Here is a 72089-nt window from a genome sequence, read left to right as displayed (position 1 = left end):
AAATGTTTGTCAGAAGTCTTGGCCTTATATGTGCAAATGTCGTGACGTAACTAGTTATAAAACATAACAAATTAAGCAGGAATTAAAACAGGTTGTAGAAATCCACTCGATTTTTGCCAAAATGAATATAAAGATAGCTTTGCAGCACCTGGAGGGTTCAAATTCAAACTCTTGGAACTATTAGGGTCCAAATACACAAATAAATGAACCAAAGACTAAGAAAAGTGGGTTTAGCAAAATATGACCCCTTTAAGTGAGAAATAGGTGTTGAGTGCATTTGAAAATAGACTTAACATAATGTTTTTGTTCTTTATATCTAATTACTACTAAAGATGTCCTTTTGATGGTCAAACTTCTCCTAATACAAAGGAGAACATGTGAAGTAGGAGGCCCCAGACAAAGGCATGAAGAGGGAAAAAAAAAAAGATTGACAGCGCTTCGAGAGGGGAAATGCAAAGAGCACCAGTAGCAAAAGGTCAAAGGTCACTCCCTAAAATGACCTCATTGAGCAGGAATGTGGGGCACCGGGGACATTCTCATCCATCAGCTCATCCAGTGGAGGCGCTCTCCAGCACCTTCTGTTTCATTCTCCACTCAGGACATACACAGTGTCCAGAAAATGGGACTGGACATCATTTCAAATGTAGATATTCTGCAGAAACATCAACAAATGACCGCTTTCAACAGCATATTTCTAATGACATTTAAAAAGTACAACCTGAAATGTAAGATTAAAAAAAAAAGTCCTGATATCAGTCATTCCATATCTCCATAACAATACATATGATAATACAGAACATTTTGACTGACGTAATAAATGAATAAATAAGTTCAATGAAATAAATCGGCCACATGGATTGAAATACATTATTTTCTTCCTTTTATTTAGAACCTTGGTACAAACTCTTAACCATGCAATAAAGTATATAATGTGAAAACAAGCCTAAGATTTCTGCACAATGCTGTATATATTTGTGCATGTATGTGAGACAAATTGAGATTTTAATTATAAACACTACCTGAAAAGATTAAAAACAAAGTTGATACAAAATTTTAAAATTCAAATGATCAGAGTTTCTTTGATGATCAGATATACAGTCGCGGAAAAAAATATTTGACCACCCCTTGTTTTCTTCAGTTTCTTGTTCATTTTAATGCCTGGTACAACTAAAGGTACGTTAGTTTGGACAGATATAATGATAACAACAAAAATAGCTCATAGTAGTTTAACTTCAGAGCTGATATCTATCCATTTTCCATGTTTTCATGATAATAACCAAAATCACTTCAGTTCTTACATCAATATCTGTGGCATTGTACTGACAAAAACAGTGCTTTTAGGCATTTCATATTTTCTTTTCTGTCTGTTTTAGTCACATGATACATGCAGGAGTTAGTACTGGATTGCATATCCATTGTTTCTGATGACTTTGGATGGTCTAATCATTTTTTCTGAGACTGTATATCTGATTGTCAAAGAAACTCTGATGATTTGAATTTTAAAATTGGCTCTTTTTTTATATCAACTTTTGTTTTTAATCTTTTTCAGGTAGTGTTTATAATTAAAATCTCCAATTTTGTCTCACATACATGCACAAATATGTACAGAATTGTGCAGAAATCTTACGCTTGTTTTTACAGACTGTATGTAAGAATAAAAAAATATGTTAAGTGTTAAAACCAGAAATGTGCAAAAAGAGCAGTTATTATAAATATAATCAATAAAATATGTGGTGCAAAGGAGCAGTTATTGCAATAGTCCAGATTATTTCACAGAGTAATTATTATGGTCCTTGCAGCAGTCTCTTCACAGCCATGGGGAAGGAGCTGTGTTTGAAATAGTAAATAGAAAGATAGAATAGAAAAATTTTGATGACTTTTGTTGGTCTAATCATTTTTTTCCTCGACTGTATAATAGGCACAGGTGTTAGGCAACTGTGAGCTTATAAATAGATAAATGGAACATCCAGAAAAATAAAGTTGAATGACCCCAGTGTGTACACATGTTGTACAACAGAGAACACAAACTAGAATAATGAACCCAAACCCAAATTGTGCTTTTGGGTTTCTCTTGTGGTCAGTGTGAATCTCCACACAGCTCCCTCCTGACCCTCTGCACCAGCTTTCAGGCTGTTGGCATGACAGTACTCATCACCACCCACACATCCACACACACACACACACACACACACACAGACACACAACCCACCAAGCTCCAAACCACAGACACACACCCAGTCACTGTGGCAGCCATTAGCTCAACCCTTTACATTTCAGTATTGATTAGTTTTCCACCTCCTAGCCTTGTCTTGTGCTCAGTGGACACCTTAAACACCACAGCCGTGCACACATACTCACATGGTTTTATCTATACAATACACAGACGGGCTCACACAGAAACCCTGCAGTCTTCCCCTAATCCTCAACCACTCTGCTCTTATCTCGTCCTCTTCTATCCCTCATCCTTCCCTCGGCTCCTCTTTTTTTCTTTTTTCTATAGGTTTCTCTTACCCTCTGGTCCAGTTTGTCCTCTGTGCTTTCTGAAGCTTTCAACCTGACTCTCTACCTCTGGCCTCTCCCAGCTCTGTTTCAGTCTTCTGTTAGATGTGACAAAGAAAGTGTTGGTCCATTTAAACATCTGGGATTCATTTGTGAGTTCAAGGTGAAGAAATAAGGTCATTCAGCTACAGACATAACCCCACCACCAGCCTGTACCCTTAATGGTAGAAAGTCATACTCTACATACTTTTATCAACTCCTGAATAATGTAACATCTACATGGTGACTAAAAGCTATATAAACCATTTCCTCATTAGAATATCCAGAAATAAATGATCAGCAAAATCACCAGTTCAACACCATTCAACACCCAAAGAGTTAAACTCAACACTTTCAAAGTGTCTATATTGGTCCACAGTACGTAGAGTTCAAACTACTGCTGTGGAAAGTGTTAAATACTTGACAGAGTTGCAGCAACTCTCTCTCGAGTTGACATTTAAGACTAGTAAGCACAGATGCATATGTATGTGTGTGTGTGTGTATATATATATATATATATATATATATATATATATATATATAAAAAGAAGTAATAGGACATTTTACATAGATTCCAAGAAAAACTTTGGAGAAAAGTCCTCTGACATTAAGGATATTTAAGCTAAAATTTATTTTAGCACTAACCTTGAGTAGCAGTAGCCTTAAGCGCTCTCTGAAAGCAGATACAGATTGTGGAATTTTATAGTATTATTAATCGTATCTCACACAGAAGGTCACAGAAGGAGAGCACACCAAAACTGTTTTTTTCCCCTAGTTATAAGATACTTTTTTTTTTTTTTTTTTATCACCCTGCATGTATGCACTGGAAAAAATCTAAATCTTACCAAGTGTATTTTTCTCATTTCTATTCATAATATCTCATCACACTTGAAATAAGACATAATCACCTAAAGAATAACTTTTCAGTGAGATGTAAGAACTTATTTTTAGACAATTGATTTTGAAAATCTTATTTCAAGAAATCTTACCATGATAATTTTCACTTGTTCCATAGGCAGATTTTTTTTTTTGCTTAATTCATGACAGAATCCTTTACGTTCTTGAAAATGGCTCATCTCCAGCTGCTGTCTACCGCAACCTTAATCCAGTGGGATACGGGGATGTTGTGCAGTTGGAGGACTGGAGGGTATCTTTGTACCATTTCTCTAACCTGTATATTTCCCTCCACAAGTTCAAAGCAGGAGATCTGTTTCGGAAGGCAATTACACTTCTTGCATTCTAATTGCATGGCTAGACCACCTGACTGTCATATTCATGATTATTGTTCAATTCCTGTCAATTGGCACATGTGAGTATGTGTTGGTTGGGAACTTTTTCTTTCCCAGGATCTTACAAAGACAATGGAGGTGGAATGGACTGAGATATCTTAAGTTCCAAAGATAGCACCTCCAAGTCTCACACTCATACAGTAAGAATGAAAACAATTGACCCATAAACAGCAATCCTTATTTGTGATGAAATCCCATGCACACACCATTGTCAGTAACCATCTGAAGGAGCTGCTGGCCTTTAATCTGATGTGCAATTTCCATCTGTAGACCGACAACTACCAAGGTAGCAGACCTTACCCATAACATTTAGTTTGGCTCCATCCATACTAACAGATGGTGCAGGCTGACCTGTCATTGGATCTGACTGGACTTCTGTCTTCTTGAAATTCATTTTAAGGCCAAAACCCTTGGCAGCTATGACCCTAAGTGTTCTGTTAACATTAACACATTTCATTAACCCTTTTAAGACTGCCATTATAACAGGCCACCAAGGTGTCTCTGTGTTTTCTTTGCAATAAGTGTCAGAAAATGTCCTTTTTGTAAATTCTTTTGCACCTTTGTTTTCAGGAAGAGCTTAACTTTCAATATCTGGCCATTAATTGTCATTATTATAACAATAAATGCTTAAATCAGTGTGTTTTAGTAAAAAAGAAAAAAACATACTTGAAGTTTTTAGCATATGTATTATCAGAAACAACTGTAAATGTCCATAACAAAACTTTCAACTAGTTCACATCTGCTCAAACATGCTTTTTGGTCTTCAACAGTCTGTGTCCATATTATGGCTTCGTATTTTTTGTTATTTCCAGACATTTTTTAGCCTGTGTGGAAGTCTCTGAAACAGTTCCTTTCTCCCTGTAGTACAGTCCCACATTGCTGCCGTAAAGTGTTATATAGTGTCAGAAAGTCTGAAGCTTTGTGGACTGTACAAATGGTTCAGGAGTTACAGTAGTTTGAATGCTGTTAAGTGCAAAATGCAGCGCCAGAGAGATTCCTGTTGTTAAGGGCTTAAACATAATGTGAGTAAAACTTAAATACATGTGAAAATTAGTTCTGCCCGAGTCACGTCATTTAACAGTATAAAAGTGGACTGTGACGTTAGTGGTTTGACTGCCACATTGAAGCCTCGACTTTGGCTTTTTGATCATTTCTGTCCTCCAATTTGACTGGAGTCTGAGATGACCAAAAGGATGTTAATGATCAGCAGTGGTTTATCAAAACTGCTGCTAATTTCCTAAAAACAAGGACCACACTGCTAAACAAGTGGTTCCAGGCACAACAAACCCCGCCCCTCACACGTATTGTAGCTTATTTTGGCATCGATCCAGCTGATGTCATCATGTCTTTGTGTGTGCTGATGTCAGCATATCAGTTGCCTCTATATGTGTGCCAAGTTTGAAGTAAACTGAAACAAAATAGATGTTTTTGTAGACATGTGAAATTTCACCCATTATAAGTAAATGGGAGAAAAAAAAAAGATTTTAAAAATTCATAAAAAATTTTAACTTTTACCTACTTTTCCCAAAATGTAATCACAGCTATTCTGGGTCACTGGCAATCTATAAACCAAATTTGGTATGAATTTAACAAATAGTTTTGCTGCTACAGATATGTGAAATTTCGGCCATAGTAAGCAAATGGGGAAAATAAAAAGGATTTTAAAAATTCATAAAAAATTGAAACTTTGACCTATTTTTCCCAAAATCTAGTGACATCTATTCTGGGTCACTGGCAATATATAACTCAAATTTGATATGAATTCAACCAAGAGTTTTGCTGCTAGAGACATTTGAAATTTCGCCCATTATAAGTAAATGGGGGGGTAAAAATTCATAAAAAATTTTAACTTTGACCTACTGTTCCTAAAATGTAATGAGATCTATTCTGGGTTACTGTCAATCTACAAACCAAATTTGGTATGAATTCAACCAATAATTTTGCTGCTAGAGTGTTACAAAACAAGCAAACAATCAAACCAAACCAAAAACAATACACTTGCCTCCCCTTCGGGTGGGGTGGGGGTAATGAAATACAGTGTGAAGCGCCATAAAGCCATTTCAGCTACTTGATGGTAACACATTGCAGTCCTAGAGAACACACAAATTACCACCTGCTGAGCTATTGAGCTGATTTGTTGCATAACTGACTACTAGTAAAACTTCTGAGACAAAACTATAGCAGAGCTGTCTGGAAAAAAAGAAACGGTTCATTCAATAAAGTCGATATAGCTCTGAGTCTGACTCAGCAGGCATGCTATCGTAGGATTTAGGACTTTTTCAGGTCACATTTGCCTGAGAGACTCCTAGTAGTGTAAATGAAATCTTGCACATTTACTGAGTCACACATGTTGATATTTGTAGGTCCTGATCGTCTGTCTGGGATCCTTGGTGTTAGTGTGGAGCAGGCCCGCCGCTTCCAGGACAGCTTCCTGCAGACCTACAAGGAAGTCCCGGTCTTCATTCAGAGGACCATCCATCAGTGTCAGGATCAAGGTCTGTATATGTCAAAACTTTTATTTATTTTTTCCCCAGAGTAATGCTTGATGGCAAAATGTAAATTAGTGGATAATAGATGGCAAGTTGTCAATGCTAACACATTCAAATATGTAAATGAATCAAAATGTTTCCACCCAGTATGCAGTTGTGTTTATATTTTGTTTAGGGCTTTCACTCTTGTCTCACACCACTTACTTGAGATTCCACATACACCCACACCCTGCATGGATTCCTGTGTGTATGTATTTGGCAGAGAGAGAAGAAGATGTGCTTGCATTGGCAGGAAAAAGACAAACTGCCGTGGGTCAATACTTGAGGGGCGGTGTGGTGGATGAGGGCTAGGATGGGCAGTAGCTGATCAGATGAGACACTCTATTTATATTCCAAGCAAACTGCCAACACAGCACATCTGAGACTTGAACACACTCACACAAAATACTGTAAAGTCTGCACTTTAACCCTCGTTGCGTGTAGTGCGTGAGCCCAGAGTCGAAAGGCATTGGGATGAGGTCAGTCTGCACCAGTAGAGGTCCTGTACTCTGCACAACTGAAGACCAGTTTTAATGTTTGGATCTCACCCTCTGGCTTACTGTCTAATCCCGGTCGTAACTGTATCTCAAGTGCGCTGCATCAGCTTCCCTCTTACCGATAAATCAGCGATGAGTTACTGAGTAATCCAATTAGTTCCAAGTCAAATTAGGCCAATTGTGCCAATACAGATAATAAGACATAATGTAATTGTGGTCTAATGATGCTGCTGCCAAGAATAGCAGCTCCTTAATGAATTTATCTTAAACTGATATTGACTAAAAATCATATCTTGGTATTTTAACCCTGTACCCATTTTAGGTACAGGGTTACATTTAAAGGTTCAAGGTTCACTGTTACTTTATTTTTACCAAAGGGTAGATTTGTTGTGCAGCCAGAGTGATTGCATTTGGCAGTACAACAAAATACACATTGAACCTGTTAGGCAGGTACTTGATCGAGTGTCAAGACAAAAAGTGCTCAGTGTTCCACCATTCATCAGTATAGCAGCATGGATAAGTAAAAGGATAAAATAAATAAATAAGATCAAATAAATAAAAACAAGATGCAATAAAACACAGTAAAACCTCAAGAAGATAAAAACAGTCTCTGGGATAAAAAACCAGGATAAGAACATAAAATTTAAAAATTAGAAGTCACAATAATAATAAATGGAGCAAAGAAATAGGATAAATAACTAAATAAGTAAATAAAGCGCAATGTCACTATTTCTTATTGAGCTCAGTGATTTTACGCAGCATTCCAGGCAACCTGTAACTTGTGTTTTTCCAACCTTCTACCAGTGAAAATGCACTGGAATGGGAGTCAAACCCGTGACTTCCCACCCGTGAACTTTTACTAGATTGATGTACTCCCAGTTCCGAGCTCTGACGTCACATAGCCCATGAAACAACAGTGGCGGCCCCCCATGGATGTGGTGTTTATGCAAATTGTTTATTAAAACAAGGTACTGCTCTAACATAATTTATCCACAAATGTCATGCATAATCAGCAACTACTCTAGCGTCAGGACAAGAATAAATTAGTACCAAACATACAAATAACGTAACGTAAAAGGTATAACAGCTTCAATTGCCTTATGCACTGTTTTTCCTCCTCTGTTTCCCTCAAATAAGCGAAGAGCAAACACCTCTGGGATAGAAATGACTGTAAATGAACATAAGCTCCGTACGGTCCACCATGCTGGTTTGTTTACATCTAACTACCACAATTCCTTGCACTCAGGCAGTTTGGTGTGACTTGCCTGGAACCATACAAAGTTGTGAGTCGTGGTTTGAAGTTGTGACTTACGGGCTCAAAAACCTGCCTGGAACGCAGCATTAGTCATGTTTCAGTCACATTAAAGGGCAAAATAGAAAATGTTCACTTTCAGATGTAGTCTAGTACATGTATATAGACCTTACTTTTCTGATAATACAACCCTAACTAGAACCATAGCTGAGGATTAGGGTTCCATGAAAAGTTAAGGCTGGAAAATGTTGGGTGAATGGCTGATACACAATATATATGTGCTTAATAAATTTATTTCAGGGTTTCTGTGGGTCATTAAAAAGCATAAAGTCATTAAATAGATTTTGTGGAAATTAAGGCCTTAAATGGCATTAAAAAGTATTACATTTGATGTCCAGAGGCATTAGAAAATTAAATACACTTGATGGGGGAAAAAAAAAACCCCATTGTTAATCATTGTTATTTTGATTTTATAGGCATTTAATAATTTTCAGTGGAAGTATAGTGTGATGATTGACAGGAAGAACCCTTTAATTGTCTCTTGTTCATGGCCGATGCACGAAGTCACAACACCGGAGGCTTGGAATGCAATGGGCTGTGAGCGTGCTCATGCTGTGGCAAAAGAGCAGGTAATATTAGCAAATGTTGTAAAAATGGGAAAATGCAAGTTTCAGCAGAAGTGATTGGAGGAGGAACTATTCAGAATCTGGTTAAAGCCTGTCGACGGTAAACTGACATAAAACTGTATCTGCAGTTGGACATGGGCATTGAATTTGTTTAAAGTGGTATTAAAAAGCATTAAATTAGATTTGCTGATACCTGCAGAAACTCTGTATTAGAACACTATCTATCCATCTGTCCGTCTGTCTGTCCGTCCATCCGTCCCATCATCCCAGCGGTGTGGTTGGCATTTTCAGTGAGCAGTGTTAATTTGGCGTCATTTACAGTATGGATCTGGTAAATTTCCACCCATTCTTTTTCCTTCTTCCTCACCTGCTGAATTAACCCTTCTCAGCCTCTGTTTATTGAATCAAAAATATTTTCTGACAGACAGCTCTTCTGCAGTTGTGGCAGCGAAGTTACTGTAAGGAGACTGTCAAAGGATGTTAAATAACTGTTCCATGATGCGTAACGTATTACTGTGTCAGTATGTCAGCAGTAGCATTCGCTTGTTGAGTTTCACCCTTCCTTCTTATCTTTACTTTCCCCTCTTGTGCAAATATGATCAGCCCAAATGTCAAAGTCAAGTGTTCACGTGTGCAAACTACCTGGTAACGTCATGGGGGCTACGTCCACTTATACAGACTGTGGTATTTAAACTGATGTCTTACTGAATCAAACACAGAATTACTGAACTTTTATGTTTTTATGAGAAGGTTATTTTGAGACAGCAGTGGGCCTCAGGAATAGGAGACATGCAAACCCTGACACTACACAGAAGAAATGTTTAGTGTAATATACAGTCGCAGAAAAAATTATTAGACCATCAAAAGTCATCAAAAACAAGGGTTATGCAATCAAGTACTAACTCTTGTGTGTATCATGTGACTAAACAGACAGAAAAAAAAAACATGGAATGGCTAAAAGCACTGTTTTGTCAGTACAATGCCATAGATATTGATGTAAGAACTGAAGTGATTTTGGTTATTGTCAAGAAAACCATGGAAAATGGATAGATATTGTCAGACTTTGACCTGAAGTGAGGGTAGGTTGCCAAAAGGCTGCCTGGAAAAAGTCCAGTCTGGTCTTAAAACTAAAGCAAAAACAATAAGACAAAGTCCATTTGATTCAAAAAAAAAAAAAAGGTGAAGAGCTTTATTGCTCTTAAATGCATCCAAGGAAATAAGCACAAAACGATAATAACAACAAAAAATAACACAGGTCAGCACAGCCCTTCTCTAACTGCCTAAGCAATGTCAGACCCCCTCCATTTAAAGGCTAGGCCCCTCCCATTGGACCATACCATTTGTAATTGGCACCAATTTAAACATTTCATCAAACTACATACGTTATTTTCCATAGTTAAATCAGAAAACAGTTTATGTGTTTTAAACTCACATCAAAAGAGTCATCTTATTAGTTATATCATTTACATACTCTCTTTAATACTCAGAAAAACCTGGTATGGTGCAGTGTGACAAGCTGAGCCTATTTTCCTCGTTACACTAAGGCACTATAAAAGGCAGCCTGATGCTCCCCTTGGGTCCTTTTCCACTGCCCAGAACCAGGAAGCACTATGGTAAGTAAAGAAGAACACATAATTAGGAACAAAATTTCACAATCTAGAACCTAACATAATTAAAGACCTAATTCAAAACTTATTTGTGTTTGTGTGTGTTTTTGTATGATTTCATGGAAAAAACAGCACAGGAGACTAACTTAGGTGTTTAAATGTAGCCCAGTGTGTGCACCCACCAAGCTATGAATAGTAATGCTACCTGGCTATTGTTTGCCATGTGGAGGAAGTGAATGTGTGGTGTGTGGTGTGTGATTAGTGGCAGGGGTGACTGCCACAGATATCAACTCTGAAATTAAACTACTATGAGATATTTTTGTTATCATTATATTTGTCCAAACAAATGTACCTGTAGTTGTACCAGGCATTTAAGGTGGGGTAGGAGATCTTGGAAAAACAGTTCAAGCAATCTACATTTTGAAAATACACAATTCAAAAGTCCAAACCCCTTTCTTCAGGCATCCCCCCCAAAGTCACGCCTCCAGAGTACTGGCATGCGCAATGCTTGTTCCTGAGTGTTCACGAGCGCTGCACAGCATCAATTCGCCCGGCTCCGACCCCAGCTCCGGCTTGCTGATCCATGCTTACATCATTCAGTCTCCTCCAACACCCCCACTCTTACAGAATAGCCCCAGTTCATACCTATCTGGCTAATGTTACATTCCCTAGTGATTTATGTTAGTGACAAGACAGTTTGTTGGTGAACTTTTCATCCTAATAATAATAATTATAGGAATAATAATACATCGGTTTTATATAGTGCTTTTCTAAGTACTCAGACGCTTTACAATAAGCAGCCAAGGGACGAACACACAGCATACGGCGTAAAACAGATACAGAGTTAATACAGAAGGGCAAACAAAGAACAAATACTCAAGCAAAAAGGTAGAGACACATACAGAAATATATAGCTAATATAGCCAAGTTCTGGCTCTGGCTTTGTTTCCTGTACAAGTGCTCTAAACCTCTGAGATTGATACACGAAGAGGGGTACATGCAGAGGGGGGAGGGACAAATGGCAGTTGAGTTTGATAGACATATCACTATTCAATAATTTCCACGGGCTGGTTAAAATGATTGGATGGTGTTTTTTCAGTCCTGTCCGTTCCACAGGTGACTAAATTTTTTTATTTTTGTGTTAGAGCATTTAATTAATTAGTTGTAATTGGGGTGTGTAGGGGATTTTAAGCTATGGCGTAGTAAAAAAAAAAAAAATGCTCCAGGGAAACTTCTCCTACCCCACCTTTAAAATAAACAAGAAATTGTAGAAAACAAATGTGGTCTAATAATTTTTTCCATGACTGTAGGACTATATGGACATAAACAGCTCTGTCTCAGTCTGTGTCCGCTGTGAAACTGTATCATAACTCTTTAGAAAATCTATATCCTGCCATTAACCAACAAGAAGCATTAAAAACTAACCTTGTGTTGAGGTAAATTTCAAGTATTGGATCAGGGAGGATGTTTACTGTGGCAGACACGGAGGCGGACACCTTTGTCACAAACACGGTCCGACCATCGCACTCAGACAGGTACTACATCACCCACGGCAACCTGTCACCGCCGACACTCCCCGTGCTCGCCAGCGTTAGCGGTGCGTCAGCTGTGTAATCGAAGTGACCCGATGGGCTAATGCTTCCACAGATCAGTGTGGAGGCCTCCGCGTTCTCAGGGGGCAGAGCGATGCTGCGCCAACCGTTATCTTGAATTCAGCTCATCTCCATGGTGATGCTCTCATCAGAGACGGCGGCGGGATGTCTGTGGCCAAGCTCGTCCTACACTCTGCCTGCCTCTCATTCTGTCGTACTCTGTGTTTGGTTTCGTGTCGGCTCATACTCCTCTCTGTTTATCTCTCTTCTATTAACTGGCCCTAACCATAAATTCTGGGTTTTCAGTTTGTTTCTTTTAGTCCCTGCCCGTCATTCTGCTGTAATACTCTAATCTCAGTTGGCAAAGATGAGACGAGGCTCCGTGTCAGTGTGACTTAGGTTCACAGATTCATACGTCCACACCGAGTTTAGAATTGATCAGTATGTGATATAGCAATATTTTCTCTGCAGACCTAATAAGAGGTTAGCCAGGTTCCTATATAGTATGTAATTTGATTTTAATGAGTTCCAGGTCTGGATCAGAACAGAAAAGGTATGGAAAAATATTTCTGTGGTCTATCTGTAGCTGTTATTCTGGTTTCTATAATATTAAGCTCTAATTCCGCAAAATGAGCTGATATTAACCCTTCATACAGGGTTCCTACGGGGTCTTAAAGAGTCTTAAAAGTCCTGAATGTACAAATCTGCATTTAATATCTTAAAAAAGTCTTTAAAAGGTATTAAGTTTGATATGTTAGATCTTAAGCTGCCAAATGTCAAAGCTGCAAACAAAGTAACATTATTCTACTCAGTTCCACTCGTTCCAACCCAAATATTTACATTGAATTTAGGAACCAATTATCGCAAATTTTACAGCCCCCAGTGAGAAATGACTCAGAATGGTAGGAATCAAGGCGTTGGAATAAATAAATGCATTTTCCTAAATTCTAGGAGTCAAGAATTTTTGCCAGTATGGCACTGAAATGGGCATTAAATTCAGCTGTAAGTAGGCAAGGCAAATTTAAAATGGAAAATGGAAGTAGTCTTAAAAAGGTCTTAAAAAGTTCTAAATTGAACTTGTAGAAACCCGTAGGAACTCTGTTTATAGGGCACTCATGGAAATACTCTGAAATTCAAAATTTCAACCTTAGTGTTTTATTGGACGTCGTCATCTACCTCCTCGTCTGTTGCCATGACAACAGTCTTCCTCCTCTTGCCATAAAACATCACAGCTGCACTTGCTATAAAGTAAACACATGCAATAAAACAACTGTTATAAGGTCATAAACTGACAAAAAAAATCACTCATATTCACTATTTACAACTTCAGAATATCTATATAAGCTCTCTGAATCAGTGTATGGTGTTAGAAAAACCAACATGCTTCTTGACCTCACTGTGGCACGGGATTGGCCCATATTTAATGTTTGCTGAAATTACCAAAAATAGTCACTTGCCCAATAAAGGGTTAAAAGGAGACTGTTTAACCCTATAATGCTGAACGTATCTTATTTGATACATTAGTTTTGAAGCCCTTTACATGATCGGTGTGATATTTTTTTTCTTAAAAAAACTGATGTATACAATTAGATACATGCAATACACAGATAATCCACCAGGGGGGAGGAATTCATTCACCAGAGGCCTTTCCAGTATCACTACAAGATTGTCATTAATGAGGAAGGAGGCAGAACTTTGCCAATTTTGAAAAGTAATTACCAATTTGTGAGACATGTTTTTGTTATATTATGTTTTTGTTTGTTCAAAAATAATAATATTTGAGCATTGAGACCTGATGTGTCAAATATGATACAAAATTGAAAATCTTACATGGAAATTGATATTTGAAAAAAAAAAAAAACTCTTTTTTTGTTTGCTCAGAAGGACCAATAAAGGCTCCGGTTTCAAAGAACTGGAATTTTCTGTCAATAATTTAATGGTTCAGGCTTTTCAGGGTTAAAAAGCATTTGGAGCAGGCAACACAAAGTATGGTGTTCTATGGATGGACTACCAACGAGCCTGGTTTAACTTAGCTGTTTTCTGTCATCCATGCATCTTATCATCTCAGTGCTCAGTACTGGTCCAATTGGACATTCAGGCAGATGCTTCATTATACTGAAGTCAAAGAGTATTGAATGAACCGCAGTGATGCCAGATACTGTGGTGAAGCAGCACCCAGAGCTAAAACAGCAGATAAACATCAGTCACTGCCACTGATATATCATCGTATTTACCAATAGGACTGGTAGTCAGACAGACCATAGTGATGTCTGGCCTGTTGATCGTGTACCCCCACATGAAACCCTGTATATGCAGATCCACCTCAGCCCATTTTGTTGAAAATGTTAAGGTGATTGACAGTGTGGCATGAAAGACAGAGAGCAAAAGGATGAAAAGCACAGTGGAGATGAGCAACCCAGATGAGAAAAGCTCAGATGTAGTAATAAGTTGTGAATTGTATTCCATAAACTACAATAAATGCCTTCATAGCTGGGTTTTCTGAAATGATCCACACTCTGCTTGACACCCACACTCTTTGATATTAAGATAAAATGGATCCACCATTCTGGTTCAGTCTGTCCTGTTGTTCTTTGTGTCTTCTGTGTTTCATTGATGTATTTGGGTCGAATGCCATCCCTTCACTTGTAAAGACCCAGAGAAAAGCCTTCGATGAACAGAAAGGGAAGCACAGATATTTAAAGAAAACACCATATTCCAAGAACGAAGGCAGACACAGGGAAAACTAGACCTGCATATATACTGTCGCAGAAAAAATTATTAGACCATCAAAAGTCATCAAAAACTATGGTTATGCAATCAAGTACTGACTCCTGTGTGTATCATGTGACTAAAACAGAAAAAAAAACATGGAATGGCTAAAAGCACTGTTTTTGTCAGTACAATGTCATAGATAGTGATGTAAGAACTGAAGTGATTTTGGTTATTATCAAGAAAACCATGGAAAATAGATAGATATCAGCTCTGAAATTAAACTCTTATGAGCCATTTTTGTTATCATTATATTTGACCAAACAAATTTACCTTTAGTTGTACCAGGCATTAAAATGAACAAGAAATTGAAGAAAACAAGGGGTGGTCTAATAATTTTTTCTGCAGACAGAGGTTCCACTGTTGACTATTTAGAATTAATGGACGGAGGAACCACAATATCAGCATTGGTTTTTTTGAAGCTAGTCGTTTGTGATTCCGTCATTATCATGTTGGCTTTTTGGAACTGGAAGTGACCATATTTGGAGAAATGAGGTGTGGGACTATGAGGGGTCTGCGATGTGGCTGAGGGATTGTGGGTAAGCTGATGCTAAACTCTAATTTACTGATTGTGGACGATGGTAAACTACATCAAACACTGCATAATGAAGTCATTGTGCAGTCCTGTTGGTATTGATGTGAGGTTAGCTATTAACCACAACTATATTTGAGTTGTCTGTCAAGAAAAATGCATTTTATCAAAACTCAAAAAGTCTCAAATTGTTCAAAGTTATTTTATTATGAGAGTTAGCAGAATAATAAACTAAACAACTTGGATTTCTTCACTTATTCCACTTCATACCGGAGGTGAAAATGTAGTTTTGTTCAACATTTGGGTTAGTTGGGACTCAATAGAGGAGTTAAGATGAAACGAGGTGCAACCAAATATCAATCCAACTTTAGTTTTAGCTATTTTCTTTATAAGTAGCCTTAGAAGCCTCAGATTAGCATCATCCGCTCCCAGTTCTTTGTGTTGTTGAAGATGATTTCATGGCATTTTCATGCACCACCTATAGACAAGAAACATCACCACTGTGACATCAGGACTGGTTTTTGGACAACTATTTTATTTTAGAGTCTCAAGTTCTGGCTGTTATTTTTGTAGTTTTGGCACCATATTTGGAAAAGTGGGTGGAACCAGAGATGGAGCAATTCTTAATGAATAGGCTAACCCGGTGGTTCTCAAACTTTTTACAGTGGAGAACCCACTGAAAAATACTTTTTTAGCCACGTACCCCCAGCTCTCGCTTCAGTATTTTTAATTGAAAAAAAATTGGGCAAAATTTGTTTCTGTGCCAAAGGTGTCTGTTTATATTTTCAAAACTTTGTAAACAAATATGTGTTTAACTGTAATATATAAAAGATAACACATTTTTTAAAGTAAATTTGTGTGCAAAATATAAACTGAAAAGTGCCCTCTTTCATTGATAAGAAAAATAAATTGGTCATTAATTAATAAATGAACCTTTCATCAACAAAAATAATTACTTGGCTACTAAAATAACAGACTGATCTCATGAAATTGTGTTGTACATCACGCCAGTTCTTATGGCATTTGGCTTGCTATGCGTACACATTTTCATCCTTTCACGTGTTGTTCAACACCATTTGATTGCGTGTCAATTTACACCAAGATCTCCAGTTTACATATCCGTAACTGCTAACCCTAAACCAAGCCCTAACCCTAACCGCTAATTGCATGGTATTTGATGTGGTGTGAACATACACATGGAAAGCTTATAATACGTACAGATAGCACACCAATTTAAAGGAGCGTGTACATTTACACAATCCATGATATCATGTTGCAAATAAACTCATTTTGAATAATATAAAATAGATTTGTTCTTAAAATGTTACCCAAGCTTAAACAAGATGATTGACAATAAAACTATTATATGAATGTATTTATTATTGTGTTTTATATTTCAGTATTAATTTTCATTATTCATTCATTCATTTTCTGAACCTGCTTTATCCTCACTAGGGTCACAGGGGTCGCTGGAGCCTATCCCAGCTACTTACGGGCAAAGGTGGGGTACAACCTGGACATGTCACCAGTTCATCGCAGGGCCGATTCTCATTATTTATTTTGTATTCGGTACATGATGACTTATTTAGTGTATTTTTCCAGAAGATTTTCAAGTACCCCCTGGGCTTCTTCCAAGTACCCCTGGGGGTGCACATACCCCACTTTGGGAACCCAGGGCTAACCCTTATGCTGACAGAGACACACAGACAGACACCTTTGCTGTGCTGATCACCTACTGTCAGTGTCCGCTGTACCTGCAGTGGAGAATGAATGACTGTTGGTACCAGTAATGGTGCCTATTCATGCTGTGAAAAAGCACCATTACTGGAAAACCAGCCTATTGAGCATGAAAGACACACATTCCAGTCTGATTCACGGTCATACCTCTCCATAGACGGAAATAGCAGCAGTGTGATGTGTAATCACTGAAACACAATCAACCCCACATTCCCGTTATCGGGCCCCAGAACAAAGGTCACATTCCTGGTGCAAAGGTCACATGGAAGTGTCATGGGTCAATTCACAGTGAGTTTTTGTGTTTGTTAGTATCTCTCGTGTACTTTTTTTGTCCTATGCATTTATACTTGCTCTGGGAAGAGGGTCATTCAGGTTTCATGCCCTGGTTGGCTTTCCTCATAGTAAGGGGTTGCACAGGGATTTAGCTCTAAATCCTGGTCTATTGTCCTGCTGGTGGAATGTACTGGTCCACTGTGTGTCGGACAGTGTGCATGTGTTGGATACTCACATATGATAATGCATGGGAGTCAGTTAGTGTATTATGAATCACATCACCACACTTACACTTTTTTGTTTGTATACTGGCGATGAGTGATTTTTTATTTTTTATTTTATGTAGTGTGTGTCGTGTGTGTCACATTTTGTATGTATAGTGTGTTTATCGCATGTCTATTTTTTGTTAATGTAAGAGTAATAAATAGTCAAAAACAAGATGCCATATTATCATCTCTTGATGTTAATTAGATAGTTATTACTACCTCTTTAACGCCAAACTATTAGCAATAACTTGCTGTTACCACGGTATCAGTAGTCGCTTTTCCATTGTCCCTCAAATTGCGGGAACAGAGCTGGCACATAAAAATTTACCTAATGGAAAAATGACAATTTCGCCAAAACTCGTTTTTTGATTAAAAGTTTTTGAGCTGGCAAGAGGTGGTTTTTCAGGCGTAGAACAATTGTCACATGACTTTAAAAAAAAAAAGGATGTTGGCAGATGTTACAACAAGCGAAGAGGAAGAGTTTTAAAAGAAACATGGTGCGGTATGTGTGGACACACCAGGATAAATAAATGCACCTTGTTTTAACTGCAGTGAATAATGGGTGTTGCAACCATATTCATGATATACGTCTTGTTGTTTTTCCACTTGTCAAGGTCATGTGCTTACCATCATGGGTCGGCGGCGCACCCTCCCTAACATTAACTCCCCTGACTGGGCTGTCCGCATGCAAGCTGAGAGACAAGCTGTCAACTTTGTGGTCCAAGGTAGGGGGGTGATTGATATTTAGATGTCACACTCAAATGGATGGTAGGATTTATACTGAGACTCTGTTTCTTACTGAAAAATGTGATGAACATAATTCAACTCCACTGAGCCACCTCTAATTCTAAGTCCAAAACGATCAGGCGTTAAAATAATCCATTATATATCATTGTGTTTTGAAATATTCAGACTCTTCAGTTCAGTTTTCAGTAATTTTAACCCATAAAGACTCAAACATCCTATCAATACATGGAAATAATTGGTGTAAAATGCTGTTTTTCATCTTTCATGGTCCATTTGGACGTTAAGAGGCTCCTCAGTTACCATGGAAACACCGTCATCTTCTACAATATTGATTCACCAGTAAAACCCACAGAGTTGGATCAATGACAGTGGATGGGCACACTTGTTTTACGTTCAGTTAATGATATATTTTACTGAAAAAGCCACTTTTTCTTAAGCTGTCTCTCTTTTTGATATAATAACCCTCAAATGTAATCTCAGCATGATGATTAAAGTACATGATCAGTAAATTAAATATAGAGAAATACCTGATTTTTACTGAAATAATGCACAATGCAGGATAATATTATGATAAATGGTGATGAATCACTTAAGTAAAGGTTAAATTGAGAGAAAATTTTATGTGGGAACTGCCACCAAAGTAGACTGGGTCTTTATGAGTTAAGTGACTATTTGCTGAAAAATAAAAACACTTTTTAAAAATATAATTCAGTGTTGTTGTGTTTATTATTAGTAATTCATACTGTATTTCATATTATTTCTCCATTTTTTACAGGTTCTGCAGCTGATCTCTGTAAAATGGCCATGATCAGAATCTTCAACCTGCTCTGCTCTTCCAGATCACTGTCTGCCAGGTTTAAACACTAAACACTCAGTTCACACGTTGAAGACTACCAAACCTCATAAACACAACAAGCCACTGTTCCTGTCTTGTTGTACAACTTCCCAAGAACCACTGACTCATACTCTCCTGCTCTCAGAATCGACACAGGCAAAACATGGCCATACTTATTTTTATATCTGGAACTGGTTGAGTCTGTGATGCCAAAACACATAAACATTTGTTCAGTTTTACAGTCAAATAAACATACAGAGTTGAGGGGTTTCCCCAAATGTTTGCGGCTGTTACATGCCAAAGACTTTAGAGTAAACAAATACCATCAGCAGACATCAGAAACTAGTGACACTGGGGGTGGGAGTAAATAAGATTGACTTCTTCTCACTCCCTTTAGGGCTAGGGGTGTATATTCATAGTGAATTATTGTATATATTTATGTACATTGTATACACATAATGATGTATATATAATATGTGGATGTATATTATGTCTGTCTTATTGTAAATTAAAACAACAGTGTACATAGAGTGTACAAACTCTAAATAAACCAATAAAGCAGCAAATATTCCATGATAACAGATCAAAGATGTGACTGTGAATGGAGGTGATTCTGGTAGTTTATTGATGTCCAGGGGTCAGATGTTTGTCACATACTGTTATATTCATGTTAGTAGTGTTTGGTTTGTGTTTTTTCACATTGTGTTTGTAACTGTAGGCTTATTGCCCAACTCCATGATGAGCTCCTCTATGAGGTGGAAGACTCCCAGGTAGAACAGTTCGCAGGTTAGTTTCTTACCTCAGACACCATCCAATATCACCATGAAATATTTCACTTCTGTATTTCATCAGAAGGACTTTTCTTAAAAAAAAATAAAAAAAGAGATTTTGCTCATAATCTGTGCAGTGCCGTAGTAATGTCAGAATTTTTTTCAAACATTTTGTTTTTAATGCTTTTACTTTTTTTTTTTTTATATTTCATCAACTTGAGCCATAAACAAAAATACTAAATACTTAAGAACTGTCATATTTTTACCCTTGAAATGCCATGATTCTATCGGAAACAAACCATATTTTCGATTCAAAAAAACAAACATTTTTGTCAATATACTAAATAAAAATTTGATTACTTTTTTGTTTTTGCAGCCTGTTATATGTTCATAAAATAATTTGCATTATTATTAATTCTGTAAAGCCCTGTGAGGCAACCTTGTTGTGATATAGGGCTCTACAAATAAAATTGAATGGAACTATTATTTTTTGTGCTAGGTCAAATGCTTTAAAATGTGTAAATGTACATTTTTTACTCACTTTGTAGAATGGTGTTAGTGTAGTAATGTTCCATTGTTAAGATGTGCTGATTTTAGTGGCTGGGTCAGAATTTTAAAAATCATGCAAAAATGAAAAACTTTTGAATTCTGACCTAAAACAAATTGCGAAAAATATGACCTTTTATAACATGAAGTGTGCATATTATGCTCACCCAGATACCAGAAAGTTAAATTGTTTATGTTGCTGATAGCTGTGATTAAATATGTGTCCATTTAATATTATGTGCAGCTCTGATGAAGAACACTATGGAGTCCCTTCAGCATATGGATCAACCCAACATCCATCTCAAAGTAGGTCAACGGACACTGGCATGAACAGTATTTAGTCCAATGCACAGTTCTTTCCCACTGAGCAGCAGTGTTCAACTTTTTGCACTGGGAGTTGGTCCTTCATTAACTGACCCTTCACAGGTCTGACAGTTACTGCCCCCGTCAAGCATGTGATTCTATGAGGGTTTTTTTTAACAAACTGCCAAAAGAAGTAATGGCTGAAGTAATAATCAGATTATTCAGTTTAGTATGTTATATATGGAGCTGTTGAATGCATATTGAAGTCTTGTCTTTTTCTCACTGATATTTCAGAAGTATTTTTGCAGGAATTTTTAAACTTTATACTTTATCTGTTACAGTGTAGAAAAAGTCTAGTAATACAAACTGATATCATGAATTGCGTACAGATAACATGCCACTTTTAATTGGTGTGTTATCTGTTCGCATTATAAGCTTTCCGTGTGTATCTTCACGCTGCGTAAAATACCACACAGTTAGCGGTTACGGATTTGTAAACTGGAGATCTTGGCGTACATTGACACGCGATCAAATGGCGTTGAATAACACGCAAAAGGATGAAAATGCATACATGTAGCACGCCAAATGCCATAAGAACTGGCGTGACATACATCGCGATTTCATGAGATCAGTCTGAGTAGAGATACCCCAGGGCAGTGATGTGTCTTCAGACATATTACCAGTTTGTGCCTTTACAGCAGTAGTTCCCAACCTTTTCTGGCTCGTGACCCCATTTTACCATCATAAATTTCTGGCTACCCCAGACATTCAAAAGGGAGACATTTTTTTGCTGAAATTAATTTGTTTTTGATCACGTAATAGCTTGCTTTACTATGTTGCAAATAAACATGAATTTTAGACGATATTTAGGCTATATAATGTATATTATTATGGACGGAGGCAGAAAAGCCAGGTTGAGATTATGTATTTATTATGTATTTACAAGGCTGACAATTAATACTGCACAAACAATAACTCAAACTATGAATTATGAAAGAGCTGCAGCATCTGAAACCGACCACAATGAACATTTGACAGATAAACATAACCACAGTGCTTCAGTTTCAGCTTCACAGCTTGTCATGTCTTTTATGTATTGGGATTGTCTCTCAACTCACCATATATTTTTTTATTAGTAGTTTTCCATTACTAGAAATGTCAGGCGACCCCAAGGTTGAAAAACTCTGCTTTACAGTGTGTTCCTTTATAGCTTCCATAGTAGCTGTACTGTTCAGGTACAGGTCACTGTACATTAGATTAGTCAGTCATTAAGAAAGTGTGTCTATTAGTTCCACAAGATCCCTGTGTCAGATGTGAAGTTGTTGTTGACTCTTGGGACTGTTCCATGTAGGTCACAGTGAACAGTCCACAGGGGTGATGATGACACACTGACACCTTGATCCCTGCCTTTGTGTGTGCTTCCCAGGTCCCCCTAAAGGTGGCACTCTCCAGTGGCAAATCCTGGGGATCCATGTCTGAGATGACCATCCCTCCATCATCCCCCTCTCCTTGAGTCCGGCTCTCCTCCCCCTTATCTGTCTTTTCACTTCCTACAGCCCCACCCCTGTTCACACTCTACTTTTCTTCACAGTTGTAGACATTGTGTGTGCGTCTTTCCCTCCCTCCTGGTGTGTTCTTATGTTTTCTGCCTTGTTCCATTTTCCTCTCTCCTACACTCTGCTTCACTCTTGTCTACCTCTCTCCCTCCCTAGCTCTCTTCACTTGTCCTGCATCCACATTGCTATGGAAACCAGGCAGCTGCAGCTCCCTCCAGCTCCCAGTTCTCACTTTCACTCCATCCGTATCCGGGGGCAACGGCAGGAGCCACAGACTGGATTGCACCAGTTCTGTTTTTTTTTTTTTCCTCTCCATCCTGCAAAAAAAGATTCCTTGTCCTCCTCCTCCTCCTCCTCCTCCTCCTCCTCCTCCTCCTCCTTTCCTCCACCATTTTCACACTATCTTGTTAAGACCGGTGCTGTTTTCTCTGCCTTGTTGCCAAGGTGAAGCTGCTTGTTTGAAATTTATCTGTTCATTAAACTGAAAAGCCATCAGATGACATACACTACATGGACAAAAGTATTGGGACATGTTAAATTCAGGTGTTTCTTTTGTAACAGGGGTCTGGGATTCAAAACAATAATAACAAATGCCATAATATAGTTTTATATTGGGATAAATATCCTCGCGTTGCATTGGTGAATTTTGTAGTTTTCGTGCTCTGACTGTAAATTATAATTTTCTACCACAACTAACCATCTACTTTCTTCAAATCTCACTGAGGTAGAAAAATATCCCATTAAACTTTGAAGAAACTTTAAAGAATACATGGCTGAAAGTGTAATGGGAGATTTTTCTTCCTCAGTGAGATGTGAAGAAAGTAGATGGTTATTTGTGGTAGAAAATTATTATTTACAGTCAGAGCACGAAAAATATTTTAGAAATTTAGAGGAAAAAATCATAGTCAGATTTAAAAAAAAAACAAACAAAAAAAACATGTTGAGAGATATAAAGTAAAAACCATCTCTGGGCCATTTTGGAAGCAAAGATAACAATTTTACAACAAAAATGTACAAATGCAATGATATTTATCACAATATAACATTTGTCATTATTGTTTTGTATTCCAGACTTGTTAGAAAAGAAACACCTGAATTCAACGTGTCCCAATACTTTTGTCTATATAGTGTATCTTAAATACAATGTTCTATTTAAAAAAAAAGTTTGTAATTTATTGTTGCAATTCTTGTTCTTGATGAATAAATTTTGCATGTAGTTATATCTGCTGAAGACTTTGTGACAGTAAGTTCCCATTCCATAAACTCATTGACCTTTATCAGGGATTTTCCATAATATAGTTTGTGTGGAATCCTAAACTAAATGTTGAAGCTAATTTATCATTTTTTCTTATTTACAGAACTTGTTTAACAGTTTCTGCTTGGACAGATTAACCAGAGGACCATGTCACCACTTCATCTCTACTGGAAACCTGATTTACAAAAATTACTTCTATAAAATAAGTTGCATTTTAGATTTCAATAATATAGTCATCTTTTGTTTTACTATTTCTTTTTACTATTTCAAACACAGCTTCTTCCCCATGGCTGTGAAGGCACTGGTGCAAGGACCGTAATCATTACTGTGTGAAATAATATGGACTATGGCAATAACTGCTCCTTTGCACTACATATTTTATTGATTATATTCATAATAACTCCCCTTTTTGCAGATTTCTGGTGTTAATACTTTTTAATATATTTTTTATACATACATACAGTCTGTGTAAAAACGTGCCTAAGATTTCTGCACAATTCTGTACATGTTTGCGCATGTATGCGAGACAAAATTGGACATTTTAATAATAAACACGACCTGAAAAAGATTAAAAACATAAGTTGATGTAAAAAAAGGAGCCAATTTTAAGATTCAAATCATCAGAGTATCTTTAACAATCAGATATACAGTCACGGAAAAAATAACTAGACCATCAAAAGCCATCAAAAACAATAGTTATGCAATCAAGTACTAACTCCTGTGTGTATCATGTGACTAAAACAGCCAGAAAAGAAAACATGGAATGTCTAAAAGCACTGTTTTGTCAGTACGATGCCATAGATAGTGATGTAAAAATTGAAGGGATTTTGGTTATTATCAATAAAACCATAGAAAATGGATAGATATTCATTCATTTTCTGAACCGGCTTTATCCTCACTAGGGTCACAGGGGTCGCTTGGAGCCTATCCCAGCTACTTATGGGCAAAGGCGGGGTACACCCTGGACATTTCGCCAGTGCATCGCAGGGCTGACTGGATAGATATCAGCTCTGAAATTAAACTACTATGAGCTATTTTTGTTATCATTATATTTGTCCAAATAAATGTACCTTTAGTTGTACCAGGCATTAAAATGAACAAGAAACTTAAAAAAAACAAGGGGTGGTCTGACAATTTTTTCCACGACTGTATTTATTTTTAGCAGCTGCTACAAGAGAAATTATTACTGCTAAACAAAGTTTCATTGTAAATCGTACAATGACAATAAAGCTTCTATTCTATTTCTATCATATAAGACTCCAATTAACTGTCGTGTTAGTCTTGTTTAAAAAAAAAAGTCTAATACATAGTGCTAACGAAATACAAGACTGGCATAAACACTGCAGCCATAAATATTGAAATGAATGAACTTGGACTTTGTATAAGTTCATGTCTGCCTTATCCGCTGAAACATGTAAATTGGGTTTCTGGTGTGGATCGGCTAATGACAGGACACTACGGCACTGTGAGTATTTCATTATCTCCTGTAATTGGTTTGCATTCCAATGAGCTAAATACAAGTAGCATCATATTTTAACCCAATGCATTTTAATTAACCAGTACGAACATATAAACCCATGTATTTACCTTCTTCAGTGTCATTAGTTTAACTCTTTATGATCATAATTATTAACCACAAGTCAATACAGGGGAAACACAGCAGCCAGTTGTGGACTTCCTGACCACCTAAGACACCTGATTAATGGTTTTCTCCTGACAGGAAACGTAATGAAAGTCTAAACCTCTAAACTGTTCAAGTAACTTAAAAGTCTGTGTTTCTTGCTCTTAGTTTTCTTTAGACATTTCAGATTGTTCATCTTTGTTCAGGTTATTCCCATTTTATTGTTAAAGGTTAGGTTGTTAATGTAAATATTTTCTTAATTTAAAGGGTGTTTTTGCACTAAAACAACATTTGGAGTCATTATTCAGAGGTTATAGCAGTGGTTTACAACCTTTTTTGGCTCTTGACCCCATTTTATCATCACAAATTTCTGGTGACCCCAAACATTTTTTTGCTAAAATGAATTTGTTTCTGATCATGTAATAGTTTGCTGTACTATGTTGCATATAAACATTAATTTTAGATGACATTTAGTCTATATAATGTATATTATTATGGATGGAGGCAGTAAAGCCAGGTGTAGATTACTGCACAAAGTGAGAATTTGATTTTCCTTGGTCAGGATATGTACAGTCAGTCCAGCTTGGATTTACAAGGCTGACAATTAATACTGAACAAACAAGAACTCAAACTATGAATTATGAAAGAGCTGCAGCATCTGAAACCGACCACAATGAACATTTGACAGATAAACAGAACCACAGTGCTTCAGTTTCACCTTCGCAGTTTGTCATGTCTTTTATATATTGAGATTGTCTCTGTCAACTCACCATATATTTTTTTTATTAGAAAGGTTTTGTTTTTATTTTGATCAATTACTAGAAATTTCAGGCAACTCCACGTGGGGTCCCGACCCCAAGGTTGAAAAATCCTGCTCTAAACTGTTCAAGGCTCAAAACACGGTATTCGAAATTTCTCTGACGGGACATTTTAGAGACAATTTGACAGATTGGTGTTGCTAAATGACCCACATTTTTACTTTTAAATTCATTTTTGCTTTAATTGGACCATAAGGGATAATCCAAAAGAAGGAGATACTTTATATTGAAATAAATGTTGGAATGCCAATCAATTAAAGTTCGCTCTCTGATGGGACATTACTGTATTTTGACCCTCAAATAACTTAAAAGACTGCACTTCTGCATTTCTTGTACTTAGTTTTCCTTTGACATTTCAGGTTGGTCAGATTTGTTCTGGTTATTCACATTTTATTGTTAAAGGATAGGTTGTTAATGTAAATAGTTTCATAATTTAATGGGTGTTTTTGCAGTGAAACAGCAGCTCCTAAACTGTGGAACAATCTGCCTCTCCATATCAGACAGGCCTCCTCTGTCTGTTTTTAAATCCCTTCTTCAAACCCATCTTTTCTCCTTGGCTTTTGAAACCATGTGAGATGTTTGAAGGTATTATTTTTATTCTGTTGTTTTTATTTGGTAGTGGTTAATTGTTGTTATTTATCTATGTATGTATTTATTTTGTTGTTTTTAATTGTGTGGCTTTTTGGTTTTTTTTTAATCTATTCTTGTATTTTATTCTTTTATTTAGGTTTTATTTATTCTTCTGTACAGCACTGTTTTCTTTTTCGTACAGTTCTATGTCTTTAAATCTATTCTGTATTTTATTTCTTCTGTTTTGGTTTTAATTATTCTTCTTTACAGCACTTTGGTCCACTGCGGTTGTTTTAAAGTGCTTTACAAATAAAGTTGGATTGGATTGGATACAACAAAAATTTTCAGTCATTATACATAGGTTACAATGCTATTACTTTATTTTAGTTCATAACGAGTTTATATTTGAAACCTAAACTAAAAACCCATTCAGCACCTTTTATTGTTAATATCTTCAGTGTAATTTTTTCACTTTGCACATTCACCCCATAGGCCGGATTGGACCCTTTGGCGGGCCGGTTTTGGGCCGCGGACCACATGTTTGACCCCCCTACTATAGAACATGTCTATGGTGAGTTCCAGTGATGAGCTGTCGTATTCAGCTGTTTTTTTTCTGTTCTCATGGTTCTAGATTGCCTTACTTTTCTTAAGGGACACCCTCTAATGAACTCTGTGTTGGTTGCATTTAATGGATTCAAAGCAGATGATCTAATTTTCCTCCGCCGTGAGCATCTAGCGCCTTGTTCTCTCCAGCTCATCTTTTATCCACTCACTTGGCTCAAACCCACTCTCCCCTTTGTCTTGTTTGTGCCTCTGTCACATAGAACGCACACACATTCCACACGCGCACACATTTCAGGAACACACGCCCACGCTTTTTCATCCACACAACCATCCTGAACCCACTGACACGTCGTCTCAGGCTTCCAGGCACACTGACCGACTTTCCCCCCGTCTCTGGAACACTCTCTTGGCCCTTTTCCTCTGTCCTCCACTTAACCCAAAAGTGGGTCTGCACACACCTTATGACAGTCTTCACAAAGCTTACCCCCAGTGGCTCATGTCACCTCACACTGGCTGCTGCCTTTTTTCGTCGGTACAAAGGCACAATGTTGAATACGGTGCAGATCAGTCAGCAGTTGTGGGTAACGTATCAACATTCCTCAGGTTTCCTTTTCTTTTCAGCCTTCACTTTGCCCGTTGATCTCGGAACAGGAATGTGCTCTCCGTGTGTGACTATGCTGATGCGAGGGAAGCCTTTCTCACCAGGTCAGTATGGACAGTGTTATGGAAATCTGCCCCTCTATTCTCTCTTTGTTCTGTGGTCTAAGGGTATACGACCCCCCCCCCCCCCCCTTAGACACAGGACTGTGAGAGCACTATGGGCAAATTCTAGAGGGCACTCTGCATTTTTGGGTGAAGTGGTGTTCAATGTGGACATAAAGGTAAAAAGAAATACTCACAAAAGTGCAAACACACCTTCTGTAGAAGACGCAGCAGCTAAGGCCCCAAGAAAACACCAATGCCCTTCAGTATCACAGTATTTTTATACTTTATTACTTCTGTAAAATAGTATTGATTTGGACATAATTTGAATCCTGCAGCCAGTTTAATCAGTTTATTTTAACTGATCTAAGTAAATCTGACTTTCTCACGCAGGTTTACATCTGAATGTGTCAAAATTTTAACTGACTCCTTAGAAAATATGTAACGAATCCAGCAAGGTTGGGATGTGCTGTTTTTTGTTGTTGTTTGTTTGGTTGTTTTTTTTTTATGTAAACTGATGTGAAGGTACTTTTAGGACTCCAAGGCACTTTTGTTGTTTGGTTTTGTCTTTTGTCTTTTTTAATCTGTTTTTTGTCTATTGTGTGTTTGTGTATGTGTATGTGTGTGTATATACACACATATGTGTACTTTGTTTATTGTCTTTTTTTTCTCTGGCTCTCATGATTTTGTCTGTTGTCATCTATTAGTTTTTTGTTTTGTTTTGTTTTTTTGTTTTTCCCTTGTGACTACTGTCTTTATTTTTGTTTGTTTTGGGTTTTCCTTTTTGTGTTTTTGTTTGTTTTTTTATTTGTTTCTGGTGACTTGTAGTTTCTTGTTGTTGGGATTTTGTAGGTAAAAATAAAAATGATTTTAAAAAAAAAAGAATAGAGCAAGGATTTTTATTTTCATTTTTAAAGGAGTTAGGCAGAAATGAGTTCCTTTGCTCAGATTGCAAAAAAAAGCTGTTACATGGACTCTAGTCATATTTATTGAAAATTTATGGCAAATTTTAATCAAATCTCTAGAAGATCTAAACACGTACTGGAAATTCTAACCAAATGTTTAAAAAAAAACAGCAGAATTTGCAAATATCACTGTATTTAAACCAATACTAGCATTTACACAACTCTACCAGGTATAAGAGATTTCTTAAAGGTGTTTTTCACTCACATTTTTATGATTTAATGCACTTTTTGATAAATCCAAATGTACAGTGATCCCTTTTTACTATTTAAAAAAATAATAATTTATCATCTTGCTTCTTGTTGCTATATATATATATGTTATTGCAACATATGTTATATATCATAACATCTATATTATGTTATGTATCATATTGTTAGCTTTGTGCTAATACTGATCCACAGCAGCAGCAGCAGCGTACTGGAACTACACAAGCAACAAGTGTTTCAGAGGTTGTTTTACTATTTTAAAAATTGCAGTATATCACCATACTTAAAGAGGTGTCACTTATTTGAACTACATATTAAGAAAATGATTTAAAGTTATTGATTATTGGTTATTTTCACTGTTTCCTCTAAAATTGGGATTGTAATGAATGCAGGTTTTGATCCCACTAACTGAATAAAAAAGTCAACTTTATTTTACTATTTTAAAGTCACAGTAAATTACACATTTCCTGAATCCTTAGTCATGCCAGTATTGCAGTGTGTGTATTTTGTATCTCTGATGCCACAGGACTAAAAGAAAAAAGCTTATTTAGGTGAAAATGGCAGGAAAATGTGTGTGATTATGAGTTTGCAGAGCTCCAGTGTCCACTGTACTTATTAAAAGTGTTCACAAAGGAGCTTGAATGAAAGCTCAGAGTGCCCCCTTTAAAATGATACCAGATATATTAATATAAAACATTGAAAATTATGTACTTAACAAGGGCCAATACCAAGATATGCACCAGTTTCAAAAATGGATTTTTTCAATGGGGGAGGGTAACTTTAACCCATAAAGACCCAAACAGCCACTGACGTCCAAAGCTATCTACTGATATAAACTGTTTAATACCTGATGATCCATTAATTCTATCAATACACGTAAATAATTGGTGTAAAATACAGTTTGTCATCTTTTCATGGTCATCAGATATGACCCATTTGGACGTTCAGAGGCTCCATATTGAATGTGCAAAACAGTCATCTTCTACAACATTGATTCCACCAGTAAAACCCATAGAGTTTGATCAATGCTAGTGGATGGACACACTTGTTTTATGCTCCGTTATTGATATAATTGTTGAAAATGTCACTTTTTCTTCAGTTTTTTCTGTTTCTGATTTAATAAGCTTTGGATTTACTCTGGGCTTTAATGAACATCAACATGGTCAGTGGATTAAATATAAGAAAATACCTAATTTACACTGAAAAAACACTAAATACAGAGGATAATGTTATAATAAATGGTGATAAATCACTTAAGATAGGTTACATAGAGAGAAACATAGATTTGGGAGTTGCCACCAAAGTAGCGTTGGGTCTTTATGGGTTAACAGCTGATAACACTATCTTTTACTATCTATAAAACTATCTTTTCAAAAAATATAAGCAACCTTTGCCCCCTTGTGTGGTACCAACATGTTGTCTGGTCCATGGACTGTATATTGCTTTACTTACCATATAGTCCTATACGGTTAATAGTAAGCCCTGTATCATGATATGGATCTTTTTGGTGGATTTGTGCCAACACACAGCTCCAGATCGAGTGTATTTCATTGAGAAAGTCATATGATGAAATCAGATTTAGGTTTGTTAAAATGGAAATTCATGTGAAAAAAAATTGAGAAATATTGTGTATTTCTCAGACGTTAATATGGTTTTTCTGTTGCCTATAATGTGTGTTAAGCTGTGGAGGATATGAGTGTGTTCATATGAGTAATGACCTCTGCTCTTAGCTAACAGGAGCCAAGGCGTCAGCATCTCCCTGGAGACTTGGGTTGTCAAGGGCAACTGGATGAGCTTCATGTAGCTGCCATGACAACCATGAGATGTGTAAGTAGATCTCAAGGGACTTATCCTCAAGACAGTAATTACTGACACTTCTATCATGTGAAACCTAATATTCTCTCAAGTTATTGTCAGTGGGTATCGTTTCCCTTCTGTTCCCTGGTTCTTTGGGTTTAACAAACGCTGCATATTGGAACATATAAAAGCTTAATGCATTGTCATTTTAATTGATACAATATATGTACATCCATGTTTCAATCATAGTCATCATAATGCAGGAAATCCCATCTTTACACCTATACAGAGTTCCAGTTGTTGTCAGTATAAAAGAAAGGGTTAATAATCACAATAATAATCCCAATGTAGTAATTCAGCAATCATTCAAAGAAATGGCAGAAAGGGAACTGAAAGCTAATAGACCCCAGTAAAAACCAGGTGCTCACTGCAGTCTCACTGAGATCGGGGCAGACCGGTTGGACCAGGACATGGACCCTTTTACCCTTTTTAGACCATTCAGCACCATCTCCTTTGGAATCACTACATGTGATTAGACATGGGCCGTTGTACCAAACGTTGGTGCAAACTGCTGTCCCACAACTACAAAAACAAATCCACATCCTTCTGTTATATTAAAGTCCCTTTAGCGTGCTACGTATGAGTAGTTTTGGAGTAGCAGATCATTTTAGATCACTTTAAGCCAATCTCAAAGATGTTCGTCAGTACATGGTTAGCTATCAAAGAAAAACTGCATTTTCTACAATAAGGGTCATGAAAGTTTACTGAACTGCAAAACATGTTTGAAAAGTAGTGACATTGCTTGGAGCTAAAAATTGATTTTCAGACTTTTGAGTACATTACTTTAAAGTGGCTACTATCAGGAAATGACAAAAAAAAAAAATGCAGGACATTTTTACTTTTACATAAAGCTTGATAATTTAGATAGAAAAAAATAATATAATCCAATAAATATTTTTTTAAAACAGTCATTTTGAACTTTAGTCGATGGTGGAAATATTTGCCAAAATCATTTGACTTTTCATTTTCATTCATTGAAATTTAGAAGCTTAGACTCCAGGAAAGTCGTTCTCATCTGAAAGTGTATATTGATGAAGTTACAAATTTCCTTTTCATGGAGCCTTAAGCAAAACTTCTACAAAGTCTGGGTTTTGTTTTTAGATCATAACACAAGAAATTAATCCAAAATGTATGGATTACAGTTGTTATGAAAAGAGAACGTCTATATCAGGTCAAACATGGCTCTATAAGTAAAAGGTCATTTTTATTTTTGTCTATGGGACTGCACTTTGCACCAACTGGCCTTGATAATCACCTCTTGGGCCTCAGTACGATACCGTCTGTGATCACACCATCCATGCTGGTAATCTGACTCCTCCCCTGGTTAGCGTCTCCTCTCTAACCTTTCCAACTAACTGGGCCTCAGGCACTATTTACTCGCTGCTCTACTTTCTATGCCTAAGGGCCTCTTCTCTCAAATTCCTCACCGTAGCCAAAGCGCTCCCCTAAAGGTCCCCTAACCCCTGCATACAAAGTTCCCTCAGGCACGATTTGGGTCCCTTCCCCCTTTAAGTCCTTGTATCGCATCTATCTGTCCGTCAGCCCTTTTCCTTGCCTGGCTCTATCCTGACCGGCTGGTTGACCTGCCTGCCTCCCCACAGTGTGGCTGCATATCAGTCCCCTGCTGTGCTTTGTGCGGGTCGGTTTCCTGGCAACAGACAACAGCCATGACAGGCCTTGAGGGCAGAGAGAGCCCTTTGCATCCCAGCAGCCTGCCATCGCTAAATGGCTCAGTCCAGGCCAAGGCCACCGACGGTTTTTTGGTGGTCGTAGCTGGTGTGCACTTGAAGCTCACAGTACTGCTACCGTTCACAGGGACTCTCTCTGACAACTAGTGAGTTCAGGCAGACAGGTGGAACGAAACACACCAGGGTGAAGATAGCGTACACTGGTCCCTGAAAGTGGTTGCTATAGAGCGCTGCGTAAATGACTCTTAAAACCCAGAAATGAGTTAGCATTTTGCACTTCCAGTTCACTCAGGTCAAAGTCAGTGGGTTTACTGAATGAGTTTTGATCATAGTCCTGAAAGAAAGTCTGGATAAACCAAACCTTTGAGTCAAATGTAGCATTTGCTGCCAAGTGGCTAAATGAGACTAGAGTGAGATTGTCAGGGACATTAAACATCATCATACTAATCGGAAATCTTATCTATTCACCGATCAACCCTCCTAGCCTCTTGGTTTTCATTTACTAGCTCTGTGCATTAGCTGGGTTAGATCACGCTAAGAACCAGATCAAAGTTACGTAACCATATCATAGTTTTGATTGTTAATAGTCTTACATTTGACAATGGCATTCGTAGCTCCTTCATGAATTTTGAAGCTTTTATGCTTTAAAAAAGGCTCCCAATTCACTAAATAAGAGTAGAGAAGCTTCAGGAATATTAAAGAATGTTCTACAGAACATGAGGTGATTTTTGTAAATGAGGTAAGTACGTTAAATCAGAAAACAATTTGGAAGCTATGAGGTTGTGACGCTGAAGTCATACACTTGTGGTGTTGCTAATTTATAGCTTAGCATTAGCACATTTCTTTTTGCCACGGCAGCCTAACTTTTTTCTTTTAATTTTTATTTGTGAACATCATCTTGGTGAGCAAAAAAATGTAAGAATCATAAACTTTTGTTTACCACTGAACTTATTTTTCTGTAATAATCCAAAATGCAATGGAAAACCCCATTGGCTTTTTGAAGATCGAACCAGGGCAATGCTAACTTCCAGGTTAGTCTACAAAAATACATCATCCCTGCAGCGCTGTCAGTCAGTATGGGATTATTGTGTTGTGTGTAACACAGATGAGAACACCTGCGCTCCTGTAGAATCTCTTTATAAGTGCTGTAAATATCTTTAAAATATATATTTATATATTTTAAATCCACAGTTCCTGTTACAAAAGGAGTAAAAATGACCCCCAGGTGCTATTTACAGTAAAATATATTTTACAACTTTACATTACTAACTTGCAGATTCAAAAAGAAAGACTTTGAATCTCACTTGTAAGAAAAGTCAGTGGTTGTTGCAATTCCGGTAGCTGCAGTCTGTTTTTTTTTTTTTTTTTTAAACTTTATTCTTAAGTGTTAGCAAGTTCCAGTGCATGCATTTGCATTACAAGGAGCTGAAAATGAAAATAAACAGCCAAACCACTTTCAGAGTACTGCTACACTATCTTTTTTCCTGTCTGCTTGAACAGTATTTATTTAGCAATCCCTTATCCCTCTCTTGTCATTTCCCCCGTGTTCCTATTAAAATCTGTACAAATATGCAGAGGTACACCTGTGTACTTCAATTTCAAGTTTTAAAAAACACATCTTTGACACCTCTTTGTAAAGAAAAATTGCAAAAACAAAATAAATTAATAAAAAAAATAACATTTTACAATCAAACACTCCTTGAGTCTCCATATAAAGAGTGGTCGGTACTGTTGCATTGCCAATACTGTGACAGCATTTCTGCCACTAAGTGGTACAGTATTAAGGGTTCGAACATGAATGCAGCATTGTTTTCAGTAAAATCCTTGTTGATAGTGTATAATTTATTTCTGGTTTTCTGTTTGTACTTATTGCTTGATTAGATGGCACACAGGCAGGATTTCCCCCCCAAATTTACCAAGTAAGTACAGGATTATGTGTATAGCCAGGAAAGGATAAAAATTATTACTGAATTACTGTCAACTTTGGCAAAATTCCACCTTAAAAGAGCTCTGGGCCATGTTACAAATTACATTACCATGTCCTGTCTATATGCCTATGATACATACAGTCAGTGTACAGGAGGAAGAGAACTTTATCCATATTCATAATAGGAAATGTAAAAAAAAAAAAAAAAAAAACAAGAAAATCAAAACAACCTGTACTGTAATAGCAAAACAAGACACAGTTGTGCTACAAGTGCTTATGTGTTCTTGGCACCTGTGGCCTCAGTCCAGAGTGAGTCTTTCTGTATTTGCCACAGTGGAGCGAAATCCTTCACCAGAGGTAGAGAGAGAGAGGGAGTCCATGCTCTTGGAGCTCTGTCGCTGCAGATCCCCATCCCACCAACAACCCCCCCACCCCTTTTTAACTGCCAATGTGGCACATTCCTCCCTCACCCCTCGCCCTCCTCGTTAGGTGGAACATTCCAGGCGACAGCCATCTTCTGAGACACAAATGAAACTCCATGAAGTTTGGTTAAAAAAAAAAAAATACAGCAAGAGAATACAAGGTTGCAGGAAATAATACATTAGCGATAGGTTAAGAGATACAGCTATTTACAATCACACAAAAATGTCTAACATCTAGTATAGTGGTTTAGTCACTTAATGAAAGAAACAATAGCTGCTTTTTCATCTTTTTTATCCACCGTTCCTTTCATTCACAAAGTAAAAAAGCAACCAGAAGAGATTGAAAACATAAAAATCTTTCTAAGACCTTAAATGTTGGCAGTTTACATTCATGCCCATGAGCGTTTTTATTTGGCCCGAGGCTGCCGAGCATCGACACACACCGTCTGAACTAACACAGCACACCCCCAGGATCTGTACATTTGTGCAGTTTTCAGTTCTATGCTCCTTCACCAGCAGATAACACTGAATGAAATATTGATCATGAGAGAAATACTGTTATTTTTTTACAGTTTGGTTATTTCAGTGACTTGAACAGAGCCACTTTTTTTTTTTTTTTTGATAAAAACTGCTGAAGTTGAAGCTTTTGCTTCCTCAGCTTGTGCCTTTGTGTTTGTCATCAAGAGAGAGCATCAGATGATTTTTGGGTTCTAAAGCACTCAAAAGAGCCAGCTCCATACAGGAGAGGTTCTTTATGCAGCATACCTTCTCAAACCTCAACCCATAGTGAAAAAAACAAACACAAAAAACAACACACTCACCCGCAAATTAAATCCATTAATCACAAAAAACCAAATAGCAAAAGATTTTGGATTGTACATCAGCAGAGTATTTTTCGAGGAATGGTTTTTAAAACAAATTTACACTCTGGTAAAAGTTGCATACATTTTTAATTCCTACATTCTAACATTACGTATGCACTACCAGTTTGAAATGGGAGGTGAGACTTCACAGGGCATAGCATTCACATGAAGTAGAAAACAGACATTGCTCAGACTAGATATAAATGCATAATAGTCAGTGCACTTCATCTTTACAATTCAAAATCAGCCTTTAACTACCTTAAGCCATGCAGTCCACAAAGTTTTTTTTTTCCAGTGCATAAGGCCTTGGCAAAGGCATTTTTGAATGATAATACCTCTGTTTGTTGTATGTACCAGCGTGAATGGATCGTTAGTTCTCCCGACATACATGAAGGAGCATTTGAAAATTTCATTAGGCAAAAACTGAGATTGGCAGCAGCAGAAATGGCTCAGAATTGACAGACTTCACATTCTTCCACAACCACAGTTAATTGTACAGTCCACCTCAGCAAAAAGCCCACCCCTCACTCTCTACTGTCAGACCTCAAGTCTTTAAGATGATGGGTGGAGTTCTACAGTAAGGACCTGAACACAACCTTCAGCAGAAAGAGAAAAAAAAGTCATTCGATGCTCTGAATTTGATATTAGAGTGTTACTGCACTGACATTTGAAGCCTTAGCACCACTGACACTTTTACAACTGGTAGCTGTTGCTTCAGCCAATGTCTAACACACAGTCCAGTCTTCTTTAGATTCTCCAGCATCAACCAAGTATAAAGCAGATGCATTAAGGTGATTTGAGGCATCCTCCACATGTTGGCCAGATAAGAACATCTGATTTAACATAAGTGTTAAATATTTCAGTGCATTTGTGCCATGCTTAGTCTAGTATGATTTTATATAGGAAGTCTTAGGTTGTCTCCAATTTCAAAAAGAAAAAAAAGCTATATTTTTTAGATATTGGTGACAGGCAAAGAAGGCAAAAAATTGGACCTGACGTACATCAGTGTCTTAACGGCTTAAAGTAGCTAAGGTTTGTCCACTGTGGTGACAACAGGGTTATGTACTGTCTTTTTGAGCACTGGCCAGTGTCTGATATGAATTTCACACATTTTTTCTCACAGAAAATTGAGATTATTTGAAAGAAAATGATCAAAATGTAACGTCTATGGTTCCACTGTATTTCATGTGCTAGGAGTTTTTCCCCTAAATGTTATATTTGCATTCAGAGACACATTTCATGCAAACAGTACAATTGTTTTTCTTGAAACAAAAGAAATACACATTTCTTTTATATGTTTGTCTAAAAAAGTATATATATTACTAATTTATATATTTATATATACAAATTAGTAATTAATTAGTATTTTTTTTTCTACACTTTTCCAGGGCAGGCACTGTACACACACTGGGTACAGAGGCATGCCACACTTGCATTGCTTTTGCATTCTACAGTTGGTTGGCTGGCAGGCAGGATGTCATCCAGGCAGTGCCGCTGTTGGTGAGTGTTTCGTACCATGTCTGCACACACTCTAGGGCTACTCGGAACAACACTTCAGCATCACAGTTCACACGTGTGAAACATCACATCGCAGAATGGGCAATGTTGAATTTTCACTGAAGAAAAGATGATACTGAGCTAAAACATGGACTTTATCCACAGCGCCTTCATGGTAAGTCAACAGGTGTGTTAGCTTTTAACATCTACCGTTTATCATTGAATGTAAACCACAGATAAAAGTGTATTTACGGCTGTTACAACAGAAGACGTCTAAAATGCTTGTGTTAGAGCTCATTTGAAAGGGAAGTTCTGGTAGCTTCTGTATTTAACTGATATGTTGAAACTTGGCTCAAATGGAACCTTAACACAAACTCTTTAAAGGGCTGATGGTGACCCGATGGACAAACTCAGCACTATTCAAGTAATCTGGCAAAAATTCCTGTACTTTTTAACCTTTTAATGCCCACCCAGAATGCTTTGCTCAGGGTTGGTCTTGTGGTAGCTTCTGCCTTCTGTGTTTAATCATGTAGTGAGAACACAAGCTAAACTCCTACAGTTCAAACATCAGTGTCACCAAAGCTCCAGCAAATGATTTAACACCTCATAAAAACCTTTTCCTGTCTCTGATGGATGAACAACTGAATTTCCCTCTGTAATCCCTTCAGAACTATAGCCACAGTGTTCGCCTGTCTAAGCTGAGTTGGTTCACACTACACTGAAATATAATCTTCAGGTGCATTAGGGTTAGGGTTGTAACAGAAGTCTAAGACCAAGTGCATGTATTGGACTAAACGTCTTCTAAGTTCTATCTGTCGCATGTGGCTAAAACATAAACACATCCGTTTTCTCTTCACATCCAACCGTAGCTCACCCTTCCAAGCAGACACTAATGGTGGTGTAGCTGCAGACCAAGAACCGACTACTGCCTAGATGACATCTGAGTGGGGGTGGGGTCCGGGGTTGGTCCAACAAGCTTCAAATGGAATAATAAAAGCAGTGCAGCAAGGCTCTGTGGCGCATGCAGAGATGGGTGGGTGGGGGGAAATAGGCGGGACCAGGGAGAGGGAAAGGTCAGAGGTCAGCGTAGGGTGAGCAGGGTTCAAATGGAAGGTGTGGGGTCTAGCCCAGGGTTGCAGACAGATTCATGAATGGGACTTGGGAGGAGTGTGTTTTTGCGTTTTTTGTTTTTTTTGGGAGGGGGGTTCGCAAGGCAAGGAGGGTCGGTGCTAACTTTATGACAATTTGTATTCATTTTTTTTTTCTCCTTTGTTTTTTTTCCTCTTATGTGATTTTTTTTTGTTGTGTTTTTTTTTCTTTTTCTTTAACTTTTTACAAATGTATGATGACACAACTTAGGCTCAGAGTAGTGGATGGCTGAATCTACTGCTGGTTGAATGGTCAGAGGATGGAGATGGAGAGAGTAGTTATGGGAGAAACCTTTGACAGTATACACAATATAAATACATGAGCAAAGAGGGTGGGGTGGGAGGGGTGATACTAATGCCAATATACATATTTTTGTGATAATTATTTGCTGTTTGTGCTCAGTTGTGTACTGTAAGTTTGCAGGTATTGCTCGTAGTCATGTCTCACCCAAGTTGTTCCCCAATAACCCAGATTAAGTGGAGTGTATTCTGCAGCTACTTTGTTGGTTTAACAGCAAAAATTTGCATATAACAATGTGTTATTGTAATTTGTTTTATAAAATTACTCATTATTGGTCAAATACTAAACATATCCAAAATGTTAGGAATTCTCTTTCTTTTAAATCAGTAAACAATTCGTAATAGAAAGTAGTGATGTTTTGTCAAATAATACTTGATTCATGGCAAGAAAGGTGCATGTCTGTCTACGCAAAATTAAAAATACGTTCATTGTTCATCAAAAAACTGTTGGTCTAAAGTGTGACCATAGTCTTGTCAAGCACACATACATAGTCACAACAATCACACACTCACACACACATACATAAACTAGCTCTGACATGCAGCTATATTGTATCTTGGGATTGGTCAGTGTGACACCGCTGAGAAAAGCTCCACCCTCCTGTCACCACAACCAATCAGAGACCCTCTCCGCTGAGATAAAAGCGCTAATTACAAAGAATAGAAAAAGGAAGGAAGATTCGCTTCCACCATAATTAAAGGGCCAGAATGTGTGAGGAGGGGCACATTCCTGTTTTTTCCATCTTGCCATCTTTTCTCTCACTATGGGGATCACTCTCGCTGTGCTTCAATATGGTGTCTTGAGAGAACAGCAAAAGGCCAAACCATATGAGCCCCTCCCAACACATTTCTTCATCCACCCCCGATTGAACCAAAAATGCAAATATCTCGTTGCACAATCCTGTGATTAAATGTGCCTTTTGAATTTGGCACCGAGGATGTAAGGGAAACAGAGGGAGCAGGCAGACAATAGGGGAGGGGTACCGGGGGTCACTGAGTAACGAGGGGTCGATTGATCCGAGCCAAATGGTATTAAGACCACAGGGGCCGGAGAGGGTGCCCAGTTGGGGTGCCAGTAGGATGTTGTCAATAAACTGCTTTAGCTTTAACACAATGGAAAGGAGGGGTAAAGGTACAAAAAATAGATTAATAAAATAGAGGAAAAAAACAAACTCTTATTTAAAATGTAAAAGTATAATTAAAAAAAACAGCAACAAAAGTGTAATAAAAAACGTTAGTGACTTTAAAGATGAACTAGTAGAAGTGTTATGTGGTACTTGGAGTTATCTCTAATGACACCAAATAAATAAAAGCTGTCAGAGGAGAGGATGCGGTCGGGGCTCTCAGGTGAAGGGGGTCCTCGCTCTCTCTCTCTCTCTCTCTCTCGCTCGCTCGCTCGCTCTCGCTCTCTCTCTCTGTCCCTCTCTTTCTCCATCTCCCCCTCTCCATCTCTCTCTCTCCCTCTCCCTGTCACCTCTCACTCCTCACGAAGCTGCAGGCGGTAGCGGCAGTAGCGGATCTGGAAGAAGAGCCTCTCCAGTGGCGAGCGGCTCATCCCAGGAAGCCTGTAGTCCTCGCTCTGGCCCGTTCGGCGGAAACCCAGCGACTCGTACAGCTTGTGGGCGGCCAGCTTGACAGCCGTCGTGCCCAGGACTACTGCAGCGTAGTTATTGCGCACGGCAAACTCCAGAACACGACGGCCCAGCGCCTTTGCGATGCCCTTGCCACGGTAGCGCGAGTCCACCGACATGCGGCGAAGCTCCACTGTGTTGTCGTCCTCACGGCCCTGCGCCGCCACGATGCCTACGACGTGTCCATCAAGCACTGCCACCCAGAAACAGGAGCCTGAACAAACACAAGGACAGCACAACTCGTATTAGACTCACTTTATACGGACAGGTTAGTGTAGAGCTTAAAGCTGCGTTTGACTTTCATCATCAATTTTTCATCAAATCTGTAAAACTCGAGACATATCCTAAGTGTCATGAATCTGTAAGTCTTTCTGTGACTACGCACCTGAATCTGTTCCCTCACGGTGAACAGTTTCAAAATGCACTCCACCATAAACAATCCATTTGTTTATAAACAGAACTCGGGCATTTTCAGAAATTTGTCACGACGTGCATTGTGGGAAGCAGAGTTCCATGCAGCCACATTATAGCCACAGCGGCAACAAACACGGAAACGGCTTCATTGGGTTAATGAAAAAAAACTGTATCTTTAAATTTATTCTGTTGGTTGATTGCTTGTTTGTTTGTTTTTAAATGGACTCCCAAGTCTGCAAATAAAGGTGATGATGATGATGATTGCCTCTTGCTACTGCAGCTGTGTGGAGCTCCCCTTCCCACAAAGCACATTGCAACAAATTTTTGAAAATGCCCAAGTGACCTACCAGCTCTGTTTGTAAACAACTGGATTGTTTATGGTGGAGTACTTCAAAATTATTCACTGTGAGGGAAAAGATTCAGGTCCATAATCACGGAAAAGCTTATGGATTCGTGATACTTAGGCTATGACACAGGTTTTACAGATCTGATGAAAAATTGGTGACAAAAGTCAGACGCAGCTTTCAAAACTGCAAGAAACACTTAGGAACTACATTTTGTCGCTGTCTGGCGGAAACCTCATAAGTCCATTTTTGGTCTTCTTTTTTTTTTTTTTTTTTTGGTCATAAAACAATTCTTTTGGTCAGTCTTCATAATGACCTGATGGTTTTAGAATTATTTAACCAATGAAAAACCAACTCCATTCATTTATTTAGAATCTACATCCTCTTTCCAGTTTCCTGAAAAATAATTGTTTGGGACACAAGAGGTTTCCGCCCGACAGGGATGATTTGAAGTACAAGATATACAGTATAGTAGTGCATCGTTTCAGAAAGCTTATGCAGTTTTATGTCCGTTTTTGGACATATGGCATTGCTGAACTTAAACCTGACAAACTGACCCAGCCCCAGATCATAACACTGCCCCCCCAAGCTTGTTCTGTAGGCACTAGGCATGATGGGTAATCACTCCATCACTGGTCTGGACTCATCAGACCACATGACCTTTGTCCATTGAAACACAGTCCAATCTTTGCTCTCTATTAAACTGATGATGTTTAAGATGTGAAAAGCTACTCACTGCATCAGTTAGAGTTAAAGAAGTTGTTGCAGCCTAAACATATTAATCACTGCAGGAATTATCCAGTGGAAGGATCTGAACTATTTACTGACTGTTTTTTTTTTCTGTTTGTTTTTTTGCAAAGGCAGTGTACATTATCATGTTATGGTTCAAAGTTGGGATAAACCTGTTGAAAATCTCAAAACACTGTGAACCTTAAAACCACCTTCTATAAGTCAAAAGGTTTAAACTCCAGTGTTGGTTGTACATAGATGACTAGTCTACCAACTATTTTCAAAAAACTGATCATTTTTCTTGGCATTCCTACTTTCAACACACTAAGACAAATAACTGACCCTTTGGAAAGTCTGCTCCTCCTTGGTTGGTGTTGTCAAATCTTCACACATTGCATGTCACTGTAGGGTATTTTCTTAATATCAGTGACAGATATTCCAAAGGTAATAGCAAGCTTCTGCAACAGCAGAGAGAGGTAGACAGAAAGGACTAGAATATGTATTTGTAAGCTGTTTTCACTGTATTTACAATTTAATCAATGAAATGCCAAAGAAAAATGCTAAGTGATGCTAGCCAGTTTAGCACAGAAGTATTGGCAAATAAAGAGGGCTGAACAGTGATAATTTTTCTTTTTTTTTTTAATTTTCATTCATTTCATTTTTCATTTTCATCATAAGTTATTAATGTTTTAATTTTACATTAGGAAGCTGCCAAATAAAAAACATCAATAAAACTAGTTGAGAAGCAGAGAAAAGTTCTTTGTTTGGTAACATCTGTGTAGTAACCAGCTATTGTTAAGGTCATACCTCAGAGCAAACAAAGGTATTTTTGTCTCTTAAATGCATATTATCAGCCTTTTCTATTGGTTTGTCTATTTCAGCTTTATCTAGTTGAGAAAGTTGCTGCTACTTCCTTTAGAATATATGACGTATATCTGTTTATTTACTAGTGAAGGGTCAGCTGATCAGTTTGAGACATAATGGAACACGTGGCCTGGGATCAGAATGTGATAAGAATAGCTGGAAGCACATATATGATCACTTAAATGTGACTTAGACCAGCCGAAAGTCAAAATAGAGTCAGGAGCAGAATAAGTGGACCAGATGAATGAGGAGGTCCAGACCAGAGTGTGACCGGTTCTGTCCACTCATGGTTAAAAGCAGGAAAAACCATCATTAAGGCTCACAGTGTACGAGGACAGTCACACATAAATACATCATTTTGAAGTTTACGCTTTCACTGTGTTCAATAGTTTACAGATCAGACTCAGGAACTGGTGACAGACAAAAAGACATGACATGTTTTCATACAGATAAGCAAGTTTAGGCCAGAACAGATCTAAATGTCAGCTGACAATGCTCCTCCACCAGAACACCGCTAACCCCTGACTATCAATCCGTCTGACTATTTATCTGTACTCATGCTGCACTTTTAAACTCTTAAACTTTGGTGACTGCTTATCATAGGTTTTCCTTGTGACACATTTGTGACACATAGTGGTTTCAGTTGGTGAAAGAAAACAATATGAGAAAAACAGTCATTTCAGCAGCTGGCTCACCACTGGTGGACAACATTAGCTGAAATGTCTTTGATGTTTAGTTCCAGAGTGAGAATACAGCTGCAGACGGAGGAAAAACTAGAAATGCCCCTGAAGATACTGTGGCTTTTCGTGCACGTTAGATCTGTCCAACACATCTAGAAAAACTGCATTAGTGGATGTTGAACAGCAGACTTAGACTGGGTTGCAACAACAGAATTTTAATACTAAGGTTAGGTTTTAGCAAAACTAGGTTTAAAATGAGTCAAATCCAGAGCTCTCCTGCACAATTAAAGATTGACCTCTACTTAGAAAACTGGCATGTAAACTGATATTAAAATGGAGATGCTTGCTTACTGATATTGAAATAATTAAACACATACATTTGCATTTGTTTTTGAAACTTAGTAAGAATAAAAGAGGCAGGAAAACTGTTAACAAGACATTAGATTGTATGGTAAAAGTTAGCTAGTTAGCCTTCTCCTTATAGTTCACTAATCCAACCTCAGTGCTCCTTGAACAAAGTTGTAGGCTGAATTCCTGGTACAATATGACTGTAATAAATAAATAAACACTACAGGTCTTGTTCACAAGTGAGGGAAGGATAGAACATGAGATCGACAGGCGGATCGGTGCAGCGATGTGGTTGTTGTATTGGTCAGTTGTGGTGAAGAAGGAGCTGAGCTGAAAGGCAAAGCTCTGGATTTACCGGTCAATCTACGTTCCTACTCTCACCTATGATCATGAGCTTTGGGTCATGACTGAAAGGACAAGATCCCGGATACAAGCGGTCAAAATGAGTTTGATCTGTAGGGTGGCTGGGCGCACCCTTAGGGATAGGGCAGGGGTGTCCAATCCTGGTCCTCAAGGGCCGGTATCCTGCATGCTTTAGATGTTTCCCTCTTCCAGCACACCTGACAGTCATTATCAGGCTTCTGCAGAGCTTGGTGATAGACTTATCATTTGAATCTTGTGTGTTGGAAGAGGGATACATCTAAAACATGAAGGATACCGGCCCTCAAGGACCAGGATTGGATACCCCTGGAATAGGGTGAGGAGCTCAGTCACCAGGGAGGAGCTTGGAGTAGAGCCACTGCTCCTCCACATCCAGAGGGGTCAGCTGAGGTGGCTCAAGCATCTGTCTCGGATGCCTCCTGGACGCCTCCCTGGGGAGGTGTTCTGGGCATGTCCCACCGGGAGGAGGCCTCGGGGAAGACCCAGGACACGCTGGAGAGACTATGTCTCTTGGCTGGGCTAGGAATGCCTCGGGGTCCCCCCTGGAGGAGCTAGAGGAGGTGTCTGTGGAGAGGGAAGTCTGGGCATCCCTGCTTAGACTGTTGCCTCCATGACCCAGCCCGGATAAGCAGAAGAAAATAGACAGATGGACTCTACAAGTTAAAAGAGGAGTTCTAGTAATTACTGGCAGACTGTTTTAACTGAGTTTGACAGTGGGTCCAGTACTGATGATTTTCTCTTTTGTTCTTTAAATACAGAAGAAAAGTTCCACCCCCGACAGTGTTCCCCATGGGATCTAACTTCAGAGAATTGTGCCACCGTTTACAGATGATGATTTAAAAGATAACTTTGCTCCTTGAGAAAATCCCAGTTTGTGCTAAAGATCATAAGTAACATCTAGTTTAGTGTTGAACAGCTGATTGGACTGCGTCTCTGACACTACCAACACTGTTACCAACACTTATTTCACTTTGTTTTTTGAGATCAAGGTGAAAAAGCGTGAAAAGTGGTGGAAATCACTACAAGTGTGGTCATGTTGAAGCTCTACAGACCTTCAGATCTTCAGACTGACCATAAAAATCCGATAACTGGGAGTAATCAGATAATTGTATTAATCAGAACTGATGCATTTACATGCTGGTCAGATACAATCGTACATTAGAACACTTCCTGGTGACAAATGGTACACAGTTTTAGCCACGCTCAACAGCTGTTCTGATGCAGAAAAGTTTCTGAGTCGCTGTGTTGAGAAGACATTCAGCAGTAGTTGTAGTGTCACGAGGATCATATTTCTGTTGAAATCCTTTTGAATCACAATTTTCAGATTAAGAAAACCAACATTTAACCCATAAAGACTCAGTGCTACTTTTGTACAGTTCCCAAATTAAGGGATTTATCACCATTTATTATATTATTATCCTCTGTACTTTGTGTTTTTCAGTGAAAATCAGGTATTTTCATATATTTAATTTACTGATCATGTAGCGATTCATAAAAGCTCAGAGTAAAGTTAAGGATTGTTATATGAAAAACAAACTCAATGTGACTTTTTCAACAAAATATAACATGAACTGAACTTAAACTGTGTCCATCCTTTCTCAAGTGATTTATCACCATTTATCATAATACTAACCTCGCATTTTTCTGTGAAAATCAGGTATTTCCTTATATTTAATTTACTAATCATGCACTTTAATTATCATGCTGAGATTACATTTGAGGGAAAAAGGGAGAAAACGGAAGAAAAAGTGACGTTTTCAATAAAATAGATCATTAATTGAATGTAAAACAAGTGTCTCCATCCACTGTCATTGATCCAACTCCTTGGGTTTTACTGGTGAATCAATGTTGTAGAAGATGATGGTGTTTCCATGGTAACTATGGAGCCTCTGAATGTCCAAATGGGTCATATCTGATGACCATGAAAAGACAAACTGCATTTTACCCGAATTATTTACATATATTGATCAGATTATTGGAATGACAGGTATTTAACATTGTACATCAGTGGACCTTTTGGTCTTTAAAGGTTAAATTAGCATTTCCTTTCACAGTCATAATCTTTTTAGGAAAATTACCCTCTTGACCAGTTGTTTTTTTTTTTATTGTATAACCACGCTGAACCAGCCTCTCCATCCATATCGGTCGTATTTGTGACATGTGTTGCCAGTAGTAACATGGGTTTTATTAAAATGCCATCTGTTTGTTATAGCTAAAGTCAATCTGTCAGCGAACCAACCGTCTGTCTGTAAACTCTAGTCTCTGTCTGTCCACCCTTTTCACTCTCGGGTTCTTTGTATTTAACCTCAGCCTCCTTTGTGCTAAACGTCTTAGTCTTCCACACATGTACGACAACACAGGCCGTGACATTAACATCATGTTTCTGGATTCCTGTGTGGCGGGAGGGGGGAGGGATTAGATGCCCCTGCAGGCTTCTAGTAAGCTGATCTGGAGGCTTCTGCTATTGAACCAAACAACTGTCATGCAGGTTACAGTAGCAGAAAGAACCAGCGAGACTAAGTAGTCCCTGCCCCAACATCTGCACGGAGATTCCACACATGATGTCATTTCTGATACCAGGCGTTAACCCGTCAAAACAATAATAAATAGTCGATGATGTTGTGAAGTAAGATAGATCATGGGAGTTGCTGATGTCATTACCACTGCCAATTAAGTCACATTTATGGACTAGATAATGTATTAAATTTAACTTACATTTCATTCCTGAAATCACATTATGTCATTTAACTGTAATGAAATAACTCCAAGTGTTATTAGAATGAATGTAAGTTAACCCTTTTTTTCCCAAAAAATATAAAATTTTGATATTGAGATTTCAAAAAGCTGTAGCCCGGGAGTAGTTAGAGATAAAGTCCTACTGTAAAGGAGAAAAATATTGAGTATGCCTCAAAGTTTATGATGAGAGTAAATGTACTCATCTAATTTGCATATTGTCACATCGCAGGGTGGTGGTCATATTGGAGGTGTGTAAAATTGAACTTTGAACAAATCCACATGTAAGTTTACTTTGTTTGTTTTTTTGTTGTCTTAGCCTTAAAAAAAATTAACTTTAACATTAGTAGAAAGTAAAATGCAGTAAGTTTTAGCAGCTTTTTAGCCAAACACCAGAGTATCCAAATCTGTCCTTATCATCCCAAACTAAAACTAAATAAACTTTACTTACTTACTAAACCAGTTCAATACCACGACTTTCAAACTGAATTTTCTTTTTCGCTTTAAATAGAAAACATGCCCTGAAATGGTGTTAGGACTGAAGGGGCACATGTCTGCAATTTACTGGTGGGAGGTGGAAACAAGATTTGGCAACTCTATCTGGAGTTATGGTCTGTTTCATTCAGTTATGTTGCTTGTTACTTGTTACTTGTGCAATATTGCAACTTTGGAGCTGAAAGGGTTAAAAGAACATGATGTCATTGATAGGCTGATACAGTGCATCCACCCTTTTGTAGATTCCTAACCTTGGCTCAGGGTTTGGCTCATAACATTTGTATCAGACAGCTATTGTGTGGTGAATGAGTATAAATGTATAGCACTTATTTTGTTTGTTTATTTTTATTGCATTGTGCTGTTGTATTATATTATATGTCCCCTTTGTATGTGTGTGTGTGTGTGTGGGGGGGGGTTAAAATGAATGTAAATAATTCAAATTTTAATGTAATATAGAGGACACCCCAGGAAGAATAGCAAATGATGTTTCAGTTGCTAATGGGGATCTTAATAAATGGGAAAAAAAACAGAAGAGGAACCAAAATACCTGCTTTAAACTTCATTTGCAAGAGAACATTCTCTATTTTGTTTGACTAAAACGCAGCATCATCAGTTCAAACATGGTCTCTAATCGAACTCTAACCCTTCAATCTGTTGCTGACATGGTGGATGTTAAGAGGTGAACACTGATGAAAACATCTGATATAATCTGAGTATCCAAGCCTTAAAACATACAACACAGCTGAATGTAGATAGTTTCATGTGGACGTAAGGCTGTGAGTTTGGAAAAATGGTTCCAATTAAATACCTATGATACGCGCACATCTTATTTAGTGAAACAAAGACATAAAGTTTGTGTAAAAAGAAGTTTGACATTTTAACTCTTGACACCACGATGTAAGGGTTGTGAATCCAACACAAAAACAATATAAAATTGTCTTCTTTGAATCTTTGCTTGTAAAATGTTAATTTAAAATCATTAGTGTTTTGGGAGTCAGCACAGTTTCACAAATTAAATAGAATAAAACCACGTGGCAAAATAGTTTTTACACTTGGAAGAGGTAGAAAAAATTATAACTTAGCAGATGACAAAAACATATTTTCATTTTCTTTTGTGCAGTTCCTGTAACATCCAACATGTTATATAAAGGATTTACAATGTGTCAATATCAGTCCAAAGACAATAACAGTGTTTGCAGGATTCTTTACATATGTAAATAAAGAAGAAGTAAAATCAATACAGCACATCATGGCAATATAAAATCGAATATCCTGACGCTGAAGTGTACGGATATGTTCTGTGGGCCCGTGTCAGATATCATAGCTCTGAGGTGTAACATGCATCTTATGCTTCAGTGATCCAGAGCATCCTATTGATAAGTTGCACATTCCTTATACCTGGATAAATGTGATTTTCTAAAGGATTTCTGGTGTTTAATCCATGCAGACGAGCAGTGACTGAGCATAAACTGTTGTCTTTACTGTTTACTGACATGCCATTCAGTTGTTTCTGGATAATGCAGGACCTTTGGCTTTTAAAATTAGACACCAGCCAGTCCTTTGTGTGTGCCTTAAAGTGTGAAGTTGATGATATGGAGCTGTGACTGATGGCCCGTCTGCTGTCAGGTTTACAGAGTTGTTAATGTCTGTGTGTGCTGTGGCTTTTATGAAAAACCATAGAACGATGCTTCATTAAAGGCAGATGTCAAAGCTGCAGTGTCAACTCATGTGGCAGTCTGCCGGTATTATTATGTCTGTATGTGTGTCTGTGTGAGTGTGTGTTTGTGTGTGTGTGTTGCAGGCTTGGGAGGGGATGATTCGCTTCCATAAAACCCTCCTGACCATCTGTCTGAACTGAGCCGGTGCCAGGAATGAGGACAGGACAGGAAAATACACACACCCACCACTTCCCTGCCGGTCAGATTGTGTCTGTTTCTTAACACTACGCACTAACATGAAAAAGCATATATACACACGTCCAGGATCACATCATAAAATGGACTACACCGACAGAAATCTATCCACTTATTCCATCTCTTCCCCGCTTCATCGCCTTCTGACTCGGCTTTTCTGCTGAAAGCTGAGAAGGATGTATTGACCTCTAAGCTTCCTGACATCACAGCTCAAGGAACATCACATCTGCTGCATCTTACACCGCTACTATCAAACTGCATGGATTTAGTGACCTGTCGCTGTTTTTGCCGAGAACAGCATTTCCTGGAGATACTGAGAGAGATGGAAGTGACACAGCAAAAGGTAGAAAGTTAAGAGTAGAAAACCAAAGTGTAAATGCATCGTAGTGAAAGGCCCAATCACAACTCACCCCTTAGCCCTCCCCCTTGACCCTTGCACTTGGCACTACTAGTGATGTCCTGATCTGGATTTTTTTTTTTGCTTCCGATCCGATTTTGTTTTTTTTTTTTTAGATTAGTTTTGCCGATACCGATCCAGTATGGACTTTTTACAATGAAATTTGGATTTAAATTTGGAGTCATTATTCATAGGTTATTATACTATTATTTTACTTGAGATCACAAATTGGGCTGAATTGGGAACTTGAACTAAAACACTGATGACACCTTTGACTCTTAATGACTTTAGTATAATTTCTGCACTTTCCAAATTCATACTGTGGGACAAATTAGAACTTTACATTTTCCACTGCTGTAGTGTGTCTATGGACAGGTCCGTCCAGGTGTTATAAGGGTGCCGTGCGTTACTGATGTGAAGCTGGTTGGGATGTGTCAAAAGAATGTCAGTTTATTTGGGTTGGGTCGGGTCAAATAATTCCACAAAAGCCCCGCGGGTTGAAAAAAAACCTGACTCACGTATCACAGCCGGACCTCATAATGAGTACAAATGCAGAGTGAAAGTGAAACTTATAGACGCTGTACTAGTTCATCTAAGCCTCGCAGCCTTTCCATACCTCTGGAAGCTTTAATTTGAGGGGGCAGGACGTCCCCTCCCCTTCCTGGATCAGCCCGATCTCATGACTAAATCTGATCCGATCTTCTAAAAAAATGCCAGATCGGCAACCGATACCAATCTGTAGATCGGATCGGGACATCCCTAGGCAAATGGAGCTGCAAGGGTTAGGGGTTGAAACATTCTCCTATGAAATGGGACAACCCTTTGCGACCTGATACGTCATCAGCAGTCATCGATACCACTATAAACAGATGCGACAACTTTGTTTCCGAAAGTATTCCCCATGCCATCAGTAGCCGTAACCATCTCTGTTCCATGGGCTTTGGTCATTTTTTTGCGTCTATCAACTATAAACCACAGAAATGCGATCTATAACACACCGAAACGGCATTAAACGATCAATCAAATGATTAAATTGTTTACGAAGAAAATACATACATTTGTGTTTGCTGCATCCCACTGCTGCACTTTTTCGCTGTGTTTACCTCCATCTTGCTAATGATTCAAACAGAATTATGGGAAATTTCTCCTACCCCTCCGTTCATAGTGTGGTCCTGAAAAATCTCCGTTTCGAGGACTATAAAGCCCCTCCGCTTTAGCCCCTCCCCTCCGACTAATTGAGAATCGGGATGACACTACCCCTTCACGTGTATGTGCAAAACAAAGGGGTAGGAGTAAAGGGGAGGGGCCAAGGGGTGAATTGGGATTCAGCCTATATGTATAGTATTGGATGCACATGTGTATATGTATATACAGTACTGTGCAAAAGTTTCGGTGGGCTTTAGAGTGGTTGTTTTTGCAGCATTGAAATGAACATGCATATTTATTTCTCAGTCTCGTTTCTTCAAATACAACAAGAAAATACAGGAAATTTGTGCACAACCTTAAAAAACAGAACTAAAAGGGTTCTAATGGTTAAAGTCTGTATTTAGTGTGACCCCTGACCCCATGACAAGAAGCAGCAAAAACTGTCAGAAACATCTGGCATGTGTTGAAGTGAATGCCAAAAATGTCTGAACAAAAGGATTAAAGACATGTTAACTGTAAAAGGAAAGTCACATTAATACGACCACTTTGGTTTATAGAAGCTGTTTTTTTTCACTGAAACATTTGTTTTTACTGCTCTACATACTTTACCTGTAGTAATAAGAAATAAATATGCCTGTTCATTTCAACGCTGCAAAAACAACAAATCTAAACGCCACCTAAAACTTTTGCACAGGACCGTATGTATGACTGCACAGCCTGACCAAAACATTCCCCTGCTGGATTTAACTCAGCAAATAGTTCAGGTCCTTCCATTGGATAAATACTGCAGTGATTTATATGTTTCTGCAGCAACAAGTTGTTTAACCTTTAGCTCAGGGGTCAAACATACAGCCCACCACAGATTCCAATCCAGTCCATAGCGTGAACTTTCAAAGTGCAGAAAACATTAACAGTCACTGGTGTCAAACTCATTTTATTTGATCTCAGCTGGGTCAGACCAGTAAAATAATGGCAGAATAAACTAGAAATAATGACAACTCTAAATTTCAAACTACAAAATTTTAACTATATTATGCTTCTCACTATATGTTTTATGCCTTCGTAGAACCACTGTCATCTGTAATGCATATATAAATGATAAGCGAAGCATAATATTGTTAAAATTGCATTTATTTTTCTTACAAAATTTCATTGTGTTTTTTTTGTGAAAGGAATGATTGTAAATGTAGACATTTTAACATTTTCATAATTTAATTTTACTTTTCTGCACTAAAACAGAAAAATTTGGAATTGTCAATATTTAAAGGCTATTTTTCTATTATTTTACTGGTCTGGGCTACCTGAGGTCATACTGGGCTGGATGTGACCCCTGAACTCAAATGAGTTTGACATTTTTGCTTCAGAGGAACACACTGAACCCCCTGATGCTTGAACAAAGAAGGAAGGAAGGAAGGAAGGAAGGAAGGAAGGGGATCTGTACAGGACTTCAGCCATGTTTGGAAATGTGTAAAGAAAAGACATAAAGATGCATGAATGAGGTTAGTCAGTCAGAAAAAGAAGCAATGAAAAGAGGAACAATGAAGAAGTCATTCATCTGTTCTCTCTAAGAAATGAGGAAGACAAGGAGAGGAGGAGTAGGAAGAGGAAGAAGAGGAGGAGGACGAATAGGAAGAAGTAGAGGAGGAGGAAGATGAGGAGGAGGAGAAAGAAGAGAAGGAAGAAGATGATAAGGAGGAAAACGAAGAATAAGGAAAAAACGAGGAAAATGAGGAGGAGCAAGAAGAGGAGGAGGAGGAGGAAGACGAGGAGGAGGAGGCAGCATCTGTGTTAACAGTAAAAGTGATGCGACTGAAAGGCTCCATTATTGTTGCATCCAAACCCGAGGAGGGGGAGGGAGGACACAGAACGTCCCATTATTACAGAGGGGGAGGGGCCATGGACCTGAAGAATACAGAGAATCTAAGACAAGAAATAACTGATGAGTGAGAGGAGAAGAGAGGAAGAGTGTTTGAGCTGAGGGATCATTTGGACTGATCCAACACACTAGTACTGAACTGTAATCCCATCTGCGCTCTTGATGAAACCAATCTAATTTCACTAAGTATTTGACGAGGATACTTGTGTGTGTGTGTGTGTGTGTGTGTTTGTGTGTGTGTGTGTGTGTGTGTTAAATACAGGCTGATGTTGAAGAAAATCACACATGAACCCTCACAGACGCAGTACTTTGGATGGCGTCTAACCAGATTATTGTGTCTTTCCCTCAGTTGGAATCCTGAGGATAATTCAGTTGATAAGCGTTCAGTCTAGACGTCGCCTCGGAGCTCTGCTTCACTTCTGCAGGAGCCAAATGTGGTCCCGAGGTGGAAACCCCGACAAAAGCTCATAAGTGGCTTTAGTCGATTCTGTGTCTTTTCTTGTGTTTTTGTTGTGTTTTACTATAATTAACAAGGAGACGGGAATTAATGTTTGAAGATCTGAAACTGTGGCACCATTCCCCTGATTAATTGGATGGTTTTTAATCACTAGTGAGCATTTCTACTGGGAAGAATCTGCAACCAGCGGACCTCTAAGGCCCACTGTGATTGGTTAATGTTTACAGATGCATAAATACACTATATGGACAAAAGTATGTGGACACATTGAATTCAGGTGTTTCTTTTCTAACAGGGGTCTGGGATACAAAACGATAATGAGTAGTTTTAAATTGGAATAAATATCATTGCACTGGTTAGTTTGGTTTAGGATGGATGGATGGATAGACAGACAGACAGATCTTTCTTGTCATTGCACATACACAGTATAATAATGCAACAAAATGAGGGCTCTTTTCAGTGCAGAGAATAAAAAATTGTTAATGAATTGTTGTTAATTGTTAATTAATTGTTATTAATTAAATTATCTTTATTTCCAAAATGCCTCAGAGATGATTTTTAATTAATGACTTTCAACATTGATTTATTTAATTTCTTTAACCATGACTATGGTTTTAAATGTTCTCTCTAAATTTCTTAAATATTTTTCATGGTGACTGTAAATAATAATTTTCTTCCACAACTAACCATCTACTTTCCTCACATCTCACTGAGGAAGAAAAATCTCCCATTAAACTTTAACCCATAAGACCCAAACAGCCACTGATGACCAAAACATTTACTGACCTAATATGTTTAATAACTTCTGATCCACTAATACTATCAATACATGTAAATAATTGGTGTAAAATACAGTTTGTCATCTTTTCATGGTCATCAGATATGACCCATTTGGACATTCAGAGGCTCTGTAGTTGCCATGGAAACACCGTCATCTTCTACAACATTGATTCACCAGTAAAACCCATGGAGTTGGATCAATGACTGGATGGAGATGCTTATTTTTGTGTTCCGTTATTGATAACTTTGCTTAAAAAGTACTTTTTTTTTCAGTTTTCATTGTTTTTTAACATAATAACCCTCAACTTTAATGTGAGCTTCTATGAACATCAACATGATCAAGAAATTAAATACAGGAAAATACATGATTTTCACTGAAAAAATGCAAAATACAGAGAATAATATTTTTTAAAAATGGCAAATCATTTAATAAAGGTTAAATCTAGAGGAAAATTAATTTGGGAACTGGCACAAAAGTAGGTCTTTATGGGTTAAGGAAATATTGATGTTTTTATCTTAAGCCACCATGAACATCTTCCATCTTACAGCTGTAGCCATAATGTGTCCCAATACTTTTGTCCATATTGTTTATAAATTTGTCCATATATCAGCCAAACATTGGTGTTGACATTGGTGAGTGACGCAGACTATCAGTCTTGTGTGTTTTTCTTATTTCAGTCTATTTCGCTATTAATTGGACTAATAACAGGACTAAAATAATGAATAACTGATAAATATAATATAATGATGATAATAATAATAATATACTCCCTGTTAAATCCTTCTATAAAATGAACTAATTCCTTTAAATGTCCTAAATCCTTCTAAATCTTCTCTGTGGTGTGTGTTTCTTGATCCAGTAGATTAATGTTCTTCCACAGAGACACACCCTGGTCCTCAGGTCAAAGGTCACACTGCTGCTATAGATTAACCTGCCACATAAAGCCCACACATCAGCAGTTTTTCCTCCTGTGTCTTGGACAAATGAGGCTGACAGGAGGTGACCGCCACACAAAGGACACACTTTGGCCGAGTCCGCACAACAGAAAATACATCATTCATGCGTGTATTTCCAGTAAAACCCTCAACTTGGCCTTAGACTTAAACACAATATGCAAAACAGGCTAATGCATTGAGCTGCATGGTGTCACCCTTGTACACACACTATTATGGGATGTTCCCTTCCATTAGCTCCAGGGTATTCATAGCCCGCCCTATAATGTTGGTTTTACTGCCTCATCACATAAAAGCACATACTCCCATTTACAAACATGCTACACTTTACTGTTTACATGCCACTGTTGACATGGCTGCTCCTACTACAGCCACCAATCTCTGTTCTCCTACAGCCTGGAGTCAAAGGTCATCACTCTGGGATTCACACCAAGACACAAAATGTAACTGTAACCTATTATATCTTTAACCCAGGGGTTTCAAACGTGCGACCCGGGAGCCAAAAGGTCCAATCCAGCCCACAGGATGAATTTACAAAGTGTAAGAATTACACTGAAGATGTGAACAGTCAAGGGTGTTGAACGTATTTTAGTTCAGGTTCCACATTCAGACCAATGTGATCTAAAGTAAAATAGTAGCATAATAACTGAAAACTCCATTTTTCTAGGTTCTAGGTCAGTGTTTTTCAACCTTTGGGTCGGGACCCCATGTGGGGTCACCTGAAATTCAAATGGGGTCACCTGAAAATTGTAGTAATTGATAAAAATATAAATAAAACTGACTTATAAAAAAAAATATATGGTGAGTTGAGAGAGACACTCACAATACATAAAAGACATGACAAACTCTGAAGTGTTTATCTGCTAAATGTTCTTTGTGGTCAGTTTCAGATGCTGCAGCTCTTTCATAATTCATAGTTTGAGTTCTTGTTTGTTCAGTATTAATTGTCAGCCTTGTAAATCACAGCTGGACTGACTGTACATATCCTGACCAAGTAAAATCAAATTCTCACTTTGTGCAGTAATCTACACCTGGCTTTTCTGCCTCCGTCCATAATAATATACATTATATAGACTAAATGTCGTCTAAAATTAACATTTATTTGCAACATAGTATAGCAAACTATTACATGATCAAAAACAAATTAATTTTAGCAAAAAAGAAAAAAGTCTCTGTTTTGAATGTCTGGGGTCGCCTGGGGGGTGGGGGGGTGTCTTACTTAATATTAAAGTAACCTGTAAAGGGCTGCCAAATTCAATAAAATAACTTTACATTATCTTTTAGTCTCCAAATGTAAGTGTTGTATAGTGTCTTTGAACAGAGCCTGATGAGTCAGAGAGTTTATGTTCTTCCAGTTTAACAGAATAAGGCGTCTGGCCAGTAGTGTCACAAACCTCAAAACAACACTCTGTTTAGTACTAAGGTCCACTCCTGTTGGTTCCACACCGAACATTATAATAATAATAAAAATAACAATATATATAGTCATCTTCGGTGACGGATTCTGTTGGGTTTCTGAAAATTGACTTAGAGTCCGGTTTTGACCAACTCTATATATAAAATGTCAAGAGATAACTTTTTTGTGATCGGGCGCTATATAAATAAAATTTGATTGATTGAGTGATTTAATTGGTTTTCCCCTGTAAGTCGCTTTGGAAAAAAGCGTCTGCCAAATGCGTAAACAAACATATAGTGTATCATCGCTCTCAGGCAGAAACCTCGTATGTCCAAAATGGTTATTTTTCAGGAAACTGGAAAAACTACGTATATTTAAATAAATGAATAGAGTTAAGAGATGTAGTCACAAGCAGTTTTCAACACTTTTCATTGGTTAAATTTTTCTAAAACCATCAGGCCAACGTGAAGACTGACCAATACAATTGTTTTATAAAAAAAAAAAAAAGACCAAAAAATGGACTTACAAGATTTCCAACAGCAATGATATATTGTAATATATAACAGAAATAGAACAATGTCAACATTTTTTTTTTGTGAGTGAGTGAGTGAGTTCTTCCTTTGGTTTTGTTGTAGAATGAATCAAAGGTTCGGATGAAATTCTATTGTAAATGAATGCGGGTCATTTTGACCCACCTATGGGAGGTTGGGATAGTAAAACAAAAACTATAATTTCATAAAATCTATAAAAGATAAGTTAAAATTATAAATGGTACCTGGAATATGAAATAACAACAACTTTTCATGACAAAGATATTGCAAAAAAACCATCACCGGCTCATTTTTGACCCACTTATCCCTTTATTGGGCACTCATTGAAATACTCTGAAATTCAGAATTTCAGCCTTAGTGTGTTATTGGACATCGTCATCTACCTCCTCTTGTCATAAAACATCTGAGCAGCACTTGCTAATAAGTAAACACATGTAATTAAACAAATGTTATAAGGTCATGAAGTGACAAAAATCATTCATATTCACTTTTTACATAAAATTTCTCTGAATCCGTGTATAGTGTTTCTAAAAACCAACATGCTTCTGAACCTCACTGAGGCACGGGATTGGCCCCATATTTAATGTTTGAGGAAATGACCAAAACTAGTCACTTGCCCGATAAAGAGTCCTGCATCTAAGGGTTAAATACTGTCTCCTTGATCCCAGTGCAAACAGAGAAAGCTGAATTGTGCCAAACTGTACCAATCACTTGTGCCGTATAGATTGAACGTATCAATAACAGGCGCTGAAATAGCTTATCCAGCCTTGTTTGTGATTTGTCATTAAAGAGTCGAGCTGCAGAAAAAGTGCTCAGTGTTGCAGATAATAGTGCTGCTGTTGACACGTCATATCGTCTGTCCAATGAGCGCCTTTGTTGTGTATTGATTTCAGCCGAATGTGAAGGCTGTGGGGAGAGACACCACAATGCATTATTAATGAGCGCCTTCACTTCCTCAAAACAATGAGTCTCAGAAAGAGGCACATGCTCATTTCTTCCAGCTCTGTAACTCACTCGTCCGACTACATCTGTATTTAACTTTGAGAAACACTTTGAACTGCTTTGTAAAATCCTACATTTGTATTAGGCGCTAAAATCACAGCCTAATTATTAATATTTTGATCTTTTAAATGTGTTCAGTCAGTCAGTGAAGGATAATTTCCATAGATATGTGATTAACATTTCATCTCTACAGTGTCATAAAATTGAATCTGCTGGAAAAAAAAATACTGAATCCTGCATTTCCTCAGTTCCCCTTAAAGCTCCAAAAGTGACTTAATCCTCATAAACCCACAAGTGAAAACTTAGAGCACAGATAAATATATTTACAGTCTGGTTATTTAAAAAAAAAAGTTCCAGTGCTGATGGCAATCCTTCAGAAGTATAAGTGTATTTTAACCATTCTTTACTTACTTTATCTAATTGCATTGCAATACTCGTCTGTGTTTAGATATAAGATACAGTTGCGGAAAAAATTACTAGACCATCAAAAGTCATGAACAACAATGGTTATGCAATCAAGTACTAACTCCTGTGTGTATCATGTGACTAAACAGACAGAAAAGAAAACATGGAATGTCAAAAAGCACTGTTTTTGTCAGTACAATGTTATAGATGTTCATGTAAGAACTGAAGTGATTTTGGTTATTATAAAAAAAAAATCATGAAAAAAAAGGTAAATAGAGAGAAAAATTCCTTTGGGAAGTGTCATAAAAGTAGCACTGGGTTTTTATGGGTTAACTAAAGTAAATGCACTAAATAAAATTAGTCAAACCTCAAAAAAAAAAAAAAAAAAAACAACTTGCAAAATGGATAGATATCAGCTCTGAAATTAAACTACTATGAGCTATTTTTGTTGTTATCATTATATTTGTACAAATAAATGTACCTTTAGTTGTACCAGGTATTAAAATGAACAAGAAATTGAGGAAAACAAGGGTGGTCTAATAATTTTTTCTGCGACCGTATGTTTAGCTGTTTAGGTAGGGTTTTTTTGTAACCTTTTATAACCTTGTGGTACCTTTTAAGGTGACAGTTTAATATCTGTCCAGAGACTTCAGATGGATTTACAGCAATGTGAATTAATGTACAATGTCCTTGTTAAAGAAATCAATAAAAATAAAAGAAATAAATCAATAAAAGTAAAATAACTGGACTTAGTTTTTAGCTCACCTCTTTAAACTGTACTTGTATTAGTAGTCGTGGTTTAGATCTCACACTTGGAAACCATTTCAGCTGTTCCTTCCCTCCTAATTTGTGTTAATTTTTGCCTTTGTACCAGCCCAAGTTCTAAAGCTTATAACTGAAGAACCACAGAACCAAAGACACCTCTCCTGAAAGGTAATGACCTCAAGTTTCAGAATATTTCATCTTTTAGTACGTGTTTAAAATACAACCTGAACTACAAGCAATACTATAAATAATGTGGAATAATCTGTTTACATTTCAGGCATTTCTCTTCTTCTATGTTGATTTATTTATAATAATTATTATTCTTCTCTGCACTTTGCTCTGTTGTTTTCTATTTTTTTCTGTTTTAAATGTGTGTTTTTAAATATTCATTTCATTTCACTATCAATCCTGTGGACTGACGTGTTGGATTTTCTGTTGTGGTTAAAATGTTACATTATTAACACTGTTAAGGGAGTCTGGCACACCTCAGCTTCATTTCTCACTTGTCTGGTATAATTTGAAGGCTGCTTTAGTGGATGTTAGCATTTGGTATTGCATTATATGAACTATTAGATAGCTGTTTACTTATGCTAAAGAGTTTCTACATTATGCAAAGTTGACACTGTTACCAAAAACAATTGTACACTTGTGATTAAAAGTTTTGGGAATGACATAAGAAGATTTTTTGCTTAAATGTGATTTGTCATTACATTTCTTTGAAACATATAATGCTTCTAACTGTTCTTCACTGTACCCTAGAAACATGTGGAAATTTGAAGGAAAAAAAAAACACAGGGAGCAAATTTTGCAAAACCAAAACTTGTCATTCCCATAACTTTTGGCCACGAGTGTATTTGATATTTTACATCTACAAAGTAGATGAAAGTACTTGGTGACATGACACATAGTAAATGTAGGAAATTATCTGTAACCCCCTCACACCCTCTCAAGATGGAGATTGACACTAAATATATCCTATATTACTTGTATATATATGTTGTACATAATTCTTCCATCTATATCACAGAGTTGGCTTTTTGTATATTTTATATGTCTTGTAGTTTTGTATATTGCCAATATTTTTTGGTATAATTTGTGTGATGTTTTTATACAGTTTTTTTTTGCACTTTAAGTGTTTGCTGCTAAAAAGAAGCAGAGCTGCTAAATGGATTTTCATTGTTCCTGTAACAGCGACAATAAAGTCCTATTCTTTTTTTATCTGTCTGAAAAAAAAAAGAAACAAAGAATCTTTATATTCTCAATAAAAGTATGAACCTGATCAGACTATAAAGTTCTATTCTATTCTATTCTATTCTATTCTGTAACATTAGTTTTGTGAGTTTCATGTCTGTTTAGTGATGCCAAATTTGTCTTCAGAACTGCTGTTAATTAAGATAAGACTTTATTTATCCCACTATGGGGAAATTTTACTTAACAACAGCAACATACAACAAGCAAGTGCAGAGAAAAAGACTGGCAGAAAAACTACAAATGACTAATAATATTAATATTAATAACACTACATGTCCATATCTTGTGTGTAGGATGTAATTGTGAATAAGCAGATTTTTTTCTATTATTGGACTCTTTCTTTTCTTTGCTTCTATTATTTTTTTCTTTTTTTTTCTTTTACCTGTTTTGTTTTATGAGTACTTTGCTATTGTTTTTACTACTATCATTAAGTATGTTATGTAGGACCATGAGTGGGAGGGTGAGGGGGTGGGAAGAATGGGACATGCTTAATGCCTCAGAAATTGAATATTCAACTGTTCAATGTAACTTAAATCTGCACCAAAAAATGATGAATAAACATGTTAAAAAAAAAAATACAAATGAGTGAAAAAATGAAAATATAATGAGAAAAATAAGAAATTTGGTATTTCTGTAAATATAGAATTATAATTAAAGTGAATTATCATTTACATATAAACCATTTGGTGGTAATAAAGTCAGTCTACGGGGAAATGAACCCGTTTCTGATCCAGGTAACTTCCTCCTTTCTTTGATGCATGAAGTAATGAATACTAAATGAGATTTTTTTTTGTATTTTTAGATTATTCAACAGATTGAATCCTGCTTCCTTGACTAGAGGGAAACATCACTTCCTGCGTGCCAGGATGATGAATAACCCAGCGGCCCACTGCAGCACCTCCTCTGCACCATCAGCACAGATGACAAATAGACAGGAAGAGTCAGAGCACCCATACAGGTGGGAGACAAACAGGCCCCAACCATATGGTACCGCTTTTATCTGCACCACATAAAGACATCATTTCTCATTAGCACATAAAACGCCGTGCAACTGGTCACCTGTAAGCCTCATGACCGCTCACCGGAGAGGAGAGGTTTTGTAGAAAACAGCCCGACTGCAGTGGACTGATGTAAAAAGGAAAGACAAAGGACCAATGGAGGGGTGGAAAAGGTCAGGACGCTGCTACGTTACATCCACTATTCTCACTTTATTTCCACTGTAAACTGCTGCTGCTGCTCATGTTGACGTTTACATGCACCGCCACCTTAAACTGTTATTCCTGCTGCTGTGTGTGCAATATTTGACATATCGGCGCTGTCAGGCCGAAACCTCCTAAGTCCATTTTTGGTCTTTTTTTTGTCATGAAACAATTCTATCAAGGTTCAGGGTTACTTTATTTGTACCCGTGGGTAGATTTGTTTTACAGTCGAGGTGACTGCTTTGGTATTACAACAAGACATACATTGAACATGTTAGGCAGGTACTTGATCGAGCTTACAGACAGGACAAAAAGTGCTCAGTGTTCCACCGTTCATCAGTATAGCAGCATGGATAAGTAAAAGAATAAAAGAAATAAATAAGATCAAATAAATAAAAACAAGATGCAATAAAACACAATAAAAACCCAGAGAAGATGAATACAGTCTGGGATAAAAACCAGGATAAGAACATAAAATTTAAAAATTTGAAGTCACAATAATAATAAATAGAGCTAAGAAATAGAATAAATAACTAAAATAAGTTAATAAAGTGCAATGTCACTATTTCTTACTGAGCTCAGTGACAGCGACAGGAACAAAGCTGTTTTTCTCTGTTGGTCCGTCTTTACGTTGGCCTGACAGTTTTTGAAATATTTAACCAATGAAAAGGGTTTTATTTTATTTTATTTGTTCATTTGTCTCAAACGTTGAAGTAAAAAAGAAAAAATAATTAAAAATAAACCCAATAAAAGTAAGAAGTCCATTCCATATGCACCCATCAATGAACAATGACCTCAGCCGCTAAAGTACAGACATTTTTTATTTGCACTATTTCATACATTGGCACTGATGCGTGTGTGACATATTGCTGCATGATAAATGAATGAATGTTGATGTGTGAGTGATGCATATTTTGTTTTTATTATATATTTTTATAGTTATTATTACTATGTGTTACTATTACTATTTATAAGTCCGCTTCTTGACGGTGCACCTAAATTTCAATGTACATTTTGTATAAAGACAATAAAGTATCTTATCTTATCCATCAATGGTCATTAATCACAGAAAAAGTAATGAAATACAATAAATTTAACATAAATGTGCATATGAATCAACTCATAAACACAGTTTGAGAAGGGAAAGGGACATTCAGTATCAGATTCATAACCAACTATATTTCCTTCATCTGCTATCTATCACATTAAATTAGATAAGAATGAATAACTAGTCAGAGCACCTTTGTATTGGCTGTATCATCATTGTGCAACCTTTCTGCCAGAAATAAAAATAAACAAATAGAGACTAAACTATACAGGGTATAATACGTAAGCCCCAAACTACATATAAACCCATCAAAATATCTCCCATTACACATACCAAAATATGAAAGTAGTCTGATTACTCAATGTATTTGTATGAATGGGTTGGAAACGACTTGTGATTACATCTCATAACTCCATTTATTTATTTAAAATATACATCGTTTTTTCCAGTTTCCTGAAAAATAACTGTTTTGAACATAAGAGGTTTCCACTCGACAGTGACAATATTTATTATATTTTAGTGGATTTTATGGTAGTTTTTATTCTATTCTATTTAGCTTTTATATATCTTATCTCAGATCTGGGTAACTATATTTATGTTTTTTTCACATTTGAGTGAATGACAGTAAAAATGAGTCTGAGTAAAAGATTCAAAGATTTTTTATTGTCAATTCACTGAATGTACAGGACAGAGAATTCAGAAACTGTTTCTCTCTCATCTTGTTAAATGCCATACATTTTTTAAAAGAAAAAACAAAAAAAAGAGGCAGAATAGAATAATATAGTGCAAAATTATCGTGCCAGTCAGATGTTTGTGGATTGTGGTGTTCGATGCTGTACGGCTGCTGAAGGGCATTTTATTTATTCATTCATGTGCAGAGTTACAAAATTATCTAACTCATTTGTACAAGCCCTGGTCTGTCCCAACATTACTTCAGTAAGATTTACATCTAAATTTTTTTTTTACATTTTACAGCCTTTATGTGTTAGTAACATATGGATTTATGCTATTTCTTTTCTTTGTTTTTTTTTTATTGTGCATGTTTTTACCTATCCTATAGACCTCATTTTTGTGTCTTTAATAAAGCTTGAATGAAATAAGAATAGGAATAATAATGAAAGTGTACATGTCAGTCTATCTACAGTAGCAGCAGCAGTGTAATACAGTGACGTTATGAGGTGAAGAGGTGCATGATGGGACCAAACAGCAGCAGATATGACAGTAGTGCACTGTTTAGAGAAAAGAGGGTGGGATGTCTTATTAATGTGACGTGCATCGGCTGATGAATCTCCCCAGGTGATCCCTTTGTCTGTGCGCTAATTAGCAAATCGTTAGCCTCATAGCATAATTACCTAAGTCATACACTAAATAGACAAAAGTATGTGGACGCGTTGAATTCAGGTGTTTCTTTTCTAACAGGGGTCTGGGATACAAAACAATAATGACAAATATCATAATGTAGTTTTAAATTGTGATAAATATCATATTGATTATTAATATCGATGTCTCAGAGAGGTTTTTTACTTTATTTCTGTCAACATTGATTTTATATCATAATATAGTTTTATATTGGGATAAATATTGCATTGGTTAGTTTTATTTAAATTGTTATCTTTGTTGACAAAATGCCTCAGAAATGGTTTTTACTTAATTTCTCTCAACAGTTTTTTTTTTTTTTTTTTATCTGCGACTATGATTTTAAGTGTTCTACCTCTAAATTTCTATAATACTTTTCATGCTCTGACTGTAAATAATCATTTTCTACCACAACTGATCATCTACTTTCTCCACATCTCACTGAAGAAGGAAAATCTCTCATTAAACTTTAAGAAAATATTAATATTTGTATCTTAAATCAGCATGATCAGGACATCTTACAGCTGTAGACATGATGTGTCCCAATATTTTTGTCCATATAGTTTATAAACATCAATATTTCCTTAAAGCTTAATGGGAAATTTTCCTTCCTCAGTGAGATGTGAAGAAAGTAGATGGTTAGTTGTGGCAGAAAATGGTTATCTACAGTCAGAGCACGAAAAATATTTCAGATTTTTAGAGATAGAACATTTAAAATCATAGCCATGGATTAAAAAAAATCAATGTTGAGAGAAATTAAGTAAAAAAAAATCATCTCTCATAGATTTTGGAAGCAAAAATAACAATTTAAACCAAACTAATACAATTATATTTATCCCAGTATAAAACTAAAAAAACATTTTGGAACATTTCAAATCAGTCGTGGATTAAAAAAATGTTGAGATAAATTAAATAAAAACCATCTCTGAGGCATTTTGGAAGCATTTCAACCAAACTAACCAATACAGTATTTATCACAATATGAAAATAAATCCGTTCTCTACATGTATGTTGTAGTTGAGGAACACCCCTCTCTCTCTCTCTCCTCCTCCTCTTGAAGATGCCCCCATTTTCCTCTCCCTCACTCACTCCCTTCCCTGGCTTCACACATTTTCCCTTTTTCTGCCTCTCTGTCTGTCGTTCAGAGCTAAAATAAGCCCAGCAGGTAGTGGTAGAGGAAGCTGCTTTCTCCCCTGGAACAGAGCGAGCTCAAATCCATCCCACACCCACTCACACACAGCCACAGTGAGCCTGACCGGAGGGTATTCTAATGGTCCTGGGCCTTGATGAGACCCTGCAGCGGTCCTCACGCTTCATTAAACCACCAGTGTTACTGAGTGGGTATCATTTCCAGTGAGAAGGCATCTCTAGTGTCGCACTCATTATATTACATTCACTTTTTTGGGCACTTAGCTGAAGCTTTAGTGTGACCCACAACCAGTGAGTGAGTAAAGACCGCAAAGGAGCTGCAGTTCATCAGCAGGTTGAACTGTTGACTTATATGATGCAACAATTTTGACTTGATTTTCTGTGTTTTTTTAGATTAGATTATTATGTTTTTATAACATTATGTTTTTGGTTCAGTTTGTTTCTTTGTTTGTTTGCAGCAAAACTATTGGTTGAATTCAAAACAAATTTGGTTTATAATTGCCAGTGACCCAGAATAGATCTCATTATATTTTGGGAACAGTAGGTCAAAGTTCACATTTTTTATGAATTTTTAAAATCTTTTTTTTCCCCATTTACTTACAATGGGTGAAATTTCAAATGTCTGTAGCAGCAAAACTGTTGGTTGAATTCATACCAAATTTGGTTTATAGGTTGCTAGTGACTCAAAATAGATGTCATTACATTTTTGGAAAAGTAGGTCAAAGTTTAAATTTTTTATAAATTTTTTTAAATCTTATTTTTCCCCATTTACTTATAATGGGCAAAATTTCACATGACTGTAGCAGCAAAACTATTGGTTGAATTCATACCAAGTTTGGTTTACAGATTGCTAGTGACTCGAAACAGATGTCAGTACATTTTGGGAAAAATAGGTCAAAGTTTAAATTTTTTATGAGTTTTTTTAAATCAAATATTTTCCCCATATACTTATAATGGGCAAAATTTCACATGACTGTAGCAGCAAAACTATTGGTTGAATTCATACCAAACTGGGTTTATAGATTGCCAGTGACCAAGAATAGAAGTGATTACATTTTGGGAAAAGTAGGTCAAAGTTTAAATTTTTTATGAATTTTTTGTATCTTTTTTTTTTTCCATTTACTTATAATGGGCAAAATTTCACATGTCTATAAAAACATCAATTTTATTTCAATTTACTTCAAACTTGGCACATATGTAGAGGCAATTGATATGCTGACATCAGATGGATCGATGCTAAAATAAGCTACAATACATGTGAGGGGCGGGGTTTGTTGTACCTGGAACCACTTGTTAAATTATTGATCCCACAGTGAAGGCAGCAACAGAATAAAGTGCAGGAAAAAGTATGTCTGCATAAGGATAACAGAAAAAAAACATTATAAAACAAGTGGTGTCAAGTGGAATTGTGACTTTATGAAATAAAGTAATGAGCAGATGTGATTAATGAGGTGAAGTGGGCGTGTATATTCATGAATGCTGAGGGGAACTCCATATAAGGCCTGTCAGAACAAAAAATGACCAGAGAGGACGTTATAAATGTTTGTCAGAGACTTTTAACACCACTGTCCCCTTCAGCGCCAAATTGTGTATTCCTGGAATACGCTATAATCTTATTATTGACAGTTTTTCTGTTATCACTGTTATGGGGGAACAAAATAATTTATCATAATGCAAGTTAATTGTGTGTGACCAGAAGACTAGTATAAACACTGACAATAAAACTGTCAAAGTGAGAGTTTTTATCTGTACCTGTTAAGTCATAATATTACAGTTTAATACTGAACCTCTGAAGGTATAAATATATGATGTTTATTAGTTGAAATCACAAGTTAATTCAAGATACTGTATGATGGCATATGATAAGAATGGCATAATAATACAGCAAATGATACTTGTGATACAAAAAAGTAAACAAATAATTTGAGCCTAATTAATTATTTACAGCACTTTTTCTTGATTTCATCTCATATCAATCTCAAGTACATTTTGTCTTTTTTCTTGTCTGTCTTTGGTTTGTTTCATCAAGATCAAACCCCAACTTTAGGAATATCACAAGATTAACCTGCTTTTTCATTTATAGCTTTAAACACAACCAATAATTGAACTAATTTCTAACCTGATTTTTTTATTTTATTTTATTTTTTTTAAGGAAAGTGTTGCAGCATCAACTTAAACCACAAGGTTTAATCTGTAACAAATTCTACCGAATCATAACACAAGGAAGAGGAAATGACTCACAAGTATGTTAGCAACTTTCCAGCTGCATAAACTCCCTACCCTCATGGCCAAAAGTTATGGGAATGACACAAGTTTTATTTTTGTAAAATTTGCTCCTAGCATGTTTATTTATTTATTTATTTTGATTTCCCTGTTTCTAGGGTAAATAGAAGAACAATTAGAAACATTATATAGGTTTCAAATAAATGTGATGACAGATAAATTACATTTAAGCAAAGACTCCATTTGTATCATCCCCAAAACTTTGGGCCACGAGTGTAATAAAGTTAACATATATTAACTTAAATAGGCTTAAATAGATAATGAAATATTAGGTTTGTGTAACTGAGGAAAAAAACAGAAAATAAGATTAACTAGTTGAGTCAAATATTCAAGGTTAGCCTCGACCATCTCTGAAACTCACTTGTGTTTTGGTCATAACTCAGTCTTATTCTCAGTTTATTTGGTCTAGACTATAATAATATAAGTCGCAGATGGACGAAAAAATCATATTTCAACATATTTTTGGCCAAATTGTGACACATATTTACATATCTCACTACTTTTTCTGAAATGGGTACTTTCAGATGTTAAACAAAGCTAAGAAAACTGTAACAAAATACTTATTTTACAGTGTCAGAAAAACACATTAAACATATGCAGGTTAAAACTACCATTAATGAATGTAATTAGTATAATTATCACTGTGTATTTTTTATTCCAATGTGTGATGACTTTTAAAAACTCACAATATTGTTGAAATATAACTGAACTGTACTTTATTTACACTTATCTTGAAGGTAATTCAACTTTTTTTTTTAAGTTAAGCACCAATATTTAACCAGTATTTAATCTTTATTGTGAATGTCAAATATGAGTTATTGGTCTCATTGATTATTAACAAAATGCATCAATATTGAAACTGAAAAAACAATATTGATCGATCCCTTATTTGAAAGGAACTCCAGACCTAAAAAGGATGCAGCTGGATTTAGGAGACGCTCGGTTTTTAGTATCAATAAATAGACATTCAGTGCTACAAGTTCTCAGACTATTTCAACACATTCACACACTCATAGGATGGAGGCGTCACACACTCCTGCACACACACAAAACTCAGCGACTAATGATGACGTCGGCGGTGCCCAGGTGTTCGTTCCCCTGGGTCCATTCCATTTGCATGGATGGAATCATTAGCATTGTCCAAGAGCAGTGGTGCCTGACCCCCTCTAAACCATCACAGCCCTGCGGCAATAATGGGAATGCTAAATTGCAACTGTGTGTGCAGTGGATTACCAAGCCAAAGGGCACAATGTCAAAGAGAAACACACAATGAGGGGGCAATTGACCAGCTTAACCAACACCTGCTTTTTATATCAGCCACATGGTTTGGGTTAACGGGGGATAAATGGGGCAGAAGAATGTGTGGACTATGTCGTGTGTTTGCGGTTAGTTATCGTTCACGGCCAAAACTGAACTCCTGAGGAGAATGAAAAGCTTAAGATGACACTAATGTCAGATTGATTTTTCCAATTAGAAGCTGTAGTGGAGGAAATGAGGCCTGCCGACACCGAGCGGACGGCAGAAAGTGTATCAGCAGTTTCCTCTGTGCAATCAATAGGCCTGTGATGCACCCCCACCCCTTTCACCCATGATCAACTGGAGCTTAGAGAGGAAGCGAGAAGAAGACGGGGGAAGGAGAGGAGAGGAGAGGAGAGAGAGGCAGGGAGGAGGGGTGGGAAAGAAAGACGGGCGGAGGAAAGGAATGCGAAGAGACGACCTGCATATTTGATGAGTTCCTTCTGCACCGCCTGATGACTGTGTGGACCAAACTCCGCCTGGTTCCTCTGTGGCGCTGCCTTTATCTGCTGCTTGGACCTGGTGGACTTTTATCTTTACTACAGTGTCCCTACGATGGCATTATCTAGTCTTTTACACATTATCCTGCCTTTTAACCTTTTAATAACCTTTACATTCATCTACTGTTTTCACAGAGCTTTGCTAACCCTAACTCTTTAATGGGTCGCTGGTGGTCATTAACACATGTGAAGTTATTTCACAGAACTTATCTTTTATATTCAGTCATTTTATACAAAAGTGCATTGAGCCTTTGCTCAGGGTTGGGTTTATGACAGAAGTCTGTGGCCAAAATGAATGGAGTGGACTTCATTTGAAATGCAACATTTTATAGTTTTTGCATCACATGTGGGTAAAACCCAACTTAAACCATATCATTTCACATTTACAGCCTTAAATGAGTCATCCATGATCTTCTGGATGTTAAAGGATTTTAGTCAACCTGGTGGTGGAGCACTGCCAACTGACCAATCAGACGAAAACCAAACCATCACTAGTGAAAACAGTTGACTTTTCCCATCGTCTTACCTGTGGGTTTCATGTAATAAGCCTCTATGTCAGCCATGTCCGTGTGCAGAGCACAGTCCAGATAATTTTGGATAACTTTCCTGCTGTAGTAGTAGCGTGCACCCATGAGAATGAGGGGTGCACAGCAGGTCAGCGTGACGGATTTGGTCACGACAAAGCACATTACTATGGAGAAATGGAAGAAAAATAAACGAAACCTGTCAGAAAAGAGAATCACATGTTTGATTTTGGTGGAATTTGACCCCGTACAGACACAGAAGAAGAAAACAACAGACAATATGGCATCAGTTCATGCAAACACACAGTTCCAACACATTAATTAAGAGAACGTGTCATTAATTTCACATAAAGTAATCCAATACAAACTGTGATGTAAGGCACATCAGTACAGCTGCAGGAGCACAACATATCACAGGAACACAGGGGAGTTTTAAGTAGAAAGGCTTGAATTCATCAAACCAGGACAGAACATATTGAGGTAATTAGTCAGATGTGACACTGGGGGGCGCAGGGGGAAACACTGCTGCATAGCATGTTGCTGCGTGGCATGCAATAACCTAGTAGTTAGTTTACTCCACTGCATCCCAGCGTGGCGTGAAACCGGCGCGGAAATGTAGAGTGATGACTTTCCAGAGAGAAAAGACAGCACTGCAATGGTAGAAGGGTTTCAAAGAGAACAGCAGCACGGTTCTAATGAAAGCCGAACTACCGCAGCCAATCCAAGCCAAACCGAACCGATCCAAACCACAGGGCATGTGATGCGTGATTTATCTGACGTGCGTAACGGCCGTGGGCACGATGCACGAGGCTTGAATCCGCACCGGCAACATCAACAAAAGCCAAAGGTCCGTTAAGTGGCGCATTGGCTGCTGCTGCTTCTACTGGGAGCGCCCGCACGGTGCGTGTGTGCGCGCGCGCGGCGGGGGAATGGGGGTTGGGGGTGGACCGGCAGGGATGGGGAGGGAAGGTAGGAGGGGGGGGTGCGGTGTTGCTGTTTTGGGTACGTGCGCGCACCCTGTGGACCAATCCTCAAATTCATTCAGTCATTCATTCACGGCACCGGCATGTCACCACATCACCAACAGGCACATGCTCCACGCGCCCCGCCATGCCTTTTGTTGCATGATGTGCAACATGCCGGTATGTGCCGGTACCGGGGTGCGCGCGCTTCTCTGTGGAGCTGCAACAGATCTGAACTTAACTGAGCGTCGCCTACAAGAGTCCAGAGAATATTTAGATTTATGTGGGATTTAGAAGGAGTCATGGAATCTAGCACAGTTTATATTAAAAAATAAATAAACAGAAGGTGCGCAAAGCTGTTTGGAAACACAGTTAGGAAACAATAGGATCTAGACAAACTGAAGAATAATGACACACATTAGGAATCACCTTTAAGTTCATTCATGCAGTTGGCTGATACCTACAGGGTTCATCCCAGACCTGCTTTGTTTGGTTCCGGGTGTGAGCTGTAGTAGTGGGTCCGGTCCACTTACCTGTCAGCAGAGCATATAAAAACTGGGTCTTGGGCTGCTGTCGGAGCCCCCTGAACGCAGTGTTGGGTATCCTCTCCATGATCCCCTCGTAAAAGATGCGGCGCACCTCCTCCTGATCCTCGTGCTCGAACTCGCGGATAAAAACCGCATCTTTCCGCACCACCTTAGCCTCAGCCGGGTTCAGAGCCGCACTGGACGAAGGAGAGCTCCACATAATCGACTCTTTTTTGGTCCCAGGTATAGCATCGTGTTCGTCCGCAACAATTTTAGTCTCGCAAACCATTTTGGGAGACGAAAAATGCATGCAAGTGGCCTCAAAAAATACAAGTACAGTTCGGAAAAAAAAGGGGGGGAGTGAAAGTGGAAAATGGATGAGATTTTCTTTAAAAACAGAGAAACGATGAAAGGGGGGATTAGACGGAGGGGGATGTTCTGCTGCAACCCTGAGCCTTTTCTGACGACCAAGACTTGCCGGTGTGACTCAAGCTCTATTTATAAGCGGGCAGGGCGGGTAGATTCAGGTTCAGGGGTTGGGGTGGTCCTCCCGGCGCGCAGATTGGTGGAAGCGGTGCGGTGGTAGATGCTGATGGACGGGGGCGGACGGACAGACAGACAGGCAGACAGACCCATCCGAACAGCCTTATGTGTGTGTTTGGAGGATGTGGGTCTGAGGAGGGGTGTGAGTGTGCTTTAATGTGAGCACAGCCGCTTTCTGGCTTTAGAATAATGTCCTGAAATGCGGAGGATCCCCCGGTCTGAGGCGAACGGATTCAATGCGCAGCGCAAAAAAAGGTAAAGCGGGGGCGATGCGTCAAACAGGAGGAAACCCTACCGACCGACCGGACGACTGCAGATAGCACAGAAACATCCAGTAGTTGAACTATTCTAAGCTTCCCCATCTGAACCCGGGTGGTGTTCCTCACAGATCTGTACATGACACTCTGGGCTTACAGTCCGGGCTGCTGCAGGAGCGGCATTCTGCTGTTGCGCACTTTCATTCCAGCTCTGATCTGCTTTTTTTAGGGTTGGAATTAACTCTCTTAGATGAGGCTCCAAATGA

General features: G+C 37.6%; 1 protein-coding gene across 1 annotated transcript; it reads right to left on the bottom strand.

Moving 5' to 3' along the window:
• Positions 1-37927: 37927 nt before the first annotated feature.
• On the bottom strand, positions 37928-71649 carry nat8l (N-acetyltransferase 8-like). Its single transcript, XM_030162299.1, has 3 exons — positions 71030-71649; positions 69537-69701; positions 37928-40512 (listed from the first exon to the last, which is right to left on the bottom strand). Exons 1-3 carry the CDS (start codon positions 71331-71333, stop codon positions 40145-40147), a joined length of 837 nt encoding a protein of 278 aa, XP_030018159.1. The 5' UTR covers positions 71334-71649; the 3' UTR covers positions 37928-40144.
• Between the last annotated feature and the right edge of the window lie 440 nt (positions 71650-72089).

The sequence above is a fragment of the Sphaeramia orbicularis genome, chromosome 18, assembly GCF_902148855.1.
Source record: "Sphaeramia orbicularis chromosome 18, fSphaOr1.1, whole genome shotgun sequence".
Lineage (NCBI taxonomy): Eukaryota > Metazoa > Chordata > Actinopteri > Kurtiformes > Apogonidae > Sphaeramia > Sphaeramia orbicularis.
This window is presented reverse-complemented; position numbering and strand designations above follow the sequence as displayed.

Coding starts and splice junctions, on each gene's coding strand:
- nat8l (XM_030162299.1), bottom strand. CDS start 71,333: ATGCATTTTTCGTCTCCCAAAATGGTTTGCGAGACTAAAATTGTTGCG. Junction 69,702..71,029: donor TTTATATGCTCTGCTGACAG/GTAAGTGGACCG, acceptor ATTTCTCCATAG/TAATGTGCTTTGTCGTGACC. Junction 40,513..69,536: donor TTATTACATGAAACCCACAG/GTAAGACGATGG, acceptor GTGTTTGTTCAG/GCTCCTGTTTCTGGGTGGCA.